Raw genomic sequence first — 72089 nt, forward strand, 5'->3', positions numbered from 1 at the left:
AGTGTTGCCTACTGAGGAAAACAAATTCATAAAGTTTTAGAATGCATACCGTCAGGAGCGGTAACCGTTTGACTTTGAATGCCTCCTCGCTGTTGTGACCCACTGTGATGGTAAGCCTACAGCCTCGCATGACAGTGGTCCCTACGAAGAGTTTCCACTTTTCTATCTTACGGCAGCCCACAAATATGACAATTAACAGCGTTATTATACAAATCTTCATTCTCCTTCGATTTGGTAATGGGAGTGTTGCCTACTGAGGAAAACAAATTCATAAAGTTCTAGAATACTTACCGTCAGGAGCGGTAACCGTTTGACTTTGAATGCCTCCTCGTTGCTGTGTAACCACTGTGATGGTGAGCCTACAGCCTCGCATGACAGTGGTCCCTACGAAGAGTTTCCACTTTTTTATCTTACGGCAGCCCACAAATATGACAATTAACAGCGTTATTATACAAATCTTCATTGTCCTTCGATTTGGTAATGGGAGTGTTGCCTACTGAGGAAAACAAATTCATAGAGTTTTAGAATGCATACGGTCAGGAGCGGTAACCGTTTGGCTTTGAATGCCTCCTCGCTGCTGTGACCCACTGTGATGGTGAGCCTACAGCCTCGCATGACAGTGGTCCCTACGAAGAGTTTCCACTTTTCTATCATAACGGCAGGCCACAAATATGACAATTAACGGCTTTATTAACAAATCTTCATGCTCCTTCGATTTGGTAATGGGAGTGTTGCCTACTGAGGAAAACAAATTCATAAAGTTTTAGAATGCATACCGTCAGGAGCGGTAACCGTTTGACTTTGAATGCCTCCTCGCTGCTGTGACCCACTGTGATGGTGAGCCTACAGCCTCGCATGACGGTGGTCCCTACGAAGAGTTTCCACTTTTCTATCTTACGGCAGCCCACAAATATGACAATTAACAGCGTTATTATACAAATCTTCATTGTCCTTGGATTTGGTAATGGGAGTGTTGCCTACTGAGGAAAACAAATTCATAAAGTTTTTGAATGCATACCGTCAGGAGCGGTAACCGTTTGACTTTGATTGCCTCCTCGCTGCTGTGACCCACTGTGATGGCAAGCCTACAGCCTCACATGACAGTGGTCCCTACGAAGAGTTTCCACTTTTCTATCTTACGGCAGCCCACAAATATGACAATTAACAGCGTTATTATACAAATCTTCATTCTCCTTCGATTTGGTAATGGGAGTGTTGCCTACTGAGGAAAACAAATTCATAAAGTTCTAGAATGCTTAACGTCAGAATCGGTAACCGTTTGACTTTGAATGCCTCCTCGTTGCTGAGTCCCCACTGTGATGGTGAGCCTACAGCCTCGCATGACAGTGGTCCCTACAAAGAGTTTCCACTTTTCTATCTTACGGCAGCCCACAAATATGACAATTAACAGCATTATTATACAAATCTTCATTCTCCTTCGATTTGGTAATGGGAGTGTTGCCTACTGAGGAAAACAAATTCATAAAGTTCTAGAATGCTTACCGTCAGGAGCGGTAACCGTTTGACTTTGAATGCCTCCTCGTTGCTGTGTCCCCACTGTGATGGTGAGCCTACAGCCTCGCATGACAGTGGTCCCTACGAAGAGTTTCCACTTTTTTATCTTACGGCAGCCCACAAATATGACAATTAACAGCGTTATTATACAAATCTTCATTGTCCTTCGATTTGGTAATGGGAGTGTTGCCTACTGAGGAAAACAAATTCATAGAGTTTTAGAATGCATACGGTCAGGAGCGGTAACCGTTTGGCTTTGAATGCCTCCTCGCTGCTGGGACCCACTGTGATGGTGAGCCTACAGCCTCGCATGACAGTGGTCCCTACGAAGAGTTTCCACTCTTCTATCATAACGGCAGCCCACAAATATGACAATTAACAGCGTTATTATACAAATCTTCATTCTCCTTCGATTTGGTAATGGGAGAGTTACCTACTGAGGAAAACAAATTCATAAAGTTTTAGAATGCTTACCGTCAGGAGCGGTAACCGCTTGACTTAGAATGCCTCCTCGTTGCTGTGTCCCCACTATGATGGTGAGCCTACAGCCTCGCCTGACAGTGGTCCCTACGAAGAGTTTCCACTTTTCTATCTTACGGCAGCCCACAAATATGACAATTAACAGCGTTATTATACAAATCTTCATTCTCCTTCAATTTGGCATTGGGAGTGTTGCCTACTAAGGAAAACAAATTCATAAAGTTTTAGAATGCTTACCGTCAGGAGCGGTAACCGTTTGACTTTGAATGCCTCCTCGCTGCTGTGACCCACTGTGATGGTTAGCCTACAGCCTCGCATGGCAGTGGTCCCTACAAAGAGTTTCAAATTTTTTATTCTACGGCAGCCCAAAATTTGACAATTAACAGCGTTATTATACAAATCTTCATTGTCCTTCGATTCGGTAATGGGAGTGTTGTCTACTGAGGAAAACAAATTCATAAAGTTTTAGAATGCATACCGTCAGGAGCGGTAACCGTTTGACTTTGAATGCCTCCTCGCTGCTGTGACCCACTATGATGGTGAGCCTACAGCCTCGCATGACAGTGGTCCCTACGAAGTGTTTCCACTTTTCTATCTTACCGCAGCCCACAAATATGACAATTAACAGCGTTATTACACAAATCTTCATTGTCCTTCGATTTGGTAATGGGAGTGTTGCCTACTGAGGAAAACAAATTCATAAAGATTTAGAATGCTTACCGTCAGGAGCGGTAACCGTTTGACTTTGAATGCCTCCTCGCCGCTGTGACCCACTGTGATGGTGAGCCTACAGCCTCGCATGACAGTGGTCCCTACGAAGACTCTCCACTTTCTATCTAACGGCAGCCCACAAATATGACAATTAACAGCGTTATTATACAAATCTTCATTCTCCTTCGATTTGGTAAGAGGAGTGTTGCCTACTGAGGAAAACAAATTCATAAAGTTTTAGAATGCTTCCCATCAGGAGCGGTAACCGTTTGACTTTGAATGCCTCCTCGCTGCTGTGACCCACTGTGATTGTGAGCCTACAGCCTCGCATGACAGTGGTGCCTACGAAGAGTTTCCACTTTTCTATCTTACGGCAGCCCACAAATATGACAATTAACAGCGTTATTATACAAATCTTCATTGTCCTTCGATTTGGTAATGGGAGTGTTGCCTACTGAGGAAAACAAATTCATAAAGTTTTAGAATGCTTACCATCAGGAGCGGTAACCGTTTGATTTTGAATGCCTCCTCGCTGCTGTGACCCACTCTGATGGTGCGCCTACAGCCTCGCATGACACTGGTCCCTACGAAGAGTTTCCAATTTTATATCTCACGGCAGCCCACAAATATGACAATTAACAGCGTTATTATACAAATCTTCATTCTTCTTCGATTTGGTAATGGGAGTGTTGCCTACTGAGGAAAACAAATTCATAAAGATTTAGAATGCTTACCTTCAGGAGCGGTAACCGTTTGACTTTGAATGCCTCCTCGCTGCTGTGACCCACTGTGATGGCGAGCCTACAGCCACGCCTGACAGTGGTCCCTACGAAGAGTTTCCACTTTTCTATCTTACGGCAGCCCACAAATATGACAATTAACAGCGTTATTATTCAAATCTTCATTCTCCTTCGATTTAGTAAGGTGAGTGTTGCCTACTGAGGAAAACAAATTCATAAAGTTTTAGAATGATTACCATCAGGAGCGGTAACCGTTTGACTTTGAATGCCTCCTCGCTGCTGTGACCCACTGTGATGGTGCGCCTACAGCCTCGCATGACAGTGGTCCCTATGAAGAGTTTCCAGTTTTCTATCTCACGGCAGCCCACAAATATGACAATTAACAGCGTTATTATACAAATCTTCATTCTCCTTCGATTTGGTAATGGGAGTGTTGCCTACTGAGGAAAACAAATTCATAAAGTTTTAGAATGCTTACCGTCAGGTGTGATAACCGTATGACTTTGAATGCCTCCTCGCTGCTGTGACCCACTGTTATGGTGAGCCTACAGCCTCGCATGACAGTGGTCCCTACGAAGAGTTTCCACTTTTCTATTTTACGGCAGCCCACAAATATGACAATTAACAGCGTTATTATACAAATCTTCATTGTCCTTCGATTTGGTAATGGGAGTGTTGCCTACTGAGGAAAACAAATTTATAAAGTTTTAGAATGCTTACCATCAGAAGCGGTAACCGTTTGACTTTGAATGCCTCCTCGTTGCTGTGACCCACTCTGATGGTGAGCCTACAGCGACGCATGACAGTGGTCCCTACGAAGAGTTTCCAATTTTCTATCTTATGGCAGCCCACAAATATGACAATTAACAGCGTTATTATACAAATCTTCATTGTCCTTCGATTTGGTAATGGGAGTGTTGCCCACTGAGGAAAACAAATTCATAAAGTTTCAGAATGCTTACCATCAAAAGCGGTAACCGTTTGACTTTGAATGCCTCCTCGCTGCTGTGACCCACTGTTAAGGTGAGCCTACAGCCTCGCATGACAGTGGTCCCTACGAAGAGTTTCCACTTTTCTATCTTACGGCAGCCCACAAATATGACAATTAACAGCGATATTATACAAATCTTCATTGTCCTTCGATTTGGTAATGGGAGTGTTGCCTACTGAGGAATACAAATTCATAAAGTTTTAGAATGCTTACCGTCAGGGGCGGTAACCGTATGACTTTGAATGCCTCCCCGCTAATGTGACCCACTGTGATGGTGAGCCTAAAGCCTCGCATGACAGTGGTCCCTACGAAGAGTTTCCACTTTTCTATCTTACGGCAGCCCACAAATATGACAATTAACAGCGTTATTATACAAATCTTCAATCTCCTTCGATTTGGTAATGGGAGTGTTGCCTACTGAGGAAAACAAATTCATAAAGTTTTAGAATGCTTACCGTCAGGTGCGATAACCGTATGACTTTGAATGCCTCCTCGCTGCTGTGACCCACTGTTATGGTGAGCCTACAGCCTCACATGACAGTGGTCCCTACGAAAAGTTTCCACTTTTCTATATTACGGCAGCCCACAAATATGACAATTAACAGCGTTATTATACAAATCTTCATTGCCCTTCGATTTGGTAGTGATAGTGTTGCCTACTGAGGAAAACAAATTCATAAAGTTTTAGAATGCTTACCGTCATGAGCGGTAACAGTTTGACTTTGAATGCCTCCTCGCTACTGTGACCCACTGTGATAGTGAGCCTAAAGCCTCGCATGACAGTGGTCCCTACGAAGAGTTTCCACTTTTCTATCCTACGGCAGCCCACAAATATGACATTTAACAGCGTTATCATACAAATCTTCATTCTCCTTCGATTTGGTAATGGGAGTGTTGCCTACTGAGGAAAACAAATTCATAAAGTTGTAGAATGCTTACCGTCAGGTGCGATAACCGTATGACTTTGAATGCCTCCTCGCTGCTGTGACACACTGTTATGGTGAGCCTACAGCCTCGCATGACAGTGGCCCCTACAAAGAGTTTCCACTTTTCTATCTTATGGCAGCCCACAAATATGACAATTAACAGCATTATTATACAAATCTTCATTGTCCTTCGATTTGGTAATGGGAGTGTTGCCTGCTGAGGAAAACAAATTCATAAAGTTTCAGAATGCTTACCGTCAGTAGCGGTAAGCGTTTGACTTTGAATGCCTCCTCTCTGCTGTGACCCACTGTGATGGTGAGCCTACAGCCTCGCATGACAGTGGTCCCTACGAAGAGTTTCCACTATTCTATCTTACCGCAGCCCACAAATATGACAATTAACAGCGTTATTATACAAATCTTCATTCTCCGTCGATTTGGTAATGGGAGTGTTGCCTACTGAGGAAAACAAATTCATAAAGTTTTGGAATCCTTACCGTCAGGAGCGGTAACCGTTTGACTTTGAATGCCGCCTCGCCGCTGTGACCCACTGTGATGGTGTGCCTACAGCCTCGCATGACAGTGGTCCCTACGAAGAGTCTCCACTTTTCTATCTAACGGCAGCCCACAAATATGACAATTAACAGCGTTATTATACAAATCTTCATTCTCCTTCGATTTGGTAAGGGGAGTGTTGCCTACTGAGGAAAACAAATTCATAAAGTTTTAGAATGCTTACCATCAGGAGCGGTAACCGTTTGACTTTGAATGCCTCCTCGCTGCTGTGACCCACAGTGATGGTGAGCCTACAGCCTCGCATGACAGTGGTCCCTACGAAGAGTTTCCACTTTTCTATCCAACGGCAGCCCACAAATATGACAATTAACAGCGTTATTATACAAATCTTCATTGTCCTTCGATTTGGTAATGGGAGTGTTGCCTACTGAGGAAAACAAATTCATAAAGTTTTAGAATGCTGTAGTGGGACGAAATTAAACGTCACCCATCCACCAAGTCAGCCCAGTTTGCAGGTGACTATAAGTTTAATTTAGTTTTGTTTATGTGTTTTCTTATTATTTGTAATAAATGTGAATTATCTAAAAGTTTTGTATTTTTTTATGTGTTTCATGTACGGAGAGATCGGCGCAACGAACGGGGACAGCATCTTCGTTGCCGCGACCAGAGAGGAAATTGCTGGCCGCTATACGTCGCGGGTCGACAGCCAAGGAGCAACAGAAGATCCTGGAACCGAGTTGTTGCGTCGTGTTTCTAAAAAATTAAAAATGAATTTTTATATTCTTTTTGTACAACAATGACGTCAAATAGATCTTAATCTTATTGAGATGTTAGTCACTGTCTGTCAACGATCATGTTCACATCTGTAGTATATGTAGGAAGCTAATAAAATAGTGTGTGCTACTAAAGTTGAAACCCGTGTCTTGAGGATTTATTTATGAAGAATTATGTGAATGAATTAATAATATATTTGACGAGATGATTGAATTTTGACAGCGTTCATCGCGACTTTGAATCTAAAAAGTTTATTTAATGTGTGATTCTGATATCGATGAGATCAAGATAACGTGTGTCAATATAATTTCTGAGGAGAAACAAACGAAATTTAAATTCGAAAAAGTTACGAAAACCAATTGGCCCAAGTGATGTAATTCTCTGCACACGACTCAACTGATGTTTTACAGTTTCGTTCAAGAACCATTCTATGACAATTTAAAAAGAATATAAATAATTTTGAAGTGAGTGTAACTGACGTAGGTGACGAAGTCTGCACATGGTCATACATATACCAAATGAAAACCTAAATACGTCGTTACACCACACCGTGGCGACCTTAGAAACAGGACTTGTGTGCAACTAAGGCACACAGGTACGAAACAAAGCATCAAGAGTCCTTCGGAAGTCAACGCGAGTTTTCGTGGAGCCTTCACCAGCCAGCGGCGACTTCGTGGGTGTGGGCATCTGACGGAGTGCAGCCAAGCAGTACGGTCACGCAGTTGTTCCACGAGAAGGCGCATCTGTTGGGCAGCAGCTGAACGCTGCAAACCCCGACAACCTTTTTTCTCCCGAAACTAATAGGCCCAGTACGTCAGCTGCGGGGCGTTCCTCCGGCTGGTATTAGAGGTGTTGCTGAGGGCTTCGCCTGTCTACGGCGGTGCCGGGCGTGGTTGCAGCCAGCGACGTTTCCGGTGTTCGACTCAGCGTCCGGCCGGTTGCGGAAGCGGGGTCGCAGCATCTCAGCGGCTGCATCGACGGCTGTTACATCTGCAGCCCATAGCAGCACACTGATCATCGAGAACTACAAATTACAATATTAGTGTCCGGTGAGTTTGTTTCAAGTTGGAAGTGGAGTGTTGTACATAGGAAGTGTGCTTTTATAGGATTGTTGATTACAAGTCTGCGTGTGTAAATAGTCAATATCTTACAATAATGTCGGGAAGTGAAATGTCAGACGAAGAGCAATCTATGTCCGATAGGAGCATGAGATCCCTTTTTAGGGCGATAGCTAAATTAAAACAATCTAACGGGGATTGCCTAGCTGAATTAAAACAGTCTAACGAAGAATCTACTGCTAGATTAAAAGAGGAATTAAAACAGTCTAACGAAGAATCTATGGCTAGATTAAAACAGTCTAACGAGGAATCTACTGCTAGATTAAAAGAGGAACTGAAACAGGAATTAAAACAGTCTAACGAAGAATCTACTGCTAGATTAAAACAGTCTAACGAAGAATCTACTGCTAGATTAAAACAGTCTAACGAAGAATCTATGGCTAGATTAAAACAGTCTAATGAGGAATCTACTGCTAGATTGAAACAGGAACTAAAACAGGAATTAAAACAGTCTAACGAGGAATCTACTGCTAGACTTAAAGGGGAGCTAACAAAATCAACAGACAGGTTGCAGGAATATCTTAATGAAACCAGTCGAGAATTAAGTGATAAAATAGAGTCTGCTAAAGTTGAAATGCAAGAAAAATTAGTAGGACTTAGTAATAAGATTGCCGATAATTGTAAAAGGTTAGAAGAACATATCCAGGAATCGCGCGAGGAAAAAGCTCGCATGCGACACGATATTGCTGACTTATCCGAGAGACTAGATAGTGTCAATATCTTAGTTGTAAATGAAATACAGAAAAATAACGATATGTTACGAGATGAATTTTCTATGCAAACAGAAACTGTTCGCAGAGAATTATTGAAATCTATTAAAGAGGTCTCTACCAAACCTGTAGAGATTTCTTCAATAGATAATGTAGAATTAGAAACATTAACTCATCAAGTAGAAAAGGACCATACCGAAATCGAAAACATGAAATTTTTAATTACTGAGATATGCAGTAATCTTGAGACTGCCAAAGATAATAATATTGACGAAGGTACAGAGCGTTCACATCGTGAACACAGTGAAGAATCGATATTAGCTAATCGCGTATCCAATACAGAAATGCGGATACAGGAAATTACGAAACGGTTATCGGAATTAGATAATAACGAGAACATTTCAGGTAGCAGAGGTAATAACATAATCAGAGACAACAGTCGCATCGAATTTGCTAGCACGGATGGCAACAATATGAATAAGGCAGTCACGGCAAGCCAATCCGATGCAACTCCGTCTCTGCCAGCTAAACAAAATCCGACTATTTCTCTCGCAGAATGTCTGGATGACATAACAACAAATTCAAATGTAGCAAGTCGATTTCCTGTATTCAAACCAGGAGGCGAACTGCACCCTATAATCTTTATAAAAGCTTTTGAAACATCATTATCTCCTAAATGGAGTAATGAAAAACGCATTCAATTTGTAATAGGACATTTAGAAGCAGAAGCTGCGGAGTGGGCAGTACTGCATAGAACTGAATTCAGGGATTGGGATGATTTTGTTAAGCAGTTTAAACAAAATTATTGGTCAAGAGGAAAACAACAACACTTAACTTTAGAGTTGTTAGACCCTCCTCCATATTCTAAACGGTGGGGAGGTTATAGGAATTATTTTGAATGGCATTTAAACCGTGCTAAATTAATTGAAGAACCAATTATTGAAAGTCATTTAATACGAGTCCTAATTAGTAGGTTACCGTATTACGTAAAGGAAAGAATGATAGAAAGAGAATGGTCACAGCCGTGCGAATTGTTAGGATATTTAGAGCAGTTAGATATACTTAATAGAGAAAGGGAAGACGAGAAGTTTAGATTTGGTAGAAATGACAATCCTCGAAATAATAATAATAATAATTCAGAACCACGAAAAGCTAATAACAACAATCATAGCCGGTTCTGTTATATAAAACGTCAATCTAAAGATAAAGAGAGCCAACAAAATCGTGGTAATAACTCTAAAGTGCGGAAATTACACAATAACGATCATGAGATAAATCATCCTCAAGTAATTAATGAAGGTCAAGTGGTAGGTGACGTCATCATAGAACGTTCGGAAAACTAGTAAAGTCCTTTAGTACGGGTCAACTAAAGGGAACTATTGGTCAAGATTATCCAAGACCCAATTGCAATTTATCATTAAGCTGCCAAAAGGACGGTGACTGGCAACAAGATTTACTTCAGGAAGACAATCAGATAAGGGAGAATGTAACTTATAAACCCGTTATTAAAGGTTATATTAAAGATACCGAAGTAAATATTATAGTTGATTCGGGTAGCGAAGTGAGTATTTTATCCAAAGAATTATTTCAGCTTAAAAGAAAATATTGGAATTTCCCGACTTTACCTGTAACTGGGGTGAAAATTATAGGAGTTACTGGTAAAAGAAGTCAAAATATTACTGAAGAAGTTTATGTAACTTTTGAAATTGCTGAACAATTAATTGCTCACTCTGTACTCGTCGTAGCCAACTTAAATGTGGCCATAATTTTAGGTATAGATTGGCTGTGTAAATATAAAGCTATATTAGATTTTAATGATTCTTCCTTAACCATCCATAAGGAGGCATGTACTTTTAAAGTGAGGTTCTCTAACAGTCAAGTACCTGAAAATTGCTACGAGTCCTTACAGATTAAGTACGCACCGACCATGAATCTATTAACAGATTTTAGTGATCTTGGGTATGCAGTATACCAATGTCAGGCTAGTAATAGTATCGAAACCGAAGTGAAAGAAAAATGTTTATCTACGAATTGTCTATCCGAGCAAGAAAAGGAAGAGTTGGAATCTTTGATGCTAGAATTTAGAGCCGTCTTCTCAGATGAACCGGGGAGAATTAAAGATTACGTTTGTAAACTTAAGATTAAAGATAAAAAACCGTTCTTTAAGAAACCTTATCCCATTCCAGTGCAATTCAAAGAATCGGCTAGTAGAGAAATAAGTAAGATGCTAGAACAAAACATTATCGAACGATCATGTAGCGCTTTTAACAGTCCGTTGTGGATAGTTAAGAAAGCTACTGGTGGGGTACGACTGGTTCTGGATGCCCGTGAATTAAATAAAATTATAGAGATGGAAAGAGACAGACCTATTCCTATGGAGGACGTACTTCTTAAGATCGCTGGTTCTCGTTATATGAGTACAATGGATCTAACCTCTGGCTACCATCAAGTAACATTACACCCGGATTCACGGCAATATACGGCTTTTCTTTTTGAAGGCAGATCATATCAGTTCCAAGTTTTACCTTTTGGACTTAATATATCAGTGTCAACTTTCATTAGGGCATTAGATTCTGCTTTGGGTCAGCAATTGTTACAAAAGATTATTTTATATGTAGATGATATTTTGGTAGCTACTAAAACGTGGGAAGAACACGTAACGATGTTACGGGAATTGTTCAACCGTTTAATTGACAGAGGAATTACTTTAAAATTATCTAAGTCTTACTTCGGAAAGGAGGAAGTGAGATTTTTGGGGCATATAGTGGACAGTAAAGGTATTAGGCCAGACCCAGCACGTATTGAAGCTATTGCTCGATGCCCGAGTCCTAGAAATCGGAAACAATTGAAATCATTCTTAGGAATGGTAGGATTTCTGAGAAGATTTCTTCCAGGGCAGGATATTGTTAATCCTACATTACTAGATTTATTGAAAGAGAAGTCAGTATGGCTCTGGGGACAAAAGGAAGAGGAAGTTTTTAATAAGATAAAAGGAGCGTTAACCAAAGCCAAAATGCTATACCACCCAGATTTCGATCAGGACTTTGGTATGTGTACGGATGCCTCTGATTATGGTGTGTCTTGTGTAATATTCCAAGGTGATCTGACCAATGAAGAGGGATTATATCGGCCTATTGGATTCGCTAGTCGAACTTTAAATAAACATGAAAGAAATTATTTTGTATCCGAGAAGGAAGCTCTCGCAGTGGTATGGGGTTTTCAACGATTTAGAGGATTATTAATGGGAAGAAAAACAATTGTATATACTGATCATCAGGCTTTAATCATTTTGAACAATTGCCGGTTACTGCACCGTAGGCTATTACGTTGGGTATTATACTTGCAAGAATTTCAGTACGAAATTAGGTATATAAAAGGATCTCAGAATGTAATTTCAGATGCTTTGTCAAGGCTTCCCGTAGGAATGGAGAATATTAATATTGCAGAAGAACCAGGAACAAATTATCATGTTTATTTCCTTTTGACTAAGGAGAACGAACGTAAGGTTAAACGGATAGTAACTGCTGTTAGATGCAATCAAAGAAATGACGATCAATATAGGGACCTTATACAAAACCTTAATAATGGGGACGAAACAGTTAACACCCGGGGTGTGTGGTTATATTTTAACGACTTGTTGTATTGGAAAGCACAGAGGGAACACCAGAGATGGAAAATCTGCATTCCGGAAACTGTTGTGGACGAGTTAATTACTTATATTCATGAAGGTTACGGGCATTTTGGAATTCATAAATGTATTAAACATCTAATGAAGTATTATTATTTCAAAAATATGTCCCGTATTGTGAGAAGTATTATTAGGGCTTGTGAAACCTGTCAAAAGGTTAAAGTTAATAACAAATCCAAGCGTTATAAATTATATGCTGTAATTCCTCGAGGTTTGTGGGATCTACTGTCATTAGATTTTTTCGGCCCTCTGCCTCGGAGTTCAGGAGGATTAACATATGTGTTTGTTGTAATGGAATGTTGGTCCAAACATGTGAAACTGTATACTTTGAAACGAGCGAATACAGCAAGCGTTATACGCTGCCTCACCCGAAATTACTTTGTTAACTGGGGCATTCCTAAACGACTTATGTCTGACAACGGTAGTGCCTTTATTAGTCAAAGATGTCAAGATATGATAAGACAATATGGAATCAAACATATCTTAATTTCGAAATATCACCCTCAAAGTAATTTAGTAGAAAGAGTCATGAAAGAATTAGGACGATTATGTAGAACTTATTGTGCACATAAACATACTCGGTGGGCCAAACTAATGCCTGAATTCGAAAAGATATTAAATGAATTGCCTCACCTAACGACGGGATTATCACCTATAGAAATTTTAGGCAAACGAATTATAGGTGAGCCTTTACTAGCTGCTTTACCTTGGCCACCAGTAAATGAGATACAACAAGATATTCCAGACGAAAAAGTTTGCGAACAGATTGTAAAAAATGCCGAACGGAGAATTAAAAGTTATAATCAACAGGCTATAGAACCCTCATTTCAGGTAGGAGATCTTGTGTTAGTACGATCTCATCCTAAAAGTTCTAAGATCGGTAAGGAATGTAGAAAATTCTTCTTGATCTTTGAAGGTCCATATGTTGTACATAAGATTGTACATCCCAAAGCATTACTTCTTATGGAACCTTCATCAGGTGTAATTAAAGGATTATATAGTGTTGATCAAATGAAACCCTTCATTCCTAAATAAGTTAATATTTAGTATATGTTACACACGGAAGAGCGTTCATAGTTTATTCATGTGAAGTTTTTCGTGATAGTTACGTGTTATTTTAAATAAATGACAGAAAGCTTAAACATGTGTTCTACAATAATCTACTCGTACTTCAAAAAGAGAAAGATAACCCAAAGGGGGATGTATATGGAAGAAATTTTGCTCTTAGGTCAAAAGGAATTTTGCATATTTTAAATTTACTCGGATAGTAGGAACCAAAGGGGATGGTTAATAGTTTTAGGGACCATGGGCGTCCAGAGCTATATGGCTCACGAGAACATAGCAGAGTGCCTTTAATAGAGGTTTGTAATAGTGTTAATATAGAACACACCAAACGGGGCTCTCTCGCTTGTTTCTCCTAAATAAATTGCCATTACCCAACAAGGTGTCCGAAGGTAAAGAAAGCCGTGCCGAGATTCTAAAGAAAGTTTTGCTTGATTTCTTCTTGACCTCAGGCATAAATAAGGCATTAGTGAAAAGAATGACGTAAAGTAAATAGTACTGTTAGCTATTGTGAGGAACGTATTAGTAATATACATTCTTGGAAAGAATAACTCTAGTAAATAAATGAAACTATAACTAATCTATCACAATTTGAATGCTCTGTCCTAATGTACAACGTTAAAGAACGTACTAAATTAGTATTTATTAGCAACTATTAACTGAAGAGGAGCAATCTCCCTATATTCGGTTACGAACTACCATAATAGAACAATTAAGAGTAAATGACAAATAGTCACAACAATATCGTATTAAAAGGATTAAATCTCTCTAATAGCAAGGACTCTAGGTTACGTAAAATGTGAGGAAAATGTATTAACAGTTAAATATTGTATATTGAACAGTTTTAATTTCGGTTAAAACCTGACAAACTGAGCTTGTGGGTGGGGTATGTAGTGGGACGAAATTAAACGTCACCCATCCACCAAGTCAGCCCAGTTTGCAGGTGACTATAAGTTTAATTTAGTTTTGTTTATGTGTTTTCTTATTATTTGTAATAAATGTGAATTATCTAAAAGTTTTGTATTTTTTTATGTGTTTCATGTACGGAGAGATCGGCGCAACGAACGGGGACAGCATCTTCGTTGCCGCGACCAGAGAGGAAATTGCTGGCCGCTATACGTCGCGGGTCGACAGCCAAGGAGCAACAGAAGATCCTGGAACCGAGTTGTTGCGTCGTGTTTCTAAAAAATTAAAAATGAATTTTTATACTCTTTTTGTACAACAATGACGTCAAATAGATCTTAATCTTATTGAGATGTTAGTCACTGTCTGTCAACGATCAAGTTCACATCTGTAGTATGTGTAGGAAGCTAATAAAATAGTGTGTGCTACTAAAGTTGAAACCCGTGTCTTGAGGATTTATTTATGAAGAATTATGTGAATGAATTAATAATATATTTGACGAGATGATTGAATTTTGACAGCGTTCATCGCGACTTTGAATCTAAAAAGGTTATTTAATGTGTGATTCTGATATCGATGAGATCAAGATAACGTGTGTCAATATAATTTCTGAGGAGAATCAAACGAAATTTAAATTCGAAAAAGTTACGAAAACCAATTGGCCCAAGTGATGTAATTCTCTGCACACGACTCAACTGATGTTTTACAGTTTCGTTCAAGAACCATTCTATGACAATTTAAAAAGAATATAAATAATTTTGAAGTGAGTGTAACTGACGTAGGTGACGAAGTCTGCACATGGTCATACATATACCAAACGAAAACCTAAATACGTCGTTACACCACAATGCTTACCGTCACGTGCGATATCCGTATGACTTTGAATGCCTCCTCGCTGCCGTGACCCACTGTTATGGTGAGCCTACAGCCTCGCATGACAGTGGTCCCTACGAAGAGTTTCCACTTTTCTATCTTACGGCAGCCCACAAATATGACAATTAACAGCGTTATTATACAAATCTTCAATCTCCTTCGATTTGGTAATGGGAGTGTTGCCTCCTGACGAAAACAAATTCATAAAGTTTTAGAATGCTTACCGTTGGAGCGGTAACCGTTTGACTTTGCATGCCTCCTCGCTACTGTGACCCACTGTGATGGTGAGCCTAAAGCCTCGCATGACAGTGGTCGCTACGAAGAGTTTCCACTGTTCTATCCTAATGCAGCCCACAAATATGACAATTAACAGCGTTATTATACAAATCTTCATTCTCCTTCGATTTGGTAATGGGAGTGTTGCCTACTGAGGAAAACATATTCATAAAGTTTTAGAATGCTACCGTCAGGTGCGATAACCGTATGACTTTGAATGCCTCCTCGCTGCTGTGACCCACTGTGATGGTGAGCCTACAGCCTCGCATGACAGTGGTCCCTACGAAAAGTTTCCACTTTTCTATCTAATGGCAGCCCACAATTTTGACAATTAACAGCGTTATTATACAAATCTTCATTCTCCTTCGATTTGGTAATGGGAGTGTTGCCTACTGAGGAAAACAAATTCATAAATTTTTAGAATCCTTACCGTCAGGAGCGGTAACCGTTTATTTTTAATGCCTCCTCGCTGCTGTGACCCACTGTGATGGTGAGCCTACAGCCTCGCATGACAGTGGTCCCTACGAAGTGTTTCCACTTTTCTATCTAACAGCAGCCCACAAATATGACAATTAACAGCGTTATTATACAAATCTTCATTCTCCTTCGATTTGGTAATGGGAGTGTTGCCTACTGAGGAAAACAAATTCATTAAGTTTTAGAATGCTTACCGTCAGGTGCGATAACCGTGTGACTTTGAATGCCTCCTCGCTGCTGTGACCCACTGTGATGGTGAGCCTACAGCCTCGCATGACAGTAATCCCTACGAAGATTTTCCACTTTTCTATCTTACGGCAGCCCACAAATATGACGATTAACAGCGTTATTATACAAATCTTCATTCTCCTTCGATTTGGTAATGGGAGTGTTGCCTACTGTGGAAAACAAATTCATAAAGTTTTAGAATGCTTACCGTCAGGAGCGGTAACCGTTTGACTTTGAATGCCTCCTCGCTGCTGTGACCCACTGTGATGGTGAGCCTACAGCCTCGCATGACAGTGGTCCCTACGAAGAGTTTAGACTTTTCTATCTAATGGCAGCCCACAATTTTGACAATTAACAGCGTTATTATACAAATCTTCATTCTCCTTCGATTTGGTAATGGGAGTGTTGCCTACTGAGGAAAACAAATTCATAAATTTTTAGAATCCTTACCGTCAGGAGCGGTAACCGTTTATTTTTAATGCCTCCTCGCTGCTGTGACCCACTGTGATGGTGAGCCTACAGCCTCGCATGACAGTGGTCCCTACGAAGTGTTTCCACTTTTCTATCTAACAGCAGCCCACAAATATGACAATTAACAGCGTTATTATACAAATCTTCATTCTCCTTCGATTTGGTAATGGGAGTGTTGCCTACTGAGGAAAACATATTCATAAAGTTTTAGAATGCTACCGTCAGGTGCGATAACCGTATGACTTTGAATGCCTCCTCGCTGCTGTGACCCACTGTGATGGTGAACCTCCAGCCTCGCATGACAGTGGTTTCTAGGAAGAGTTTCCACTTTTCTATCTAACGACAGCCCACAAATATGACAATTAACAGCGTTATTATACAAATCTTCATACTCCTTCGATTTGGTAATGGGAGTGTTGCCTACTGAGGAAAACAAATTCATGAAGCTTTAGAATGCTTACCGTCAGGTGCGATAACCGTATGAATTTGAATGCCTCCTCGCTGCTGTGACCCACTGTGATGGTAAGCCTACAGCCTCGCATGACAGTGGTCCCTACGAAGAGTTTCCACTTTTCTATCTAACGGCAGCCCACAAATATGACAATTAACAGCGTTATTATACAAATCTTCATTCTCCTTCGATTTGGTAATGGGAGTGTTGCCTACTGAGGAACACAAATTCATAAAGTTTTAGAATGCTTACCGTCAGGAGCGGTAACCGTTTGACTTTGAATGCCTCCTCGCTGCTGTGACCCACTGTGATGGTGAGCCTACAGCCTCGCATGACAGTGGTCCCTACGAAGAGTTTAGACTTTTCTATCTAACGGCAGCCCACAAATATGACAATTAACATCGTTATTATACAAATCTTCATTCTCCTTCGATTTGGTAAGGGGAGTGTTGCCAACCGAGGAAAAACAAATTCATAAAGTTTTAGAATGCTTACCATCAGGAGCGGTAACCGTTTGACTTTGAATGCCTCCTCGCTACTGTGACCCACTGTGATGGTGAGCCTACAGCCTCGCATGACAGTGGTCCCTACGAAGAATATCCACTTTTCTATCTTACGCCAGACCACAAATATGACAATTAACAGCGTTATTATACAAATCTCCATTCTCCTTCGATTAGGTAAGGGGAGTGTTACTTACTGAGGAAAACAAATTCATAATGTTTTAGAATGCTTACCGTCTGGTGCGATAACCGTATGACTTAGAATGCCTCCTCGCTGCTGTGACCCACTCTGATGGTGAGCCTAAAGCCTCACATGACAGTGGTCCGTATGAAGAGTTTCCACTTTTCTATCCTACGGCAGCCCACAAATATGACAATTAACAGCGTTATTATACAAATCTTCATTCTCCTTCGATTTGGTAATGGGAGTGTTGCCTACTGACCCATGACAGTGGTCCCTACGAAGAGTTTCCACTTTTCTATCTTACCACAGCATACAAATATGACAATTAACAGCGCTTTTATACAAATCTTCATTCTCCTTCGATTTGGTAATGGGAGTGTTGCCTACTGAGGAAAACAAATTCATAAAGTTTTGGAATGCTTACCGTCAGGAGCGGTAACCGTTTGACTTTGAATGCCTCCTCGCCGCTGTAACCCATTGTGATGGTGAGCCTACAGCCTAGCATGACAGTGGTCCCTACGAGCAGTCTCCACTTTTCTATCTAACGGCAGCCCACAAATATGACAATTAACAGCGTTATTATACAAATCTTTATTCTCCTTCGATTTTGTAAGGGGAGTGTTGCCTACTGAGGAACACAAATTCATAAAGTTTTAGAATGCTTGCCATCTCGAGCGGTAACCGTTTGACTTTGAATGCCTCCTCGCTGCTGTGACCCACTGTGATGGTGAGCCTACAGCCTCGCATGACAGTGGTCCCTACGAAGAGTTTCAGCTTTTCTATCTTACCGCAGCCCACAAATAAGACAATTAACAGCGTTATTATACAAATCTTCATTGTCCTTCGATTTGTAAATGGGAGTGTTACCTACTGAGGAAAACAAATTCATAAAGTTTTGGAATGCTTACCGTCAGTAGCGGTAACCATTTGACTTTGAATGCCGCCTTGCTGCTGTGACCCACTGTGATGGTGAGCCTACAGCCTCGCATGACAGTGGTCCCTACGAAGAGTCTCCACTTTTCTATCTAACGGCAGCCCACAAATATGACAATTAACAGCGTTATTATACAAATCTTCATTCTCCTTCGATTTGGTAAGGGGAGTGTTGCCTACTGAGTGAAACAAATTCATAAAGTTTTAGAATGCTTGCCATCAGGAGCGGTAACCGTTTGACTTTGAATGCCTCCTCGCTGCTGTGACCCACTGTGATGGTGAGCCTACAGCCACGCATTACTGTGGTCCCTACGAAGAGTTTCCACTTTTCTACCTTTCGGCAGTCCACAAATATGACAATTAACAGCGTTATTATACAAATCTTCATTGTCCTTCGATTTGGTAATGGGAGTGTTGCCTACTGAGGAAAACAAATTCATAAAATTGTATAATGCTTACCGTCACGTGCGATAACCGTATGACTTTGAATGCCTCCTCGCTGCTGTGACCCACTGTTATGGTGAGCCTACAGCCTCGCATGACAGTGGTCCCTACGAAGAGTTTCCACTTTTCTATCTTACGGCAGCCCACAAATATGACAATTAACAGCGTTATTATACAAATCTTCATTCTCCTTCGATTTGGTAATGGGAGTGTTGCCCACTGAGGAAAACAAATTCGTAAAGTTTTAGAATGCTTACCGTCAGGAGCGGTAACCGTTTGACTTTGAATGACTCCTCGCTACTGTGACCCACTGTGATGGTGAGCCTAAAGCCTCGCATGGCAGTGGTCCCTACGAAGAGTTTACACTTTTCTATCTTACGGCAGCCCACAAATATGACAATTAACAGCGTTATTATACAACTCTTCATTCTCCTTCGATTTGGTAATGGGAGTGTTGCGTACTGAGGAAAACAAATTCATAAAGTCTTAGAATGCTTACTGTCAGGAGCGGTAACCGTTTGACTTTGAATGCCTCCTCGCTGCTGTGACCCACTGTGATGGTGAGCCTACAGCCTCGCATGACAGTGGTCCCTACGAAGAGTTTCCACTTTTCTATCTTACGGCAGCCCACAAATATGACAATTAACAGCGTTATTATACAAATCTTCATTCTCCTTCGATTTGGTAATGGGAGTGTTGCCTACTGAGGAAAACAAATTCATAAGACTTAAGAATGCTTACCGTCAGGTGCGATAACCGTATGACTTTGAATGCCTCCTCGCTGCTGTGACCCACTGTGATGGTGAGCCTACAGCCTCGCATGACAGTGGTCCCTACGAAGAGTTTCCACTTTTCTATCTTACGGCAGCCCACAAATATGACAATTAACAGCGTTATTATACAAATCTTCATTCTCCTTCGATTTGGTAAGGGGTGTGTTGCCTACTGAGGAAAACAAATTCATAATGTTTTAGAATGCTTACCTTCAGGTGCGATAACCGTATGACTTTGAATGCCTCTCCGCTGCTGTGACCCACTGTGATGGTGAGCCTAAAGCCTCGCATGACAGTGGTCCCTACGATGAGTTTCCACATTTCTATCTTACGGCAGCTCACACATATGACAATTAACAGCGTTATTATACAAATCTTCATTCTCCTTCGATTTGGTAATGGGACTGTTGCCTACTGAGGAAAACAAATTTATAAAGTTATAGAATGCTTACCGTCTGGAGCGGTAACCGTTTGACTTTGAATGCCTCCTCGCTGCTGTGACCCACTGTGATGGTGAGCATACAGCCTCGCATGACAGTGGTCCCTACGAAGAGTTTCCACTTTTTTATCCTACGGCAGCCCACAAATATGACAATTAACAGCGTTATTATACAAATCTTCATTGTCCTTCGATTTGGTAATGGGAGTGTTGCCTACTGAGGAAAACAAATTCATAAAGTTTTAGAATGCTTACCGTCAGGTGTGATAACTGTATGACTTTGAATGCCTCCTCGGTGCTGTGACCCACTGTTATGGTGATCCTACAGCCTCGCATGACAGTGGTCCCTACGATGAGTTTCCACTTTTCCATATTACGGCAGCCCACAAATATGACAATTAACTGCGTTTTATACAAATCTTCATTCTCCTTCGATTTGGTAATGGGAGTGTTGCCTAAAGAGGAAAACAAATTCATAAAGTTTTAGAATGCTTACCGTCAGGAGCGGTAACCGTTTGACTTTGAATGCCTCCTCGCTGCTGTGACCCACTGTTATGGTGAGCCTACAGCCTCGGATGACAGCGGTCCCAACGAAGAGTTTCCACTTTTCTATCTTACCGCAGCCCACAAATATGACAATTAACAGCATTATTACACAAATCTTCATAGTCCTTCGATTTGGAAATAGGAGTGTTGCCTACTGAGGAAAACAAATTCATAAAGTTTTGGAATGCTTACCGTCAGTAGCGGTAACCGTTTGACTTTGAATGCCTCCTCGCTGCTGTGACCCACTGTGATGGTGAGCCTACAGCCTCGCATGACAGTGGTCCCTACGAAGAGTTTCCACTTTTCTATCTTACCGCTGCCCACAAATATGACAATTAACAGCGTTATTATACAAATCTTCATTGTCCTTCGATTTGGTAATGGGAGTGTTGCCTACTGAGGAAAACAAGTTCATAAAGTTTTGGAATGCTTACCGTCAGGAGCGGTAACCGTTTGACTTTGAATGCCTCCTCGCCGCTGTAACCCACTGTGATGGTGAGCCTACAGCCTCGCATGACAGTGAACCCTACGAAGAGTTTCCACTTTTCTATCTTACGGCAGCCCACAAATATGACAATTAACAGCGTTATTATGCAAATCTTCATTGTCCTTCGATTTGGTAATGGGAGTGTTGCCGACTGAGGAAAACAAATTCGTAAAGTTTTAGAATGCTTACCGTCAGGAGCGGTAACCGTTTGACTTTGAATGCCTCCTCGCTGCTGTGACCCACTGTTATGGTGAGCCTACAGCCTCGCATGACAGTGGTCCCTACGAAGAGTTTCCACTTTTCATTATTACGGCAGCCCACAAATAGGACAATTACAGCGTTATTATACAAATCTTCATTCTCCTTCGAATTGGTAATGGGAGTGTTGCCTACTGAGGAAAACAAATTCATAAAGTTTTAGAATGTTTACCGTCAGGAGCGGTAACCGTTTGACTTTGAATGCCTCCTCGCTACTGTGACCCACTGTGATGGTGAGCCTAATGCCTCGCATGACAGTGGTCCCTACGAAGAGTTTCCACTTTTCTATCCTACGGCAGCCCACAAATATGAAAATTAACAGCGTAATTATACAAATCTTCATTCTCCTTCGATTTGGTAATGGGAGTGTTGCCTACTGAGGAAAACAAATTCATAAAGTTTTAGAATGCTTACCGTCAGGTGCGATAACCGTATGACTTTGAATGCCTCCTCGCTGCTGTGACCCACTGTGATGGTGAGCCTACAGCCTCGGATGACAGTGGTCCCTACGAAGAGTTTCCACTTTTCTATCTTACGGCAGCCCATAAATATGACAATTAACAGCGTTATTATACAAATCTTCATTCTCCTTCGATTTGGTAAGGGGAGTGTTGCCTACTGAGGATAACAAATTCATAATGTTTTAGAATGCTTACCGTCAGGTGCGATAACCGTATGACTTTGAATGCCTCTTCGCTGCTGTGACCCACTGTCATGGTGAGCCTAAAGCCTCGCATGACAGTGGTCCCTACGAAGAGTTTCCACTTTTCTATCCTACGGCAGCCCACAAATATGACAATTAACAGCGTTATTATACAAATCTTCATTCTCCTTCGATTTGGTAATGGGAGTGTTGCCTACTGAGGAAACCAAATTCATAATGTTTTAGAATGCTTACCGTCACGTGCGATAACCGTATGACTTTGAATGCCTCCTCGCTGCTGTGACCCACTGTGATGGTGAGCCTACAGCCTCGCATGACAGTGGTCCCTACGAAGAGTTTCCACTTTTCTATCTTACGGCAGCCCACAAATATGACAATTAACAGCGTTATTATACAAATCTTCATTGTCCTTCGATTTGGTAATGGGAGTGTTGCCGACTGAGGAAAACAAATTCGTAAAGTTTTAGAATGCTTACCGTCAGGAGCGGTAACCGTTTGACTTTGAATGCCTCCTCGCTGCTGTGACCCACTGTTATGGTGAGCCTACAGCCTCGCATGACAGTGGTCCCTACGAAGAGTTTCCACTTTTCATTATTACGGCAACCCACAAATATGACAGTTACAGCGTTATTATAGAAATCTTCATTCTCCTTCGAATTGGTAATGGGTGTGTTGCCTACTGAGGAAAACAAATTCATAAAGTTTTAGAATGTTTACCGTCAGGAGCGGTAACCGTTTGACTTTGAATGCCTCCTCGCTACTGTGACCCACTGTGATGGTGAGCCTAAAGCCTCACATGACAGTGGTCCCTACGAAGAGTTTCCACTTTTCTATCCTACGGCAGCCCACAAATATGAAAATTAACAGCGTAATTATACAAATCTTCGTTCTCCTTCGATTTGGTAATGGGAGTGTTGCCTACTGAGGAAAACAAATTCATAAAGTTTTAGAATGCTTACCGTCAGGTGCGATAACCGTATGACTTTGAATGCCTCCTCGCTGCTGTGACCCACTGTGATGGTGAGCCTACAGCCTCGGATGACAGTGGTCCCTACGAAGAGTTTCCACTTTTCTATCTTACGGCAGCCCACAAATATGACAATTAACAGCGTTATTATACAAATCTTCATTCTCCTTCGATTTGGTAAGGGGAGTGTTGCCTACTGAGGATAACAAATTCATAATGTTTTAGAATGCTTACCGGCAGGTGCGATAACCGTATGACTTTGAATGCCTCTTCGCTGCTGTGACCCACTGTCATGGTGAGCCTAAAGCCTCGCATGACAGTGGTCCCTACGAAGAGTTTCCACTTTTCTATCCTACGGCAGCCCACAAATATGACAATTAACAGCGTTATTATACAAAACTTCATTCTCCTTCAATTTGGTAATGGGAGTGTTGCCTACTGAGGAAAACAAATTCATAATGTTTTAGAATGCTTACCGTCACGTGCGATAACCGTATGACTTTGAATGCCTCCTCGCTGCTGTGACCCACTGTGATGGTGAGCCTACAGCCTCGCATGACAGTGGTCCCTACGAAGAGTTTCCACTTTTCTATCTTACGGCAGCCCACAAATATGACAATTAACAGCGTTATTATACAAATCTTCATTCTCCTTCGATTTGGTAATGGGAGTGTTGCCTACTGAGGAAAACAAATTTATAAAGTTATAGAATGCTTACCGTCAGGAGCGGTAACCGATGACTTTGAATGCCTCCTCGCTGCTGTGACCCACTGTGATGGTGAGCCTACAGCCTCGCATGACAGTGGTCGCTACGAAGAGTTTCCACTTTTCTATCCTACGGCAGGCCACAAATATGACAATTAACAGCGTTATTATACAAATCTTCATTCTCCTTCGATTTGGTAATGGGAGTGTTGCCTACTGAGGAAAACAAATTCATAAAGTTTTAGAATGCTTACCGTCAGGTGCGATAACTGTATGACTTTGAATGCCTCCTCGCTGCTGTGACCCACTGTTATGGTGAGTCTACAGCCTCGCATGACAGTGGTCCCTACGAAGAGTTTCCACTTTTCTATATTACGGCATCCCACAAATATGACAATTAACAGCGTTTTATACAAATCTTCATTCTCCTTCGATTTGGTAATGGGAGTGTTGCCTACTGAGGAAAACAAATTCATAAAGTTTTAGAATGCTTACCGTCAGGAGCGGTAACCGTTTGACTTTGAATGCCTCCTCGCTACTGTGACCCACTGTGATGGTGAGCCTAAAGCCTCGCATGTCAGTGGTCCCTACGAAGAGTTTCCACTTTTCTATCTTACCGCAGCCCACAAATATTACAATTAACAGCGTTATTATACAAATCTTCATTGTCCTTCGATTTGGTAATGGGAGTGTTGCCTACTGAGGAAAACAAATTCATAAAGTTTTAGAATGCTTGCCATCAGGAGCGGTAACCGTTTGACTTTGAATGCCTCCTCGCTGCTGTGACCCACTGTGATGGTGAGCCTACAGCCTCGCATGACAGTGGTCCCTACGAAGAGTTTCCACTTTTCTATCTTACGGCAGCCCACAAATATGACAATTGACAGCGTTATTATACAAATCTTCATTGTCCTTCGATTTGGTAATGGGAGTGTTGCCTACTGAGGAAAACAAATTCGTAAAGTTTTAGAATGCTTACCGTCAGGAGCGGTAACCGTTTGACTTTGAATGCCTCCTCGCTACTGTGACCCACTGTCATGGTGAGCCTAAAGCCTCGCATGACAGTGGTCCCTACGAAGAGTTTACACTTTTCTATCTTACGGCAGCCCACAAATATGACAATTAACAGCGTTATTATACAAATCTTCATTCTCCTTCGATTTGGTAATGGGAGTGTTGCCTACTGATGAAAACAAATTCATAAAGTTTTAGAATGCTTACCATCAGGTGCGATAACCGTATGACTTTGAATGCCTCCTCGCTGCTGTGACCCACTGTTACGGTGAGCCTACAGCCTCGCATGACAGTGGTCCCTAGGAAGAGTTTCTACTTTTCAATATTACGGCAGCCCACAAATATGACAATTAACAGCGTTATTATACAAATCTTCATTCTCCTTCGAATTGGTAATGGGAGTGTTGCCTACTGAGGAAAACAAATTCATAAAGTTTTAGAATGCTTACCGTCAGGAGCGGTAAACGTTTGACTTTGAATGCCTCCTCGCTACTGTGAGCCACTGTGATGGTGAGCCTAAAGCCTCGCATGACAGTGGTCCCTACGAAGAGTTTCCACTTTTCTATCCTACGGCAGCCCACAAATATGACAATTAACAGCGTAATTATACAAATCTTCATTGTCCTTCGATTTGGTAATGGGAGTGTTGCCTACTGAGGAAAACAAATTCGTAAAGTTTTAGAATGCTTACCGTCAGGAGCGGTAACCGTTTGAATTTGAATGCCTCCTCGCTACTGTGACCCACTGTGATGGTGAGCCTAAAGCCTCGCATGACAGTGGTCCCTACGAAGAGTTTACACTTTTCTATCCTACGGCAGCCCACAAATATGACAATTAATAGCGTAATTATACAAATATTCATGGTCCTTCGATTTGGTAATGGGAGTGTTACCTAGTGAGGAAAACAAATTCGTAAAGTTTTAGAATGCTTACCGTCAGGAGCGGTAACCGTTTGACTTTGAATGCCTCCTCGCTACTGTGACCCACTGTGATGGTGAGCCTAATGCCTCGCATGACAGTGGTCCCTACGAAGAGTTTCCACTTTTCTATCCTACGGCAGCCCACAAATATGAAAATTAACAGCGTAATTATACAAATCTTCATTCTCCTTCGATTTGGTAATGGGAGTGTTGCCTACTGAGGAAAACAAATTCATAAAGTTTTAGAATGCTTACCGTCAGGTGCGATAACCGTATGACTTTGAATGCCTCCTCGCTGCTGTGACCCACTGTGATGGTGAGCCTACAGCCTCGGATGACAGTGGTCCCTACGAAGAGTTTCCACTTTTCTATCTTACGGCAGCCCACAAATATGACAATTAACAGCGTTATTATACAAATCTTCATTCTCCTTCGATTTGGTAAGGGGAGTGTTGCCTACTGAGGATAACAAATTCATAATGTTTTAGAATGCTTACCGTCAGGTGCGATAACCGTATGACTTTGAATGCCTCTTCGCTGCTGTGACCCACTGTCATGGTGAGCCTAAAGCCTCGCATGACAGTGGTCCCTACGAAGAGTTTCCACTTTTCTATCCTACGGCAGCCCACAAATATGACAATTAACAGCGTTATTATACAAATCTTCATTCTCCTTCGATTTGGTAATGGGAGTGTTGCCTACTGAGGAAACCAAATTCATAATGTTTTAGAATGCTTACCGTCACGTGCGATAACCGTATGACTTTGAATGCCTCCTCGCTGCTGTGACCCACTGTGATGGTGAGCCTACAGCCTCGCATGACAGTGGTCCCTACGAAGAGTTTCCACTTTTCTATCTTACGGCAGCCCACAAATATGACAATTAACAGCGTTATTATACAAATCTTCATTGTCCTTCGATTTGGTAATGGGAGTGTTGCCGACTGAGGAAAACAAATTCGTAAAGTTTTAGAATGCTTACCGTCAGGAGCGGTAACCGTTTGACTTTGAATGCCTCCTCGCTGCTGTGACCCACTGTTATGGTGAGCCTACAGCCTCGCATGACAGTGGTCCCTACGAAGAGTTTCCACTTTTCATTATTACGGCAACCCACAAATATGACAGTTACAGCGTTATTATAGAAATCTTCATTCTCCTTCGAATTGGTAATGGGTGTGTTGCCTACTGAGGAAAACAAATTCATAAAGTTTTAGAATGTTTACCGTCAGGAGCGGTAACCGTTTGACTTTGAATGCCTCCTCGCTACTGTGACCCACTGTGATGGTGAGCCTAAAGCCTCACATGACAGTGGTCCCTACGAAGAGTTTCCACTTTTCTATCCTACGGCAGCCCACAAATATGAAAATTAACAGCGTAATTACACAAATCTTCGTTCTCCTTCGATTTGGTAATGGGAGTGTTGCCTACTGAGGAAAACAAATTCATAAAGTTTTAGAATGCTTACCGTCAGGTGCGATAACCGTATGACTTTGAATGCCTCCTCGCTGCTGTGACCCACTGTGATGGTGAGCCTACAGCCTCGGATGACAGTGGTCCCTACGAAGAGTTTCCACTTTTCTATCTTACGGCAGCCCACAAATATGACAATTAACAGCGTTATTATACAAATCTTCATTCTCCTTCGATTTGGTAAGGGGAGTGTTGCCTACTGAGGATAACAAATTCATAATGTTTTAGAATGCTTACCGGCAGGTGCGATAACCGTATGACTTTGAATGCCTCTTCGCTGCTGTGACCCACTGTCATGGTGAGCCTAAAGCCTCGCATGACAGTGGTCCCTACGAAGAGTTTCCACTTTTCTATCCTACGGCAGCCCACAAATATGACAATTAACAGCGTTATTATACAAAACTTCATTCTCCTTCAATTTGGTAATGGGAGTGTTGCCTACTGAGGAAAACAAATTCATAATGTTTTAGAATGCTTACCGTCACGTGCGATAACCGTATGACTTTGAATGCCTCCTCGCTGCTGTGACCCACTGTGATGGTGAGCCTACAGCCTCGCATGACAGTGGTCCCTACGAAGAGTTTCCACTTTTCTATCTTACGGCAGCCCACAAATATGACAATTAACAGCGTTATTATACAAATCTTCATTCTCCTTCGATTTGGTAATGGGAGTGTTGCCTACTGAGGAAAACAAATTTATAAAGTTATAGAATGCTTACCGTCAGGAGCGGTAACCGATGACTTTGAATGCCTCCTCGCTGCTGTGACCCACTGTGATGGTGAGCCTACAGCCTCGCATGACAGTGGTCGCTACGAAGAGTTTCCACTTTTCTATCCTACGGCAGGCCACAAATATGACAATTAACAGCGTTATTATACAAATCTTCATTCTCCTTCGATTTGGTAATGGGAGTGTTGCCTACTGAGGAAAACAAATTCATAAAGTTTTAGAATGCTTACCGTCAGGTGCGATAACTGTATGACTTTGAATGCCTCCTCGCTGCTGTGACCCACTGTTATGGTGAGCCTACAGCCTCGCATGACAGTGGTCCCTACGAAGAGTTTCCACTTTTCTATATTACGGCATCCCACAAATATGACAATTAACAGCGTTTTATACAAATCTTCATTCTCCTTCGATTTGGTAATGGGAGTGTTGCCTACTGAGGAAAACAAATTCATAAAGTTTTAGAATGCTTACCGTCAGGAGCGGTAACCGTTTGACTTTGAATGCCTCCTCGCTACTGTGACCCACTGTGATGGTGAGCCTAAAGCCTCGCATGTCAGTGGTCCCTACGAAGAGTTTCCACATTTCTATCTTACCGCAGCCCACAAATATTACAATTAACAGCGTTATTATACAAATCTTCATTGTCCTTCGATTTGGTAATGGGAGTGTTGCCTACTGAGGAAAACAAATTCATAAAGTTTTAGAATGCTTGCCATCAGGAGCGGTAACCGTTTGACTTTGAATGCCTCCTCGCTGCTGTGACCCACTGTGATGGTGAGCCTACAGCCTCGCATGACAGTGGTCCCTACGAAGAGTTTCCACTTTTCTATCTTACGGCAGCCCACAAATATGACAATTGACAGCGTTATTATACAAATCTTCATTGTCCTTCGATTTGGTAATGGGAGTGTTGCCTACTGAGGAAAACAAATTCGTAAAGTTTTAGAATGCTTACCGTCAGGAGCGGTAACCGTTTGACTTTGAATGCCTCCTCGCTACTGTGACCCACTGTCATGGTGAGCCTAAAGCCTCGCATGACAGTGGTCCCTACGAAGAGTTTACACTTTTCTATCCTACGGCAGCCCACAAATATGACAATTAATAGCGTAATTATACAAATATTCATGGTCCTTCGATTTGGTAATGGGAGTGTTACCTAGTGAGGAAAACAAATTCGTAAAGTTTTAGAATGCTTACCGTCAGGAGCGGTAACCGTTTGACTTTGAATGCCTCCTCGCTACTGTGACCCACTGTGATGGTGAGCCTAAAGCCTCGCATGACAGTGGTCCCTACAATGAGTTTACACTTTTCTATCTTACGGCAGCCCACAAATATGACTATTAACAGCGTTATTATACAAATCTTCATTCTCCTTCGATTTGGTAAGGGGAGTGTTGCCTACTGAGGAAAACAAATTCATAAAGTTTAGGAATGCTTACCGTCAGGAGCGGTAACCGTTTGACTTTGAATGCCTCCTCGCCGCTGTAACCCACTGTGATGGTGAGCCTACAGCCTCGCATGACAGTGGTCCCTACGAAGAGTCTACACTTTTCTATCTAACGGCAGCCCACAAATATGACAATTAACAGCGTTATTATACAAATCTTCATTATCCTTCGATTTGGTAAGGGGAGTGTTGCCTACTGAGGAAAACAAATTCATAAAGTTTTAGAATGCTTGCCATCAGGAGCGGTAACCGTTTGACTTTGAATGCCTCCTCGCTGCTGTGACCCACTGTGATGGTGAGCCTACAGCCTCGCATGACAGTGGTCCCTACGAAGAGTTTACACTTTTCTATCTTACGGCAGCCCACAAATATGACAATTTACAGCGTTATTATACAAATCTTCATTCTCCTTCGATTTGGTAATGGGAGTGTTGCCTACTGAGGAAAACAAATTCATATAGTTTTAGAATGCTTACCATCAGGTGCAATAACCGTATGACTTTGAATGCCTCCTCGCTGCTGTGACCCACTGTGATGGTGAGCCTACAGCCTCGCATGACAGTGGTCCCTACGAAGAGTTTCCACTTTTCTATCTTACGGCAGCCCACAAATATGACAATTAACAGCGTTATTATACAAATCTTCATTCTCCTTCGATTTGGTAAGGGGAGTGTTGCCTACTGAGGATAACAAATTCATAATGTTTAAAATGCTTACCGTCAGGTGCGATAACCGTATGACTTTGAATGCCTCTTCGCTGCTGTGACCCACTGTCATGGTGAGCCTAAAGCCTCGCATGACAGTGGTCCCTACGAAGAGTTTCCACTTTTCTATCCTACGGCAGCCCACAAATATGACAATTAACAGCGTTATTATACAAATCTTCATTCTCCTTCGATTTGGTAATGGGAGTGTTGCCTACTGAGGAAAACAAATTCATAATGTTTTAGAATGCTTACCGTCACGTGCAATAACCGTATGACTTTGAATGCCTCCTCGCTGCTGTGACCCGCTGTGATGGTGAGCCTACAGCCTCGCATGACAGTGGTCCCTACGAAGAGTTTCCACTTTTCTATCTTACGGCAGCCCACAAATATGACAATTAACAGCGTTATTATACAAATCTTCATTGTCCTTCGATTTGGTAATGGGAGTGTTGCCGACTGAGGAAAACAAATTCGTAAAGTTTTAGAATGCTTACCGTCAGGAGCGGTAACCGTTTGACTTTGAATGCCTCCTCGCTGCTGTGACCCACTGTTATGGTGAGCCTACAGACTCGCATGACAGTGGTCCCTACGAAGAGTTTCCACTTTTCATTATTACGGCAACCCACAAATATGACAGTTACAGCGTTATTATACAAATCTTCATTCTCCTTCGAATTGGTAATGGGAGTGTTGCCTACTGAGGAAAACAAATTCATAAAGTTTTAGAATGTTTACCGTCAGGAGCGGTAACCGTTTGACTTTGAATGCCTCCTCGCTACTGTGACCCAGTGTGATGGTGAGCCTAAAGCCTCACATGACAGTGGTCCCTACGAAGAGTTTCCACTTTTCTATCCTACGGCAGCCCACAAATATGAAAATTAACAGCGTAATTATACAAATCTTCGTTCTCCTTCGATTTGGTAATGGGAGTGTTGCCTACTGAGGAAAACAAATTCATAAACTTTTAGAATGCTTACCGTCAGGTGCGATAACCGTATGACTTTGAATGCCTCCTCGCTGCTGTGACCCACTGTGATGGTGAGCCTACAGCCTCGGATGACAGTGGTCCCTACGAAGAGTTTCCACTTTTCTATCTTACGGCAGCCCACAAATATGACAATTAACAGCGTTATTATACAAATCTTCATTCTCCTTCGATTTGGTAAGGGGAGTGTTGCCTACTGAGGATAACAAATTCATAATGTTTTAGAATGCTTACCGGCAGGTGCGATAACCGTATGACTTTGAATGCCTCTTCGCTGCTGTGACCCACTGTCATGGTGAGCCTAAAGCCTCGCATGACAGTAGTCCCTACGAAGAGTTTCCACTTTTCTATCCTACGGCAGCCCACAAATATGACAATTAACAGCGTTATTATACAAATCTTCATTCTCCTTCAATTTGGTAATGGGAGTGTTGCCTACTGAGGAAAACAAATTCATAATGTTTTAGAATGCTTACCGTCACGTGCGATAACCGTATGACTTTGAATGCCTCCTCGCTGCTGTGACCCACTGTGATGGTGCGCCTACAGCCTCGCATGACAGTGGTCCCTACGAAGAGTTTCCACTTTTCTATCTTACGGCAGCCCACAAATATGACAATTAACAGCGTTATAATACAAATCTTCATTCTCCTTCGATTTGGTAATGGGAGTGTTGCCTACTGAGGAAAACAAATTTATAAAGTTATAGAATGCTTACCGTCAGGAGCGGTAACCGATGACTTTGAATGCCTCCTCGCTGCTGTGACCCACTGTGATGGTGAGCCTACAGCCTCGCATGACAGTGGTCGCTACGAAGAGTTTCCACTTTTCTATCCTACGGCAGGCCACAAATATGACAATTAACAGCGTTATTATACAAATCTTCATTCTCCTTCGATTTGGTAATGGGAGTGTTGCCTACTGAGGAAAACAAATTCATAAAGTTTTAGAATGCTTACCGTCAGGTGCGATAACTGTATGACTTTGAATGCCTCCTCGCTGCTGTGACCCACTGTTATGGTGAGCCTACAGCCTCGCATGACAGTGGTCCCTACGAAGAGTTTCCACTTTTCTATATTACGGCATCCCACAAATATGACAATTAACAGCGTTTTATACAAATCTTCATTCTCCTTCGATTTGGTAATGGGAGTGTTGCCTACTGAGGAAAACAAATTCATAAAGTATTAGAATGCTTACCGTCAGGAGCGGTACCCGTTTGACTTTGAATGCCTCCTCGCTACTGTGACCCACTGTGATGGTGAGCCTAAAGCCTCGCATGTCAGTGGTCCCTACGAAGAGTTTCCACTTTTCTATCTTACCGCAGCCCACAAATATTACAATTAACAGCGTTATTATACAAATCTTCATTGTCCTTCGATTTGGTAATGGGAGTGTTGCCTACTGAGGAAAACAAATTCATAAAGTTTTAGAATGCTTGCCATCAGGAGCGGTAACCGTTTGACTTTGAATGCCTCCTCGCTGCTGTGACCCACTGTGATGGTGAGCCTACAGCCTCGCATGACAGTGGTCCCTACGAAGAGTTTCCACTTTTCTATCTTACGGCAGCCCACAAATATGACAATTGACAGCGTTATTATACAAATCTTCATTGTCCTTCGATTTGGTAATGGGAGTGTTGCCTACTGAGGAAAACAAATTCGTAAAGTTTTAGAATGCTTACCGTCAGGAGCGGTAACCGTTTGACTTTGAATGCCTCCTCGCTACTGTGACCCACTGTCATGGTGAGCCTAAAGCCTCGCATGACAGTGGTCCCTACGAAGAGTTTACACTTTTCTATCTTACGGCAGCCCACAAATATGACAATTAACAGCGTTATTATACAAATCTTCATTCTCCTTCGATTTGGTAATGGGAGTGTTGCCTACTGAGGAAAACAAATTCATAAAGTTTTAGAATGCTTACCATCAGGTGCGATAACCGTATGACTTTGAATGCCTCCTCGCTGCTGTGACCCACTGTTACGGTGAGCCTACAGCCTCGCATGACAGTGGTCCCTAGGAAGAGTTTCTACTTTTCAATATTACGGCAGCCCACAAATATGACAATTAACAGCGTTATTATACAAATCTTCATTCTCCTTCGAATTGGTAATGGGAGTGTTGCCTACTGAGGAAAACAAATTCATAAAGTTTTAGAATGCTTACCGTCAGGAGCGGTAAACGTTTGACTTTGAATGCCTCCTCGCTACTGTGAGCCACTGTGATGGTGAGCCTAAAGCCTCGCATGACAGTGGTCCCTACGAAGAGTTTCCACTTTTCTATCCTACGGCAGCCCACAAATATGACAATTAACAGCGTAATTATACAAATCTTCATTGTCCTTCGATTTGGTAATGGGAGTGTTGCCTACTGAGGAAAACAAATTCGTAAAGTTTTAGAATGCTTACCGTCAGGAGCGGTAACCGTTTGAATTTGAATGCCTCCTCGCTACTGTGACCCACTGTGATGGTGAGCCTAAAGCCTCGAATGACAGTGGTCCCTACGAAGAGTTTACACTTTTCTATCCTACGGCAGCCCACAAATATGACAATTAATAGCGTAATTATACAAATCTTCATGGTCCTTCGATTTGGTAATGGGAGTGTTACCTAGTGAGGAAAACAAATTCGTAAAGTTTTAGAATGCTTACCGTCAGGAGCGGTAACCGTTTGACCTTGAATGCCTCCTCGCTACTGTGACCCACTGTGATGGTGAGCCTAAAGCCTCGCATGACAGTGGTCCCTACAATGAGTTTACACTTTTCTATCTTACGGCAGCCCACAAATATGACTATTAACAGCGTTATTATACAAATCTTCATTCTCCTTCGATTTGGTAAGGGGAGTGTTGCCTACTGAGGAAAACAAATTCATAAAGTTTTGGAATGCTTACCGTCAGGAGCGGTAACCGTTTGACTTTGAATGCCTCCTCGCCGCTGTAACCCACTGTGATGGTGAGCCTACAGCCTCCCATGACAGTGGTCCCTACGAAGAGTCTACACTTTTCTATCTAACGGCAGCCCACAAATATGACAATTAACAGCGTTATTATACAAATCTTCATTATCCTTCGATTTGGTAAGGGGAGTGTTGCCTACTGAGGAAAACAAATTCATAAAGTTTTAGAATGCTTGCCATCAGGAGCGGTAACCGTTTGACTTTGAATGCCTCCTCGCTGCTGTGACCCACTGTGATGGTGAGCCTACAGCCTCGCATGACAGTGGTCCCTACGAAGAGTTTACACTTTTCTATCTTACGGCAGCCCACAAATATGACAATTTACAGCGTTATTATACAAATCTTCATTCTCCTTCGATTTGGTAATGGGAGTGTTGCCTACTGAGGAAAACAAATTCATATAGTTTTAGAATGCTTACCATCAGGTGCAATAACCGTATGACTTTGAATGCCTCCTCGCTGCTGTGACCCACTGTTACTGTGAGCCTACAGCCTCGCATGACAGTGGTCCCTAGGAAGAGTTTCTACTTTTCAATATTACGGCAGCCCACAAATATGACAATTAACAGCGTTATTATACAAATCTTCATTCTCCTTCGAATTGGTAATGGGAGTGTTGCCTACTGAGGAAAACAAATTCATAAAGTTTTAGAATGCTTACCGTCAGGAGCGGTAAACGTTTGACTTTGAATGCCTCCTCGCTACTGTGACCCACTGTGATGGTGAGCCCAAAGCCTCGCATGACAGTGGTCCCTACGAAGAGTTTCCACTTTTCTATCCTACGGCAGCCCACAAATATGACAATTAACAGCGTAATTATACAAATCTTCATTGTCCTTCGATTTGGTAATGGGAGTGTTGCCTACTGAGGAAAACAAATTCGTAAAGTTTTAGAATGCTTACCGTCAGGAGCGGTAACCGTTTGACTTTGAATGCCTCCTCGCTACTGTGACCCACTGTGATGGTGAGCCTAAAGCCTCGCATGACAGTGGTCCCTACAAAGAGTTTACACATTTCTATCTTACGGCAGCCCAAAAATATGACAATTAACAGCGTTATTATACAAATCTTCATTCTCCTTCGATTTGGTAATGGGAGTGTTGCCTACTGAGGAAAACAAATTCATAAAGTTTTAGAATGCTTACCATCAGGTGCGATAACCGTATGACTTTGAATGCCTCCTCGCTGCTGTGACCCACTCTTACGGTGAGCCTACAGCCTCGCATGACAGTGGTCCCTAGGAAGAGTTTCCACTTTTCAATATTACGGCAGCCCACAAATATGACAATTAACAGCGTTATTATACAAATCTTCATTCTCCTTCGATTTGGTAATGGGAGTGTTGCCTACTGAGTAAAAAGCAAATTAATAAAGTTTTAGAATGCTTACTGTCAGGAGCGGTAACCGTTTGACTTTGAATGCCTCCTCGCTGCTGTGACCCACTATGATGGTGAGCCTACAGCCTCACATGACAGTGGTCCCTACGAAGAGTTTCCACTTTTCTATCTAACGGCAGCCCACAAATATGACAATTAACAGCGTTATTATACAAATCTTCATTCTCCTTCGATTTGGTAAGGGGAGTGTTTCCTACTGAGGAAAACAAATTCATAAAGTTTTAGAATGCTTACCATCAGGAGCGGTAACCGTTTGACTTTGAATGCCTCCTCGCTACTGTGCCCCACTGTGATGGTGAGCCTACAGCCTCGCTTGACAGTGGTCCCTACGAAGAGTTTCCACTTTTTATTCTACACAGCCCACAAATATGACAATTAACAGCGTTATTATACAAATCTTCATTCTCCTTCGATTTGGTAATGGGAGTGTTGCCTACTGAGGAAAACAAATTCATAAAGTTTTAGAATGCTTACCGTCAGGTGCGATAACCGTAAGACTTTGAATGCCTCCTCGCTGCTGTGACCCACTGTGATGGTGAGCCTACAGCCTCGCATGACAGTGGTCCCTACGAAGAGTTTCCACTTTTCTATCCTACGGCAGCCCACAAATATGACAATTAACAGCGTTATTATACAAATCTTCATTGTCCTTTGATTTGGTAATTGGAGTGTTGCCTACTGAGGAAAACCAATTCATAAAGTTTTAGAATGCTTACCGTCAGGTGCGATAACTGTATGACTTTGAATGCCTCCTCGCTGCTGTGACCCACTGTTATGGTGAGCCTACAGCCTCGCATGACAGTGGTCCCTACGAAGAGTTTCCACTTTTCTATTTTACGGCAGCCCACAAATATGACAATTAACAGCGTTATTATACAAATCTTCATTGTCCTTCGATTTCGTAATGGGAGTGTTGCCTACTGAGGAAAACAAATTCATAAAGTTTCATAATGCTTACCGTCAGTAGCGGTAACCGTGTGACTTTGAATGCCTCCTCGCTGCTGTGACCCACTGTGATGGTGAGCCTACAGCCTCGGATGACATCGGTCCCTACGAAGAGTTTCCACTTTTCTATCTTACGGCAGCCCACAAATATGACAATTAACAGCGTTATTATACAAATCTTCATTGTCCTTCGATTTGGTAATGAGAGTGTTGCCTACTGAGGAAAACAAATTCATAAAGTTTTGGAATGCTTACCGTCATGAGCGGTAACCGTTTGACTTTGAATGCCTCCTCGCCGCTGTAACCCACTGTGATGGTGAGCCTACAGCCTCGCATGACAGTGGTCCCTACGAAGAGTCTCCACCTTTCTATCTAACGGCAGCCCACAAATATGACAATTAACAGCGTTATTATACAAATCTTCATTCTCCTTCGATTTGGTAAGGGGAGTGTTGCCTACTGAGGAAAACAAATTCATAAAGTTTTAGAATGCTTGCCATCAGGAGCGGTAACCGTTTGACTTTAATGCCTCCTCGCTGCTGTGACCCACTGTGATGGTGAGCCTACAGCCTCGCCTGACAGTGGTCCCTACGAAGAGTTTCCACTTTTCTATCTTACGGCAGCCCACAAATATGACAATTGACAGCGTTATTATACAAATCTTCATTGTCCTTCGATTTGGTAATGGGAGTGTTGCCTACTGAGGAAAACAAATTCATAAAGCTTTGGAATGCTTACCGTCAGGAGCGGTAACCGTTTGACTTTGAATGCCTCCTCGCCGCTGTAACCCACTGTGATGGTGAGCCTACAGCCTCGCATGACAGTGGTCCCTACGAAGAGTCTCCACTTTTCTATCTAACGGCAGCCCACAAATATGACAATTAACAGCGTTATTATACAAATCTTCATTCTCCTTCGATTTGGTAAGGGGAGTGTTGCCTACTGAGGAAAACAACTTCATAAAGTTTTAGAATGCTTGCCATCAGGAGCGGTAACCGTTGGACTTTGAATGCCTCCTTGCTGCTGTGACCCACTGTGATGGTGAGCCTACAGCCTCGCATGACAGTGGTCCCTACGAAGAGTTTCCACTTTTCTATCTTACGGCAGCCCACAAATATGACAATTGACAGCGTTATTATACAAATCTTCATTGTCCTTCGATTTGGTAATGGGAGTGTTGCCTACTGAGGAAAACAAATTCATAAAGCTTAGGAATGCTTACCGTCAGGAGCGGTAACCGTTTGACTTTGAATGCCTCCTCGCCGCTGTAACCCACTGTGATGGTGAGCCTACAGCCTCGCATGACAGTGGTCCCTACGAAGAGTCTCCACTTTTCTATCTAACGGCAGCCCACAAATATGACAATTAACAGCGTTATTATACAAATCTTCATTCTCCTTCGATTTGGTAAGGGGAGTGTTGCCTACTGAGGAAAACAACTTCATAAAGTTTTAGAATGCTTGCCATCAGGAGCGGTAACCGTTGGACTTTGAATGCCTCCTTGCTGCTGTGACCCACTGTGATGGTGAGCCTACAGCCTCGCATGACAGTGGTCCCTACGAAGAGTTTCCACTTTTCTATCTTACGGCAGCCCACAAATATGACAATTGACAGCGTTATTATACAAATCTTCATTGTCCTTCGATTTGGTAATGGGAGTGTTGCCTACTGAGGAAAAAAAATTCATAAAGTTTTAGAATGCTTACCGTCACGTGCGATAACTGTATGACTTTGAATGCCTCCTCGCTGCTGTGACCCACTGTTATGGTGAGCCTACAGCCTCGCATTACTGTGGTCCCTACGAAGAGTTTCCACTTTTCTATCTTACGGCAGCCCACAAATATGACAATTAACACCGTTATTATACAAATCTACATTGTCCTTCGATTTGGTAATGGGAGTGTTGCCTACTGAGGAAAATAAATTCGTAAAGTTTTAGAATGCTTACCGTCAGGAGCGGTAACCGTTTGACTTTGAATGCCTCCTCGCTACTGTGACCCACTGTGATGGTGAGCCTAAAGCCTCGCATGACACTGGTCCCTACGAAGAGTTTACACTTTTCTATCTTACGGCAGCCCACAAATATGACAATTAACAGCGTTATTATACAAATCTTCATTCTCCTTCGATTTGGTAATGGGAGTGTTGCCTACTGAGGAAAACAAATTCATAAAGTTTTAGAATGCTTACCATCAGGTGCGATAACCGTATGACTTTGAATGCCTCCTCGCTGCTGTGACCCACTGTTATGGTGAGCCTACAGCCTCGCATGACAGTGGTCCCTACGAAGAGTTTCCACTTTTCAATATTACGGCAGCCCACAAATTTGACAATTAACAGCGTTATTATACAAATTTTCATTCTCCTTCGAATTGGTAATGGGAGTGTTGCCTACTGAGGAAAACAATTTCATAAAGTTTCAGAATGCTTACTGTCAGGAGCGATAACCGTTTGACTTTGAATACCTCCTAGCTGCTGTGATCCACTGTGATGGTGAGCCTACAGCCTCGCATGACAGTGGTCGCTACGAAAAGTTTCCACTTTTCTATCCAACGGCAGCCCACAAATATGACAGTTAACGGCGTTATTATACAAAACTTCATTGTCCTTCTATTTCGTAATGGGAGCGTTGCCTACTGAGGAAAACAATTTCATAAAGTTTTAGAATGCTTACCCTAAGGAGCGATAACCGTTTGACTTTGAATGCCTCCTCGCTGCTGTGACCCACTGTGATGGTGAGCCTACAGCCTCGCCTGACAGTGGTCCCTACGAAGAGTTTCCACTTTTCTATCTAACGGCAGCCCACAAATATGACAATTAACAGCGTTATTATACAAATCTTCATTGTCCTTCGATTTGGTAATGGGAGCGTTGCCTACTTAGGAAAACATATCCATAAAGTTTTAGAATGCTTACCGTCTGGAGCGATAACCGTTTGACTTTGAATGCCTCCTCGCTGCTGTGACCCACTGTGATGGTGAGGCTACAGCCTCGCATGACAGTGGTCCCTACAAAGAGTCTCCACTTTTCGATCTAACGGCAGCCCACAAATATGACAATTAACAGCGTTATTATACAAATCTTCATTCTCCTTCGATTTGGTAATGGGAGTGTTGCCTACTAAGGAAAACAAATTCATAAAGTTTTAGAATGCTTACCGTCAGGAGCGATAACCGTTTGACTTTGAATGCCTCCTCGCTGCTGTGACCCACTGTGATAGTGAGCCTACAGCCTCGCATGACAGTGGTCCCTACGAAGAGTTTCCACTTTTTAACTTACGGCAGCCCACAAATATGACAATTAACAGCGTTATTATACAAATCTTCAATGTCCTTCGATTTGGTAATGGGAGCGTTGCCTACTAAGGAAAACAAATTCATAAAGTTTTAAAATTCATACAGTCAGGAGCGATAAACGTTTGACTTTGAATGCCTCCTCGCTGCAGTGACCCACTGTGATGTTGAGCCTACAGCCTCGTATGACATGGTCCCTACGAAAAGTTTCCACTTTTCTACCTAACGGCAGCAGACAAATATGACAATTAACAGCGTTATTATACAAATCTTCATTGTCCTTCGATTTGGTAATGGGAGCGTTGCCTACTGAGGAAAATAAATTCATAAAGTTTTAGAATGCTTACCGTCAGCAGCGATAACCGTTTGACTTTGAATGCCTCCTCGCTGCTGTGACCCACTGTGATGGTGAGCCTACAGCCTCGCATGACAGTGGCCCCTACGAAGAGTTTCCACTTTTCTATCTAACGGCAACCCACAAATATGACAATTAACAGCATTATTATACAAATCTTCAATGCCCTTCGATTTGGTAATGGGAGCGTTGCCTACTGAGGAAAACAAGTTCATAAAGTTTTAGAATGCTTACCCTCAGGATCGATAACCGTTTGACTTTGAATGCCTCCTCGCTGCTGTGACCCGCTGTGATGGTGAGCCTACAGACTCGGATGACAGTGGTCCCTATGAAGAGTTTCCACTTTTCTATCTAACGGCAGCCCACAAATATGACAATTAACAGCGTTATTATACAAATCTTCATTGCCTTCGATTTGGTAATGGGAACGTTGCCTACTGAGGAAAACATATTCATAAAGTTTTAGAATGCTTACCGTCAGGAGCGATATCCGTTTGACTTTGAATGCCTCCTCGCTGCTGTGACCCACTGTGATGGTGAGCCTACAGCCTCGGATGACAGTGGTCACGAGGAAGAGTTTCCACTTTTCTATCTAACGGTAGCCCACAAATATGACAATTAACAGCGTTATTATACAAATCTTCATTGTCCTTCGATTTGGTAATGGGAGTGTTGCCTACTGCGGAAAACAAATTCATAAAGTTTTAGAATAATTACCGTCAGGAGCGATAACCGTTTGACTTTGAATGCCTCCTCGCTGCTGTGACCCACTGTGATGGTGAGCCTACAGCCTCGGATGACAGTGGTCACGACGAAGAGTTTCCACTTTTCTATCTAACGGTAGCCCACAAATATGACAATTAACAGCGTTATTATACAAATCTTCATTGCCTTCGATTTGGTAATGGGAGCTTTGCCTACTGAGGAAAACTAATTCATAAAGTTTTAGAATGCTTACCGTCAGGAGCGATTACCGTTTGACTTTGAATGCCTCCTCGCTGCTGTGACCCACTGTGATGGTGAGCCTACAGCCTCGGATGACAGTGGTCCCTACTAAGAGTTTCCACTTTTCTATCTAACGGCAGCCCACAAATATGACAATTAACAGCGTTATTATACAAATCTTCATTGCCCTTCGATTTGGTAATGGGAGCGTTGCCTACTGAGGAAAACAAATTCATAAAGTTTTAGAATGCTTACCGTCAGGAGCGATAACTGATTGACTTTGAATGCCTCCTCGCTGCTGTGACCCACTGTGATGGTGAGCCTACAGCCTCGGATGACAGTGGTCCCTACGAAGAGTTACCACTTTTCTATCTAACGGCAGCCCACAAATATGACAATTAACAGCGTTATTATACAAATCTTCATTGTGCTACGATTTGGTAATGGGAGCGTTGCCTAATGGGAAAACAAATTCATAAAGTTTTAGAATGCTTACCGTCAGGATCGATAACCGTTTGACTTTGAATGCCTCCTCGCTGCTGTGACCCACTGTGATGGTGAGCATACAGCCTCGGATGACAGTGGTCACGACGAAGCTTTTCCACTTTTCTGTCTAACGGCAGCCCACAATTATGACAATTAACAGCGTTATTATACAAATCTTCATTGCTCTTCGATTTGGTAAGGGGAGCGTTGCGTACTGAGGAAAACAAATTCATAAAGTTTTAGAATGCTTACCGTCAGGAGCGATAACCGTTTGACTTTGAATGCCTCCTCGCTGCTGTGACCCACTGTGATGGTGAGCATACAGCCTCGGATGACAGTGGTCACGACGAAGCGTTTCCACTTTTCTGTCTAACGGCAGCCCACAATTATGACAATTAACAGCGTTATTATACAAATCTTCATTGCCCTTCGACTTGGTAATGTGAGCGTTGCCTACAGAGGAAAACAAATTCATAAAGATTTAGAATGCTTACCGTCAGGAGCGGTAACCGTTTGACTTTGAATGCCTCCTCGCTGCTGTGACCCACTGTGATGGTGAGACTACAGCCTCGGATGACAGTGGTCACGACGAAGGGTTTCCACTTTTCTATCTAACGGCAGCCCACAAATATGACAGTAAACAGCGTTATAATACAAATCTTCATTGCCCTTCGATTTGGTAATGGGAGCGTTGCTAACTGAGGAAAACAAGTTCATAAAGTTTTAGAATGCTTACCGTCAGGATCGATAACCTTTTGACTTTGAAAGCCTCTCGCTGCTGTGACGCACTGTGATGGTGAGCCTACAGCCTCGGATGACAGTGGTCCCTACGAAGAGTTTCCACTTTTCTATCTAACGGCAGCCCACAAATATGACAATTAACAGCGTTATTTTACAAATCTTCATTGCCTTCGATTTGGTAATGGGAGCTTTGCCTACTGAGGAAAACTAATTCATAAAGTTTTAGAATGCTTACCGTCAGGAGCGATTACCGTTTGACTTTGAATGCCTCCTCGCTGCTGTGACCCACTGTGATGGTGAGCCTACAACCTCGGATGACAGTGGTCCCTACTAAGAGTTTCCAGTTTTCTATCTAACGGCAGCCCACAAATATGACAATTAACAGCGTTATTATACAAATCTTCATTGCCCTTCGATTTGGTAATGGGAGTGTTGCCTACTGAGGAAAACAAATTCATAAAGTTTTAGAATGCTTACCGTAACGATCGATAACCAGTTGACTTCGAATGCCTCCTCGCTGCTGTGACCCACTGTGATGGTGAGCATACAGCCTCGGATGACAGTGGTCACGACGAAGTGTTTCCACTTTTCTATCTTACGGCAGCCCACAAGTATGACAATTAACAGCGTTATTATACAAATCTTCATTGCCCATCGATTTGGTAATGGGTGCGTTGCCTACTGAGGGAAACAAATTCATAAAGTTTTAGAATGCTTACCGTCAGGAGCGATAACCGATTGACTTTGAATGCCTCCTCGCTGCTGTGACCCACTGTGATGGTGAGCCTACAGCCTCGGATGACAGTGGTCCCTACGAAGAGTTACCACTTTTCTATCTAACGGCAGCCCACAAATATGACAATTAACAGCGTTATTATACAAATCTTCATTGCGCTACGATTTGGTAATGGGAGCGTTGCCTAATGGGAAAACAAATTCATAAAGTTTTAGAATGCTTACCGTCAGGAGCGATAACCGTTTGACTTTGAATGCCTCCTCGCTGCTGTGACCCACTGTAATGGTGAGCCTACAGCCTCGGATGACAGTGGTCCCTAGGAAGAGTTTCCACTTTTCTATCTAACGGCAGCCCACAAATATGACAATTATCAGCGTTATTATACAAATCTTCATTGCCCTTCGATTTGGTAATGGGAGCGTTGCCTACTGAGGAAAACAAATTCATAAAGTTTTAGAATGCTTACCGTCAGGATCGATAACCGTTTGACTTTGAATGCCTCCTCGCTGCTGTGAACCACTGTGATGGTGAGCATACAGCCTCGGATGACAGTGGTCACGACGAAGCGTTTCCACTTTTCTGTCTAACGGCAGCCCACAAATATGACAATTAACAGCGTTATTATACAAATCTTCATTGCCCTTCGATTTGGTAATGGAAGCGTTGCCTACTGAGGAAAACAAATTCATAAAGTTTTAGAATGCTTACCGTCAGGAGCGATAACCGTTTCACATTGAATGCATCCTCGCTGCTGTGACCCACTGTGATGGTGAGCCTACAGCCTCGGATGACAGTGGTCCCTACGAAGAGTTTCCACTTTTCTATCTTACGGCAGCCCACAAATATGTCAATTAACAGCGTAATTATACAAATCTTCACTCTCCTTCGATTTGGAAATGGGAGTGTTGCCTACTGAGGAAAACAAATTCATAAAGTTTTAGAATGCTTACCGTCAGGAGCGATAACTGTTTGACTTTGAATGCCTCCTCGCTGCTGTGACCCACTGTGATGGTGAGCCTACAGCCTCGCGTGACAGTGGTCCCTCCGAAAAGTTTAAACTTTTCTATCTAACGGCAGCCCACAAATATGACAATTAACAGCGTTATTATACAAATCTTCATTGTCCTTCGATTTGGTAATGGGAGCGTTGCCTGCTGAGGAAAACAAATTCATAAAGTTTTAGAATGCTTACCGTCAGGAGCGATAACCGTTTGACTTTGAATGCCTCCTCGCTGCTGTGACCCACTGTGATGGTGAGCCTACAGCCATGCATGACAGTGGTCCCTACGAAGAGTTTCCACTTTTCTATCTAACGGCAACCCACAAATATGACAATTGACAGCGTTATTATACAAATCTTCATGGTCCTTCGATTTGGTAATGGGAGCGTTGCCTACTGAGGAAAACAAATTCCTAAAGTTTTAGAATGCTTACCGTCAGGAGCGGTAACCGTTTGACTTTGAATGCCTCCCCACTGCTGTGACCCACTGTGATGGTGAGCCTACAGCCTCGCATGACAGTGGTCACGACGAAGAGTTTCCACTTTTCTATCTAACGGCAGCCCACAAATATGACAATTAACAGCGTTATTATACAAATCTTCATTGCCCTTCGATTTGGTAATGGGAGCCTTGCCTACTGAGGAAGACAAATTCATAAAGTTTTAGAATATGGTGAGCCTACAGCCTCCAATCACAGTGGTCCCTACGAAGAGTTTCCACTTTTCTATCTAACGGCAGCCCACAAATATGACAATTAACAGCGTTATTATACAAATCTTCATTGCCCTTCGATTTGGTAATGGGAGCGTTGCCTACTGAGGAAAACAAATTCATAAAGTTTTAGAATCCTTACCCTCAGGATCGATAACCGTTTGACTTTGAATGCTTCCTCGCTGCTGTGACCCACTGTGATGGTGAGCATACAGCCTCGGATGACAGTGGTCACGATGAAGAGTTTCCTCTTTTCTATCTAACGGCAGCCCACAAATATGACAATTAACAGCGTTATTATACAAATCTTCATTGCCCTTCGATTTGGAAATGGGAGCGTTGCCTACTGAGGAAAACAAATTCATAAAGTTTTAGAATGCTTACCGCCAGGAGCGATAACCGTTTGATTTTGAATGCCTCCTCGCTGCTGTGACCCACTGTGATGGTGAGCCTACAGCCTCTGATGACAGTGGTCACGACGAAGAGTTTCCACTTTTCTATCTAACGGCAGCCCACAAATATGACAATTAACACGATATTATACAAATCTTTATTGCCCTTCGATTTGGTACTGGGAGCGTTGCCTTCTGCGGAAAACATATTCATAAAGTTTTAGAGTGCTTACCGTCACTAGCGGTACCCGTTTGACTTTGAATGCCTCCTCGCTGCTGTGCCCCACTGTGATGGTGAGCCTACAGCCTCGGAAGACAGTGGTCCCTACGAAGAGTTTCCACTTTTCTATCTAACGGCAGCCCACAAATATGACAATTAACAGCATTATTATACAAATCTTCGTGGCCCTTCGATTTGGTAATGGGAGCGTTGCCTAATGAGGAAAACAAGTTCATATAGTTTTAGAATTCTTACCGTCAGGAGCGATAACCGTTTGACTTTGAATGCCTCCTAGCTGCTGTGACCCACAGTGATGGTGAGCCTACAGTCTCGGATGACAGTGGTCACGACGAAGAGTTTCCACTTTTCTATCTAACGGCAGCCCACAAATATGACAATTAACAGCGTTATTATACAAATCTTCATTGCCCTTCGATTTGGTAATGGGAGCGTTGCCTACTGAGGAAAACAAATTCATAAAGTTTTAGAATGCTTACCGTCAGTAGCGATAACCGTTTGCCTTTGAATGCCACCTCGCTGCTCTGACCCACTGTAATGTTGAGCCCACAGCCTCGGATGACAGTGGTCACGACTAAGAGTTTCCACTTTTCTATCTAACGGCAGCCCACAAATATGACAATTAACAGCGTTATTATACAAGTCTTCATTGCCCTTCGATTTGGTAATGGGAGCGTTGCCTACTGAGGAAAACATATTCATAAAGTTTTAGAATGCTTACCGTCAGGAGCGATAACAGTTTGACATTGAATGCCTCCTCGCTGCTGTGACCCACTGTGATGGTGAGCCTACAGCCTCGGATGACAGTGGTCCCTACGAAGAGTTTCCACTTTTCTATCTCACGGCAGTCCACAAATATGTTAATTAACAGCGTTATTATACAAATCTTCACTCTCCTTCGATTTGGTAGTGGGAGTGTTGCCTACTGAAGAAAACAAATTCGTAAAGTTTTAGAATGCTTACCGTCAGGAGCGATAACTGTTTGACTTTGAATGCCTCTTCGCTGCTGTGTCCCACTGTGATGGTGAGCCTACAGCCTCGCGTGACAGTGGTCCCTCCGAAAAGTTTCAACTTTTCTATCTAACGGCAGCCCACAAATATAACAATTAACAGCGTTACTATACAAATCTTCATTGTCCTTCGATTTGGTAATGGGAGCGTTGCCTACTGAGGAAAACAAATTCATAAAGTTTTAGTATGCTTACCGTCAGGAGCGATAACCGTTTGACTTTGAATGCCTCCTCGCTGCTGTGACCCACTGTGATGGTGAGCCTACAGCCTCGCATGACAGTGGTCCCTACGAAGAGTTTCCACTTTTCTATCTAACGGCAACCCACAAATATGACAATTAACAGCGTTATTATACAAATCTTCATTGTCCTTCGATTTCGTTAAGGGAGCGTTGCCTACTGAGGAAAACAAGTTCCTAAAGTTTTAGAATGCTTACCGTCAGGAGCGGTAACCGTTTGACTTTGAATGCCTCCTCGCTGCTGTGACCCACTGTGATGGTGAGCCTACAGCCTCGGATGACAGTGGTCCCTACGAAGAGTTTCAGCTTTTCTATCTAACGGCAGCCCACAAATATGACAATTAACAGCGTTATTATACAAATCTTCATTGCTCTTCGATTTGGTAATGGGAGCGTTGCCTACTGAGGAAAACAAGTTCATATAGTTTTAGAATGCTTACCGTCAGGAGCGATAACCGTTTGACTTTGAATTCCTCCTCGCTCCTGTGACCCACTGTGATGGTGAGCCTACAGTCTCGGATGACAGTGGTCACGACTAAGAGTTTCCACTTTTCTATCTAACGGCAGCCCACAAATATGACAATTAACAGCGATATTGTACATATCTTCATTGCCCTTCGATTTGGTAATGGGAGCGTTGCCTACTGAGGAAAACAAATTCATAAAGTTTTAGAATGCTTACCGTCAGGAGCGATAACCGTTTGACTTTGAATGCCCCCTCGCTGCTGTGACCCACTGTGATGGTGAGCATACAGCCTCGGATGACAGTGGTCACGACGAAGCGTTTCCAGTTTTCTGTCTAACGGCAGCCCACAATTATGACAATTAACAGCGTTATTATACAAATCTTCATTGCTCTTCGATTTGGTAATGGGAGCGTTGCCTACTGATGAAAATTAATTCATAAAGTTTTAGAATGCTTACCGTCAGGAGCGATAACCGTTTGACTTTGAATGCCTCCTCGCTCCTGTGACCCACTGTGATGGTGAGCCTACAGTCTCGGATGACAGTGGTCACGACTAAGAGTTTCACTTTTCTATCTAACGGCAGCCCACAAATATGACAATTAACAGCGATATTGTACATATCTTCATTGCCCTTCGATTTGGTAATGGGAGCGTTGCCTACTGAGGAAAACAAATTCATAAAGTTTTAGAATGCTTACCGTCAGGAGCGATAACCGTTTGACTTTGAATGCCCCCTCGCTGCTGTGACCCACTGTGATGGTGAGCCTACAGCCTCGGATGACAGTGGTCACGACTAAGAGTTTCCACTTTTCTATCTAACGGCAGCCCACAAATATGACAATTAACAGCGTTATTATACAAATCTTCATTGCCCTTCGATTTGGTAATGGGAGCGTTGCCTACTGAGGAAAACATATTCATAAAGTTTTATAATGCTTACCGTCAGGAGCGATAACCGTTTGACATTGAATGCATCCTCGCTGCTGTGACCCATTGTGATGGTGAGCCTACAGCCTCGGATGACAGTGGTCCCTACGAAGAGTTTCCACTTTTCTATCTTACGGCAGCCCACAAATATGTCAATTAACAGCGTTATTATACAAATCTTCACTCTCCTTCGATTTGGAAATGGGAGTGTTGCCTACTGAGGAAAACAAATTCATAAAGTTTTAGAATGCTTACCGTCAGGAGCGATAACTGTTTGACTTTGAATGCCTCCTCGCTGCTGTGACCCACTGTGATGGTGAGCCTACAGCCTCGCATGACTGTGGTCCCTCCGAAAAGTTTAAACTTTTCTATCTAACGGCAGCCCACAAATATGACAATTAACAGCGTTATTATACAAATCTTCATTGTCCTTCGATTTGGTAATGGGAGCGTTGCCTACTGAGGAAAACAAATTCATAAAGTTTTAGAATGCTTTCCGTCAGGAGCGATAACCGTTTGACTTTGAATGCCTCCTCGCTGCTGTGACCCACTGTGATGGTGAGCCTACAGCCATGCATGACAGTGGTCCCTACGAAGAGTTTCCACTTTTCTATCTAACGGCAACTACCACAAATATGAAAATTAACAGCGGTATTATACAAATCTTCATTGTCCTTCGATTTCGTAATGGGAGCGTTGCCTACTGAGGAAAACAAATTCCTAAAGTTTTAGAATGCTTACCGTCAGGAGCGGTAACCGTTTGACTTTGAATGCCTCCTCGCTGCTGTGACCCACTGTGAAGGTGAGCCTACAGCCTCGCATGACAGTGGTCACGACGAAGAGTTTCCACTTTTCTATCTAACAGCAGCCCACAAATATGACAATTAACAGCGTTATTATACAAATCTTCATTGCCGTTCGATTTGGTAATGGGAGCATTGCCTACTGAGGAAGACAAATTCATAAAGTTTTAGAATGCTTACCGTCAGGAGCGATAACCGTTTGACTTTGAATACATCCTCCCTGCTGTGACCCATGTGATGGTGAGCCTACAGCCTCGAATCACAGTGGTCACTTCGAAGAGTTTCCACTTTTCTATCTAACGGCAGCCCACAAATTTGACAATTAACAGCGTTATAATAGAAATCTTCATTGCCTTCGATTTGGTAATGGGAGCGTTGCCTACTGAGGAAAACAAATTCTTAAAGTTTTAGAATGCTTACCCTCAGGATCGATAACCGTTTGACTTTGAATGCCTCCTCGCTGCTGTGACCCACTGTGTTGGTGAGCATACAGCCTCGGATGACAGTGGTCACGATGAAGAGTTTCCTCTTTTCTATCTAACGGCAGCCCACAAATATGACAATTAACAGCGTTATTATACAAATCTTCATTGCCCTTCGATTTGGAAATGGGAGCGTTGCCTACTGAGGAAAACAAATTCATAAAGTTTTAGAATGCTTACCGCCAGGAGCGATAACCGTTTGATTTTGAATGCCTCCTCGCTGCTGTGACCCACTGTGATGGTGAGCCTAAAGCCTCGCATGACAGTGGTCACGACGAAGAGTTTCCACTTTTCTATCTAACGGCAGCCCACAAATATGACAATTAACAGCGATATTATACAAGTCTTTATTGCCCTTCGATTTGGTAATGGGAGCGTTGCCTACTGAGGAAAACAAATTCATAAAGTTTTAGAATGCTTACCGTCATGATCGATAACCGTTTGACTTTGAATGCCTCCTCACTGCTGTGACCCACTGTGATGGTGAGCATACAGCCTCGGATGACAGTGGTCACGACGAAGCCTTTCCACTTTTTTATCTAACGGCAGCCCACAAATATGACAAATAACAGTGTTATTATACAAATTTTCATTGCTCTTCGAATTGGTAATGGGAGCATTACCTACTGAGAAAAATTAATTCATAAAGTTTTAGAATGCTTACCGTCAGGAGCGATAACCGTTTGACTTTGAATGCCTCCTCGCTGCTGTGCCCCACTGTGATGGTGAGCCTACAGCCTCGGAAGACAGTGGTCCCTACGAAGAGTTTCCACTTTTCTATCTAACAGCAGTCCACAAATATGACAATTAACAGCGTTATTATACAAATCTTCGTTGCCCTTCGATTTGGTAATGGGAGCGTTGCCTACTGAGGAAAACAAGTTCATAATGTTTTAGAATGCTTACCGTCAGGAGCGATAACCGTTTGACTTTGAATGCCTCCTAGCTGCTGTGACCCACTGTGATGGTGAGTCTACAGTCTCGGATGACAATGGTCACGACGAAGAGTTTCCACTTTCCTATCTAACGGCAGCCCACAAATATGACAATTAACAGCGTTATTATACAAATTTTCATTGCCCTTCGATATGGTAATGGGAGCGTTAACTACTGAGGAAAACAAATTCATAAAGTTTTAGAATGCTTACCGTCAGGAGCGATAACCGTTTGACTTTGAATGCCTCCTCGCTGCTCTGACCCACTGTGATTGTGAGCCCACAGCCTCGCATGACAGTGGTCACGACGAAGAGTTTCCACTTTTCTATCTAACGGCAGCCCACAAATATGACAATTAACAGCGATATTATACAAGTCTTTATTGCCCTTCGATTTGGTAATGGGAGCGTTGCCTACTGAGGAAAACATATTCATAAAGTTTTAGAGTGCTTACTGTCACTAGCGGTACCCGTTTGACTTTGAATGCCTCCTCGCTGCTGTGACCCACTGTGATGGTGAACCTACAGCCTCGCATGACAGTGGTCCCTACGAAGAGTTTCCACTTTTCTATCTAACGGCAGCCCACAAATATGACAATTAACAGCGATATTATACAAATCATCATTGGCCTTCGATTTGGTAATGGGAGCGTTGCCTACTGAGGAAAACAAATTCATAAAGTTTTAGAATGCTTACCGTCAGTAGCGATAACCGTTTGACTTTGAATACCTCCTCGCTGCTGTGACCCACTGTGATGGTGAGCCTACAGCCTCGCATGACAGTGGACCCTACGAAGAGTTTCCACTTTTCTATCTAACGGCAGCCCACAAATATGACAATTAACAGCGTTATTATACAAATCTTCATTGCCCATCGATTTGGTAATGGGAGCGATGCCTACTGAGGAAAACAAATTCATAAAGTTTTAGAATGCTTACCGTCAGGATCGATAACCGTTTGACTTTGAATGCCTCCTCACTGCTGTGACCCACTGTGATGGTGAGCATACAGCCTCGGATGACAGTGGTCACGACGAAGCGTTTCCACTTTTTTATCTAACGGCAGCCCACAAATATGACAAATAACAGTGTTATTATATAAATCTTCATTGCTCTTCGATTTGGTAATGGGAGCATTACCTACTGAGAAAAATTAATTCATAAAGTTTTAGAATGCTTACCGTCAGTAGCGATAACCGTTTGATTTTGAATGCCTCCTCGCTGCTGTGCCCCACTGTGATGGTGAGCCTACAGCCTCGGAAGACAGTGGTCCCTACGAAGAGTTTCCACTTTTCTATCTAACGGCAGCCCACAAATATGACAATTAACAGCATTATTATACAAATCTTCGTGGCCCTTGGATTTGGTAATGGGAGCGTTGCCTAATGAGGAAAACAAGTTCATATAGTTTTAGAATTCTTACCGTCAGGAGCGATAACCGTTTGACTTTGAATGCCTCCTAGCTGCTGTGACCCACAGTGATGGTGAGCCTACAGTCTCGGATGACAGTCGTCACGACGAAGAGTTTCCACTTTTCTATCTAACGGCAGCCCACAAATATGACAATTAACAGCGTTATTATACAAATCTTCATTGCCCTTCGATTTGGTAATGGGAGCGTTGCCTACTGAGGAAAACAAATTCATAAAGTTTTAGAATGCTTACCGTCAGTAGCGATAACCGTTTGCCTTTGAATGCCACCTCGCTGCTCTGACCCACTGTAATGTTGAGCCCACAGCCTCGGATGACAGTGGTCACGACTAAGAGTTTCCACTTTTCTATCTAACGGCAGCCCACAAATATGACAATTAACAGCGTTATTATACAAGTCTTCATTGCCCTTCGATTTGGTAATGGGAGCGTTGCCTACTGAGGAAAACTTATTCATAAAGTTTTAGAATGCTTACCGTCAGGAGCGATAACAGTTTGACATTGAATGCCTCCTCGCTGCTGTGACCCACTGTGATGGGGAGCCTACAGCCTCGGATGACAGTGGTCCCTACGAAGAGTTTCCACTTTTCTATCTCACGGCAGCCCACAAATATGTTAATTAACAGCATTATTATACAAATCTTCACCCTCCTTCGATTTGGTAATGGGAGTGTTGCCTACTGAAGAAAACAATTTCGTAAAGTTTTAGAATGCTTACCGTCAGGAGCGATAACTGTTTGACTTTGAATGCCTCTTCGCTGCTGTGTCCCACTGTGATGGTGAGCCTACAGCCTCGCGTGACAGTGGTCCCTCCGAAAAGTTTCAACTTTTCTATCTAACGGCAGCCCACAAATATAACAATTAACAGCGTTATTATACAAATCTTCATTGTCCTTCGATTTGGTAATGGGAGCGTTGCCTACTGAGGAAAACAAATTCATAAAGTTTTAGTATGCTTACCGTCAGGAGCGATAACCGTTTGACTTTGAATGCCTCCTCGCTGCTGTGACCCACTGTGATGGTGAGCCTACAGCCTCGCATGACAGTGGTCCCTACGAAGAGTTTCCACTTTTCTATCTAACGGCAACCCACAAATATGACAATTAACAGCGTTATTATACAAATCTTCATTGTCCTTCGATTTCGTTAAGGGAGCGTTGCCTACTGAGGAAAACAAGTTCCTAAAGTTTTAGAATGCTTACCGTCAGGAGCGGTAACCGTTTGACTTTGAATGCCTCCTCGCTGCTGTGACCCACTGTGATGGTGAGCCTGCAGCCTCGGATGACAGTGGTCCCTACGAAGAGTTTCAGCTTTTCTATCTAACGGCAGCCCACAAATATGACAATTAACAGCGTTATTATACAAATCTTCATTGCTCTTCGATTTGGTAATGGGAGCGTTGCCTACTGAGGAAAACAAGTTCATATAGTTTTAGAATGCTTACCGTCAGGAGCGATAACCGTTTGACTTTGAATGCCACCTCGCTCCTGTGACCCACTGTGATGGTGAGCCTACAGTCTCGGATGACAGTGGTCACGACTAAGAGTTTCCACTTTTCTATCTAACGGCAGCCCACAAATATGACAATTAACAGCGATATTGTACATATCTTCATTGCCCTTCGATTTGGTAATGGGAGCGTTGCCTACTGAGGAAAACAAATTCATAAAGTTTTAGAATGCTTACCGTCAGGAGCGATAACCGTTTGACTTTGAATGCCCCCTCGCTGCTGTGACCCACTGTGATGGTGAGCATACAGCCTCGGATGACAGTGGTCACGACGAAGCGTTTCCAGTTTTCTGTCTAACGGCAGCCCACAATTATGACAATTAACAGCGTTATTATACAAATCTTCATTGCTCTTCGATTTGGTAATGGGAGCGTTGCCTACTGATGAAAATTAATTCATAACGTTTTAGAATGCTTACCGTCAGGAGCGATAACCGTTTGACTTTGAATGCCTCCTCGCTCCTGTGACCCACTGTGATGGTGAGCCTACAGCCGCGGATGACAGTGGTCCCTTCGAAGATTTTCCACTTTTCTATCTAACGGCAGCCCACAAATATGACAATTAACGGTGTTATTATACAAATCTTCATTGCCCTTCGATTTGGTAATGGGAGCGTTGCCTACTGAGGAAAACAAGTTCATATAGTTTTAGAATGCTTACCGTCAGGAGCGATAACCGTTTGACTTTGAATGCCTCCTCGCTCCTGTGACCCACTGTGATGGTGAGCCTACAGTCTCGGATGACAGTGGTCACGACTAAGAGTTTCACTTTTCTATCTAACGGCAGCCCACAAATATGACAATTAACAGCGATATTGTACATATCTTCATTGCCCTTCGATTTGGTAATGGGAGCGTTGCCTACTGAGGAAAACAAATTCATAAAGTTTTAGAATGCTTACCGTCAGGAGCGATAACCGTTTGACTTTGAATGCCCCCTCGCTGCTGTGACCCACTGTGATGGTGAGCCTACAGCCTCGGATGACAGTGGTCACGACTAAGAGTTTCCACTTTTCTATCTAACGGCAGCCCACAAATATGACAATTAACAGCGTTATTATACAAATCTTCATTGCCCTTCGATTTGGTAAATGGAGCGTTGCCTACTGAGGAAAACATATTCATAAAGTTTTATAATGCTTACCGTCAGGAGCGATAACCGTTTGACATTGAATGCATCCTCGCTGCTGTGACCCATTGTGATGGTGAGCCTACAGCCTCGGATGACAGTGGTCCCTACGAAGAGTTTCCACTTTTCTATCTTACGGCAGCCCACAAATATGTCAATTAACAGCGTTATTATACAAATCTTCACTCTCCTTCGATTTGGAAATGGGAGTGTTGCCTACTGAGGAAAACAAATTCATAAAGTTTTAGAATGCTTACCGTCAGGAGCGATAACTGTTTGACTTTGAATGCCTCCTCGCTGCTGTGACCCACTGTGATGGTGAGCCTACAGCCTTGCATGACTGTGGTCCCTCCGAAAAGTTTAAACTTTTCTATCTAACGGCAGCCCACAAATATGACAATTAACAGCGTTATTATACAAATCTTCATTGTCCTTCGATTTGGTAATGGGAGCGTTGCCTACTGAGGAAAACAAATTCATAAAGTTTTAGAATGCTTTCCGTCAGGAGCGATAACCGTTTGACTTTGAATGCCTCCTCGCTGCTGTGACCCACTGTGATGGTGAGCCTACAGCCATGCATGACAGTGGTCCCTACGAAGAGTTTCCACTTTTCTATCTAACGGCAACTACCACAAATATGAAAATTAACAGCGGTATTATACAAATCTTCATTGTCCTTCGATTTCGTAATGGGAGCGTTGCCTACTGAGGAAAACAAATTCCTAAAGTTTTAGAATGCTTACCGTCAGGAGCGGTAACCGTTTGACTTTGAATGCCTCCTCGCTGCTGTGACCCACTGTGATGGTGAGCCTACAGCCTCGCATGACAGTGGTCACGACGAAGAGTTTCCACTTTTCTATCTAACGGCAGCCCACAAATATGACAATTAACAGCGTTATTATACAAATCTTCATTGCCCTTCGATTTGGTAATGGGAGCATTGCCTACTGAGGAAGACAAATTCATAAAGTTTTAGAATGCTTACCGTCAGGAGCGATAACCGTTTGACTTTGAATACATCCTCCCTGCTGTGACCAATGTGATGGTGAGCCTACAGCCTCGAATCACAGTGGTCCCTTCGAAGAGTTTCCACTTTTCTATCTAACGGCAGCCCACAAATTTGACAATTAACAGCGTTATAATAGAAATCTTCATTGCCTTCGATTTGGTAATGGGAGCGTTGCCTACTGAGGAAAACAAATTCTTAAAGTTTTAGAATGCTTACCCTCAGGATCGATAACCGTTTGACTTTGAATGCCTCCTCGCTGCTGTGACCCACTGTGATGGTGAGCATACAGCCTCGGATGACAGTGGTCACGATGAAGAGTTTCCTCTTTTCTATCTAACGGCAGCCCACAAATATGACAATTAACAGCGTTATTATACAAATCTTCATTGCCCTTCGTTTTGGAAATGGGAGCGTTGCCTACTGAGGAAAACAAATTCATAAAGTTTTAGAATGCTTACCGCCAGGAGCGATAACCGTTTGATTTTGAATGCCTCCTCGCTGCTGTGACCCACTGTGATGGTGAGCCTAAAGCCTCGCATGACAGTGGTCACGACGAAGAGTTTCCACTTTTCTATCTAACGGCAGCCCACAAATATGACAATTAACAGCGATATTATACAAGTCTTTATTGCCCTTCGATTTGGTAATGGGAGCGTTGCCTACTGAGGAAAACATATTCATAAAGTTTTAGAGTGCTTACTGTCACTAGCGGTACCCGTTTGACTTTGAATGCCTCCTCGCTGCTGTGACCCACTGTGATGGTGAACCTACAGCCTCGCATGACAGTGGTCCCTACGAAGAGTTTCCACTTTTCTATCTAACGGCAGCCCTCAAATATGACAATTAACTGCGATATTATACAAATCATCACTTGCCTTCGATTTGGTAATGGGAGCGTTGCCTACTGAGGAAATTAAATTCATAAAGTTTTAGAATGCTTACCGTCAGGAGCGATAACCGTTTGACTTTGAATACCTCTTCGCTGCTGTGACCCACTGTGATGGTGAGCCTACAGCCTCTGATGACAGTGGACCCTACGAAGAGTTTCCACTTTTCTATCTAACGGCAGCCCACAAATATGACAATTAATAGCGTTATTATACAAATCTTCATTGCCCATCGATTTGGTAATGGGAGCGTTGCCTACTGAGGAAAACAAATTCATAAAGTTTTAGAATGCTTACCGTCATGATCGATAACCGTTTGACTTTGAATGCCTCCTCACTGCTGTGACCCACTGTGATGGTGAGCATACAGCCTCGGATGACAGTGGTCACGACGAAGCCTTTCCACTTTTTTATCTAACGGCAGCCCACAAATATGACAAATAACAGTATTATTATACAAATTTTCATTGCTCTTCGATTTGGTAATGGGAGCATTACCTACTGAGAAAAATTAATTCATAAAGTTTTAGAATGCTTACCGTCAGGAGCGATAACCGTTTGACTTTGAATGCCTCCTAGCTGCTGTGACCCACTGTGATGGTGAGCCTACAGTCTCGGATGACAATGGTCACGACGAAGAGTTTCCACTTTTCTATCTAACGGCAGCCCACAAATATGACAATTAACAGCGTTATTATACAAATTTTCATTGCCCTTCGATATGGTAATGGGAGCGTTAACTACTGAGGAAAACAAATTCATAAAGTTTTAGAATGCTTACCGTCAGGAGCGATAACCGTTTGACTTTGAATGCCTCCTCGCTGCTCTGAACTACTGTGATTGTGAGCCCACAGCCTCGGATGACAGTGGTCACGACTAAGAGTTTCCACTTTTCTATCTAACGGCAGCCCACAAATATGACAATTAACAGCGTTATTATACAAATCTTCATTGCCCTTCGATTTGGTAATGGGAGCGTTGCCTACTGAGGAGAACATATTCATAAAGTTTTAGAATGCGTACCGTCAGGAGCGATAACAGTTTGACATTGAATGCCTCCTCGCTGCTGTGACCCACTGTGATGGTGAGCCTACAGCCTCGGATGACAGTGGTCCCTACGAAGAGTTTCCACTTTTCTATCTCACGGCAGCCCACAAATATGTTAATTAACAGCGTTATTATACAAATCTTCACTCTCCTTCAATTTGGTAATGGGAGTGTTGCCTACTGAAGAAAACAAATTCATAAAGTTTTAGAATGCTTACCGTCAGGAGCGATAACTGTTTGACTTTGAATGCCTCTTCGCTGCTGTGACCACTGTGATGGTGAGCCTACAGCCTCGCGTGACAGTGGTCCTTCCGAAAAGTTTCAACTTTTCTATCTAACGGCAGCCCACAAATATGACAATTAACAGCGTTATTATACAAATCTTCATTGTCCTTCGATTTGGTAATGGGAGCGTTGCCTACTGAGGAAAACAAATTCATAAAGTTTTAGAATGCTTACCGTCAGGAGCGATAACCGTTTGACTTTGAATGCCTCCTCGCTGCTGTGACCCACTGTGATGGTGAGCCTACAGCCTCGCATGACAGTGGTCCCTACGAAGAGTTTCCACTTTTCTATCTAACAGCAACCCACAAATATGACAATTAACAGCGTTATTATACAAATCTTCATTGTCCTTCGATTTCGTAATGGGAGGGTTGCCTACTGAGGAAAACAAATTCCTAAAGTTTTTGAATGCTTACCGTCAGGAGCGGTAACCGTTTGACTTTGAATGCCTCCTCGCTTCTGTGACCCACTGTGATGGTGAGCCTACAGCCTCGGATGACAGTGGTCCCTACGAAGAGTGTCCACTTTTCTATCTAACGGCAGCCCTCAAATATGACAAATAACAGCGATATTATACAAATCATCATTGCCCTTCGATTTGGTAATGGGAGCGTTGCCTACTGAGGAAAACCAATTCATAAAGTTTTTGAATGTTTACCGTCAGGAGCGATAACCGTTTGACTTTGAATACCTCCTCGCTGCTGTGACCCACTGTGATGGTGAGCCTACAGCCTCGGATGACAGTGGTCCCTACGAAGAGTTTCCACTTTTCTATCTAACGGCGACCCACAAATATGACAATTAACAGCGTTATTATACAAATCTTCATTGTCCTACGATTTGGTAATGGGAGCGTTGCCTACTGAGGAAAACAAATTCATAAAGTTTTAGAATGCTTACCGTCAGGATCGATAACCGTTTGACTTTGAATGCCTCCTCACTGCTGTGACCCACTGTGATGGTGAGCATACAGCCACGGATGACAGTGGTCACGACGAAGCGTTTCCACTTTTTTATCTAACGGCAGCCCACAAATATGACAAACAACAGTGTTATTATACAAATCTTCATTGCTCTTCGATTTGGTAATGGGAGCGTTACCTACTGAGAAAAATTAATTCATAAAGTTTTAGAATGCTTACCGTCAGGAGAGATAACCGTTTGACTTTGAATGCCTCCTCGCTGCTGTGCCCCACTGTGATGGTGAGCCTACAGCCTCGGAAGACAGTGGTCCCTACGAAGAGTTTCTACTTTTCTATCTAACGGCAGCCCACAAATATGACAATTAACAGCGTCATTGTACAAGTCTTCGTTGCCCTTCGATTTGGTAATGGGAGCGTTGCCTACTGAGGAAAACAAGTTCATATAGTTTTAGAATGCTTACCGTCAGGAGCGATAACCGTTTGACTTTGAATGCCTCCTCGCTGCTGTGACCCACTGTAATGGTGAGCCTACAGTCTGGGATGACAGTGGTCACGACGAAGAGTTTCCATTTTTCTATCTAACGGCAGCCCACAAATATGACAATTAACAGCGTTATTATACAAATCTTCATTGCCCTTCGATTTGGTAATGGGAGCGTTGCCTACTGAGGAAAACAAATTCATAAAGTTTTAGAATGCTTATTGTCAGGAGCGATAACCGTTTGACTCTGAATGCCTCCTCGCTGCTCTGACGCACTGTGATGGTGAGCCCACAGCCGCGGATGACAGTGGTCACGACTAAGAGTTTCCACTTTTCTATCTAACGGCAGCCTACTAATATGACAATTAACAGCGTTATTATACAAATCTTCATTGCCCTTCGATTTGGTAATGGGAGCGTTGCCTACTGAGGAAAACATATTCATAAAGTTTTAGAATGCTTACCGTCAGGAGCGATAACAGTTTGACATTGAATGCCTCCTCGCTGCTGTGACCCACTGTGATGATGAGCCTACAGCCTCGGATGACAGTGGTCCCTACGAAGAGTTTCCACTTTTCTATCTTACGGCAGCCCACAAATATGTTAATTAACAGCGTTATTATACAAATCTTCACTCTCCTTCGATTTGGTAATGGGAGTGTTGCCTACTGAAGAAAACAAATTCATAAAGTTTTAGAATGCTTACCGTCAGGAGCGACAACTGTTTGACTTTGAATGCCTCTTCGCTGCTGTGACCCACTGTGATGGTGAGCCTACAGACGCGCGTGACAGTGGTCCCTCCGAAAAGTTTCAACTTTTCTATCTAACGGCAGCCCACAAATATGACAATTAACAGCGTTTTTATACAAATCTTCATTGTCCTTCGATTTGGTAATGGGAGCGTTGCCTACTGAGGAAAACAAATTCCTAAAGTTTTAGAATGCTTACCGTCAGGAGCGGTAACCGTTTGACTTTGAATGCCTCCTCGCTGCTGTGACCCACTGTAATGGTGAGCCTACAGTCTGGGATGACAGTGGTCACGACGAAGAGTTTCCATTTTTCTATCTAACGGCTGCCCACAAATATGACAATTAACAGCGTTATTATACAAATCTTCATTGCCCATCGATTTGGTAATGGGAGCGTTGCCTACTGAGGAAAACAAGTTCATAAAGTTTTAGAATGCTTACCGTCAGGATCGATAACCGTTTGACTTTGAATGCCTGCTCACTGCTGTGACCCACTGTGATGGTGAGCATACAGCCTCGGATGACAGTGGTCACGACGAAGCGTTTCCACTTTTTTATCTAACGGCAGCCCACAAATATGACAAATAACAGTGTTATTATACAAATCTTCATTTCTCTTCGATTTGGTAATGGGAGCGTTACCTACTGGGAAAAATTAATTCATAAAGTTTTAGAATGCTTACCGTCAGGAGCGATAACCGTTTGACTTTGAATGCCTCCTCGCTGCTGTGCCCCACTGTGATGGTGAACCTACAGCCTCAGAAGACAGTGGTCCCTACGAAGAGTTTCCACTTTTCTATCGAAACGGCAGCCCACAAATATGACAATTAACAGCGTTATTATACAAATCTTCATTGCCCTTCGATTTGGTAATGAGAGCGTTGCCTACTGAGGAAAACAAGTTCAAAAAGTTTTAGAATGCTTACCGTCTGGATCGATAACCGTTTGACTTTGAATGCCTCCTCGCTGCTGTGACCCACTGTGATGGTGAGCATACAGCCTCGGATGACAGTGGTCCCTCCGAAAAGTTTCCACTTTTCTATCTAACGGCAGCCCACAAATATGACAATAATCAGCGTTATTATACAAATCTTCATTGCCCTTCGATTTGGTAATGGGAGCGTTGCCTACTGAGGAAAACAAGTTCATAAAGTTTTAGAATGCTTACCGTCAGGATCGATAACCGTTTGACTTTGAATGCCTCTTTGCTGCTGTGACCCACTGTGATGGTGAGCCTACAGCCTCGGATGACAGTGGTCCCTACGAAGAGTTTCCACTTTTCTATCTAACGGCAGCCCACAAATATGACAATTAACAGCGTTATTATACAAATCTTCATTGCCCTTCAATTTGGTAATGGGAGCGTTGCCCACTGAGGAAAACAAATTCATAAAGTTTTATAATGCTTACCGTCAGGAGCGATAACCGTTTGACTTTGAATGCCTCCTCGCTGCTGTGACCCACTGTAATGGTGAGCCTACAGCCTCGCATGACAGTGGTCCCTACGAAGAGTTTCCACTTTTCTATCTAACGGCAGCCCACAAGTATGACAATTAACAGCATTATTATACAAATATTCATTGCCCTTCGATTTGGTAATGGGAGCGTTACCTACTGAGGAAAACAAATTCATAAAGCTTTAGAATGCTTACCGTCAGGATCGATAGCCGTTTGACTTTGAATGCCTCCTCGCTGCTGTCACCCACTGTGATGGTGAGCCTACAGCCTCGGATGACAGTGGTCCCTCCGAAACGTTTCAACTTTTCTTACTAACGGCAGCCCACAATTATGACAATTCACAGCGTTATTATACAAATCTTCATTGTCCTTCGATTTGGTAATGGGAGCGTTGCCTACTGAGGAAAACTTATTCATAAAGTTTTAGAATGCTTATCGTCATGAGCGGTAACCGTTTGACTTTGAATGCCTCCTAGCTGCTGTGACCCACTGTGATGTCGAGCCTACAGCCTCGGATGACAGTGGTCACGACGAAGAGTTTCCACTTTTCTATCTAACGGCAGCCCACAAATGTAACAATTAACAGCGTTATTATACAAATCTTCATTGCCCTTCGATTTGGTAATGGGAGCGTTGCCTACTGAGGTAAACAAATTCATAAAGTTTTAGAATGCTTACCGTCAGGAGCGATAACCGTTTGACTTTGAATGCCTCCTCGCTGCTGTGACCCACTGTGATGGTGAGCCTACAGCCTCGGATGACAGTGGTCCCTACGAAGAGTTTCCACTTTTCTATCTAACGTCAGCCCACAAATATGACAATTAACAGCGTTATTATACAAATCTTCATTGCCCTTCGATTTGGTAATGGGAGCGTTGCCTACTGAGGAAAACAAATTCATAAAGTTTTAGAATGCTTACCGTCAGGATGGATAACCGTTTCACTTTGAATGCCTCCTCCCTGCTGTGAACCACTGTAATGGTGAGCATACAGCCTCGGATGACAGTGGTCATGATGAAGAGTTTCCACTTTTCTATCTAACGGCAGCCCACAAATATGACAATTAACAGCGATATTATACAAATCGTCATTGCCCTTCGATTTGGTAATGGGAGCGTTGCCTACTGAGGAAAACAAATCCATAAAGTATTAGAATGCTTACCGTCAGGATCGATAACCGTTTGACCTTGAATGCCTCCACGCTGCTGTGACCCACTGTGATGGTGAGCATACAGCCTCGGATGACAGTAGTCATGACGAAGAGTTCCAACTTTTCTATCTAACGGCAGCCCACAAATATGACAATTATCACCGTTATCATACAAATCCTCATTGCCCTTCAATTTAATAATGGGAGCGTTGCCTACTGAGGAAAACAAGTTCATAAAGTTTTAGAATGCTTACCGTCAGGATCGATAACCGTTTGACTTTGAATGCCTCCTCGCTGCTGTCACCCACTGTGATGGTGAGCCTACAGCCTCGGATGACAGTGGTCCCTACGAAGAGTTTCCACTTTTCTATCTAACGGCAGCCCACAAATATGACAATTAACAGCGTTATTATACAAATCTTCATTCTCCTTCGATTTGGTAATGGGAGTGTTGCCTACTGAGGAAAACAAATTCATATAGCTTAAGAATGCTTACCGTCAGGTGCGATAACCGTATGACTTTGAATGCCTTCTCGCTGCTGTGACCCACTGTGATGGTGAGCCTACAGCCTCGCATAACAGTGGTCCCTACGAAGAGTTTCCACTTTTCTATCTTACGGCAGCCCACAAATATGACAATTAACAGCGTTACTATACAAATCTTCATTCTCCTTCGATTTGGTAATGGGAGTGTTGTCTACTGAGGAAAACAAATTCATAAAGTTTTAGAATGCTTACCGTCAGGTGCGACAACCATATGACTTTGAATGCCTCCTCGCTGCTGTGACCCACTGTGATGGTGAGCCGACAGCCTCGCATGACAGTGATCCCTACGAAGAGTTTCCGCTTTTCTATCTAACGGCAGCCCACAAATATGACAATTAACAGCGTAATTATACAAATCTTCATTCTCCTTCGATTTGGTAATGGGAGTGTTGCCTACTGAGAAAAACAAATTCATAAAGTTTTAGAATGCTTACCGTCAGGATCGATAACCGTTTGACTTTGAATACCTCCTCGCTGCTGTGACCCACTGTGATGGTGAGCCTACAGCCTCGGATGACAGTGGTCCCTACGAAGAGTTTCCACTTTTCTATTTAACGGCAGCCCACAAATATGAATTTTAACAGCGTTATTATACAAATCTTCATTGCCTTCGATTTGGTAATGGGAGCGTTGCCTACTGAGGAAAACAAATTCATAAAGTTTTAGAATGCTTACCGTCAGGAGCGATAACTGTTTGACTTTGAATGCATCCTCGCTGCTTTGACCCACTGTGATGGTGAGCCCACAGCATCGGATGACAGTGGTCCCTACTAAGAGTTTCCACTTTTCTATCTAACGGCAGCCCACAAACATAACAATTAACTGCGTTATTATACAAATCTTCATTGCCCCTCGATTTGGTAATGGGAGCGTCGCCTACTGAGGAAAACAAATTCATAAAGTACTAGAATGCTTACCATCAGGATCGATAAACGTTTGACTTTGAATGCCTCCTCGCTGCTGTGACCCACTGTGATGGTGAGCATACAGCCTCGGATGACAGTGGTCCCTCAGAAAAGTTTCAACTTTTCTATCTAACGGCAGCCCACAAATATGACAATTAACAGCGTTGTTATACAAATCTTCATTGCCCTTCGATTTGGTAATGGGAGCGTTGCCTACTGAGGAAAACAAATTCATAAAGTATGTGAATGCTTACTGCCAGGATCGATAACCGTTTGACCTTGAATGCCTCCTCGCTGCTGTGACCCACTGTGATGGTGAGCATACAGCCTCCGATGACAGTAGTCATGACGAAGAGTTTCCACTTTTCTATCTAACGGCAGCCCACAAATATGACAATTATCAGCGTTATTAAACAAATCTTCACTGCCCTTCGATTTGGTAATGGGAGCGTTGCCTACTGATGAAAACAAGTTCATAAAGTTTTAGAATGCTTACTGTCAGGATCGATAACTGTTTGACTTTGAATGCCTCTTTGCTGCTGTGACCCACTGTAATGGTCAGCCTACAGCTTCGGATGACAGTGGTCCCTACGAAGAGTTTCCACTTTTCTATCTAACGGCAGCCCACAAATATGACAATTATCTGCGTTATTATACAAATCTTCATTGCCCTTCGATTTGGTAATGGGAGCGTTGCCTACTGAGGAAAACAAGTTCATAAAGTTTTAGAATGCTTACCGTCAGGATCGATAACCGTTTGACTTTGAATGCCTCTTTGCTGCTGTGACCCACTGTGATGGTGAGCCTACAGCCTCAGATGACAGTGGTCCCTACGAAGAGTTTCCACTTTTCTATCTAATGGCAGCCCACAAATATGACAGTTAACAGCGTTATTATACAAATCTTCATTGCCTTCGATTTGGTAATGGGAGCGTTGCCTACTGAGGAAATCAAATTCATAAAGTTTTAGAGTGCTTACCGTCAGGAGCGATAACCGTTTAACTTTGAATGCCTCCTCGCTGCTGTGACCCACTGTGATGGTGAGCATACAGCCTCGGATGACAGTGGTCACGACGAGGAGTTTCCACTTCTCTATCTAACGGCAGCCCACAAATATGACAATTAACAGCGTTATTATACAAAATCTTCATTGCCCTTCGATTTGGTAATGGGAGCGTTGCCTACTGAGGAAAACAAATTCATAAAGTTTTAGAATGCTTACCGTCAGGAGCGATAACCGTTTGACTTTGAATGCCTCCTCGCTGCTGTGACCCACTGTGATGGTGAGCCTACAGCCTCGGATGACAGTGGTCCCTACGAAGAGTTTCCACTTTTCTATCTAACGGCAGCCCATAAATATGACAATTAACAGCGTAATTATACAAATCTTCATTGCCCTTCGATTTGGTAATGGGAGCGTTGCCTACTGAGGAAAAAAAAATCATAAAGTTATATAATGCTTACCGTCAGGAGCGATAACCGTTTGACTTTGAATGCCTCCTCGCTGCTGTGACCCACTGTGATGGTGAGCCTACAGCCTCGGATGACAGTGGACCCTACGAAGAGTTTCCACTTTTCTATCTAACAACAGCCCACAAATATGACAATTAACAGCGTTATTATACAAATCTTCATTGCCCTTCGATTTGGTAATGAGAGCGTTGCCTACTGAGGAAAATAAATTCATAAAGTTTTAGAATGCTTACCGTCAGGATGGATAACCGTTTCACTTTGAATGCCTCCTCGCTGCTGTGACCCACTGTGATGGTGAGCATACAGCCTCGGATGACAGTGGTCATGACGAAGAGTTTCCACTTTTCTATCTAACGGCAGCCCACAAATATGACAATTAACAGCGTTATTATACAAATCTTCATTGCCCTTCGATTTGGTAATGGGAGCGTTGCCTACTGCGGAAAACAAATTCTTAAAGTTTTAGAATGCTTACCGTCAGGATCGATAACCGTTTGACTTTGAATGCCTCTTCGCTGCTGTGACCCACTGTGATGGTGAGCCTACAGCCTCGGATGACAGTGGTCCCTCCGAAACGTTCAACTTTTCTATCTAACGGCAGCCCACAAATATGACAATTCACAGCGTTACTATACAAATCTTCATTGTCCTTCGATTTGGTAAAGGGAGCGTTGCCTACTCGGGAAAACATATTCATAAAGTTTTAGAATGCTTACCGTCAGGAGCGCTAACCGTTTGACTTTGAAAGCCTCCTAGCTGCTGTGACCCACTGTGATGGTGATCCTACAGCCTCGGATGACAGTGGTCACGACGAAGAGTTTCCACTTTTCTATCTAACGGCAGCCCACAAATATGACAATGAACAGCGTTATTATACAAATCTTCATAGCCCTTCGATTTGGTAATGGGAGCGTTGCCTACTGAGGAAAACAAATTCATAAAGTTTTAGAATGCTTACCGTCAGGAGCGATAACCGTTTAACTTTGAATGCCTCCACGCTGCTGTGACCCACTGTGATGGTGAGCATACAGCTTCGGATGACAGTGGTCACGACGAGGATTTTCCACTTCTCTATCTAACGGCAGCCCACAAATATGACAATTAAAAGCGTTATTATACAAATCTTCATTGCCCTTCGATTTGGTAATGCGAGCGTTGCCTACTGAGGAAAACAAATTCATATAGTTTTATAGTGCTTACCGTCAGGAGCGATAACCGTTTGACTTTGAATACCTCCTTGCTGCTGTGACCCACTGTGATGGTGAGCCTACAGCCTCGGATGACAGTGGTCCCTACGTAGAGTTTCCACTTTTCTATCTAACGGCAGCCCACAAATATGACAATTAACAGCGTTATTATACAAATCTTCATTGCCCTTCGATTTGGTTATGGGAGCGTTGCCTACTGAGGCAATAAATTCATAAAGTTTTAGAATGCTTACCGTCAGGATCGATAACCGTTTCACTTTGAATGCCTCCTCGCTGCTGTGACCCACTGTGATGGTGAGCATACAGCCTCGGATGACAGTGGTCACGACGTAGAGTTTCCACTTTTCTATCTAACGGCAGCCCACAAATATGACAATTAACAGCGTTATTATACAAATCTTCATTGCCCTTCGATTTGGTAATGGGAGCGTTGCCTACTGAGGAAAAGAAAATCGTAAAGTTTTAGAATGCTTACCGTCAGGATCGATAACCGTTTGACTTTGAATGCCTCCTCGCTGCTGTGACCCACTGTGATGGTGAGCCTACAGCCTCGGATGACAGTGGTTCCTCCGAAACGTTTCAACTTTTCTATCTAACGGCAGCCCACAAATATGACAATTCACAGCGTTATTATACAAATCTTCATTGTCCTTCGATTTGGTAAAGGGAGCGTTGCCTACTCAGGAAAACATATTCATAAAGTTTTAGAATGCTTACCGTCAGGAGCGCTAACCGTTTGACTTTGATTGCCTCCTAGCTGCTGTGACCCAGTGTGATGGTGAGCCTACAGCCTCGGATGACAGTGGTCACGACGAAGAGTTTCCACTTCTCTATCTAACGGCAGCCCACAAATATGACAATTAACAGCGTTATTATACAAATCTTCATTGCCCTTAATTTTGGTAATGGGAGCGTTGCATACTGAGGAAAACAAATTCATAAGGTTTCAGAATGCTTACCGTCAGGAGCGATAACCGTTTGACTTTGAATGCCTCCTCGCTGCTGTGACCCACTGTGGTGGTGAGCCTACAGCCTCGGATGACAGTGGTCCCTACGAAGAGTTTCCACTTTTCTATCTAACGGCAGCCCATAAATATGACAATTAACAGCATTATTATACAAATCTTCATTGCCCTTCGATTTGGTAATGGGAGCGTTGCCTTCTGAGGAAAACAAATTCATAAAGTTTTATAATACTTACAGTCAGGAGCGATAACCGTTTGACTTTGAATACCTCCTCGCTGCTGTGACCCACTGTGATGGTGAGCCTACAGCCTCAGATGACAGTGGTCCCTACGGAGAATTTCCACTTTTCTATCTAACGGCAGCCCACAAATATGACAATTAACAGCGTTATTATACAAATCTTCATTGCCCTTCGATTTGGTAATGGGAGCGTTGCCTATTGAGGAAAACAAATTCATAAAGTTTTACAATGTTTACCATCAGGATCTATAACCGTTTCACTTTGAATGCCTCCTCGCTGCTGTGACCCACTGTGATGGTGAGCATACAGTCTCGGATGACAGTGGTCACGACGAAGAGTTTCCACTTTTCTATTTAACGGCAGCCCACAAATATGACAATTAACAGCGTTATTATACAAATCTTCATTGCCCTTCGATTTGGTAATGGGAGCGTTGCCTACTGAGGAAAACAAAATTCATAAAGTTTTAGAATGCTTACCGTCAGGATCGATAACCGTTTGACTTTGAATGCCTCCTCGCTGCTGTGACCCACTGTGATGGTGAGCCTACAGCGTCGGATGACAGTGGTCCCTCCCTAACGCTTCAACTTTTCTATCTAACGGCAGCCCACAAATGTGACAATTCACAGCGTTATTGTACAAATCTTCATTGTCCTTCGATTTGGTAAAGGGAGCGTTGCCTACTCAGGAAAACATATTCATAAAGTTTTAGAATGCTTACCGTCAGGAGCGGTAACCGTTTGACTTTGATTGCCTCCTAGCTGCTGTCACCCACTGTGATGGTGAGCCTACAGCCTCGCATGACAGTGGTCACGACGAGGTTTTTCCACTTTTCTATCTACCGGCAGCCCACAAATATGACAATTAACAGCGTTATTATACAAATCTTCCTTGCCCTTCGATTTGGTAATGGGAGCGTTGCCTACTGAGGAAACAAATTCATAAAGTTTTAGAATGCTTACCGTCAGGAGCGATAACCGTTTGACTTTGAATGCCTCCTCGCTGCTGTGACCCACTGTGATGGTGAGCCTACAGCCTCGGATGACAGTGGTCCCTACGAAGAGTTTCCACTTTTCTATCTAACGGCAGCCCACAAATACGACTATTAACAGCGTTATTATACAAATCTTCATTGCCCTTCGATTTGGTAATGGGTGCCTTGCCCACTGAGGAAAACAAATTCATAAAGTTTTATAATGCTTACCGTCAGGAGCGATAACCGTTTGACTTTGAATGCCTCCTCGCTGCTGTGACCCACTGTGATGGTGAGCCTACAGCCTCGCATGACAGTGGTCCCTACGAAGAGTATCCACTTTTCTATCTAACGGCAGCCCACAAATATGACAATTAACAGCGTTATTATACAAATCTTCATTCTCCTTCGATTTGGTAATGGGAGCGTTGCCTACTTAGGAAAACAAATTCATAAAGTTTTATAATGCTTACCGTCAGGAGCGATAACCGTTTGACTTTGAATACCTCCTCGCTGCTGTGACCCACTGTGATGGTGAGCCTACAGCCTCGGATGACAGTGGTCCCTACGTAGAGTTTCCACTTTTCTATCTAACGGCAGCCCACAAATATGACAATTAACAGCGTTATTATACAAATCTTCATTGCCCTTCGATTTGGTAATGGCAGCGTTGCCTACTGAGGAAAACAAATTCATAAAGTTTTAGAATGCTTACCGTCAGGAGCGATAACCGTTTGACTTTGCATGCCTCCTCGCTGCTGTGACCCACTGTGATGGTGAGCCTACAGCCTCGGATGACAGTGGTCCCTACGAAGAGTTTCCACTTTTCTATCTAACGGCAGCCCACAAATATGACAATTAACAGCGTTATTATACAAGTCTTCATTGCCCTTCGTTTTGGTAATGGGAGCGTTGCCTACTGAGGAAAACAAATTCATGAAGTTTTAGAATGCTTACCGTCAGGAGCGATAACCGTTTGACTATGAATGCCTCCGCGCTGCTGTGACCCACTGTGATGGTGAGCCTACAGCCTCGGATGACAGTGGTCCCTACGAAGAGTTTCCACTTTTCTATCTAACGGCAGCCCACAAATATGACAATTAAAAGCGTTATTATACAAATCTTCATTGCCCTTCGATTTGGTAATGGGAGCGTTGCCTACTGAGGAAAACAAATTCAAAAAGGTTTAGAATGCTTACCGTCAGGAGCGATAACCGTTTGACTTTGAATGCCTCCTCGCTGCTGTGACACACTGTGATGGTGAGCCTACAGCCTCGGATGACAGTGGTCCCTACGAAGAGTTTCCACTTTTCTATCTAACGGCAGCCCACAAATATGACAATTAACAGCATTATTATACAAATCTTCATTGCCTTTCGATTTGGTAATGGGAGCGTTGCCTACTGAGGAAAACAAATTCATAAAGTTTCATAATGCTTACCGTCAGGAGCGATAAGCGTTTGACTTTGAATACCTCCTCGCTGCTGTGACCCACTGTGATGAAGAGCCTACAGCCTCGGATGACAGTGGTTCCTACGAAGAGTTTCCACTTTTCTATCTAACGGCAGCCCACAAATATGACAATTAACAGCGTTATTATACAAATCTTCATTGCCCTTCGATTTGGTAATGGGAGCTTTGCCTACTGAGGAAAACAAATTCATAAGGTTTTAGAATGCTTACCGTCAGGATCGATAACCGTTTGACTTTGAATGCCTCCTCGCTGCTGTGACCCACTGTGATGGTGAGCCTACAGCCTCGGATGACAGTGGTCCCTACGAAGAGTTTCCGCTTTTCTATCTAACGGCAGCCCACAAATATGACAATTAACAGCGTTATTATTCAAATCTTCATTGCCCTTCGATTTGGTAATGGGAGCGTTGCCTACTGAGGAAAACAAATTCATAAAGTTTTACAATGCTTACCGTCAGGAGCGATAACCGTTTGACTTTGCATGCCTCCTCGCTGCTGTGACCCACTGTGATGGTGAGCCTACAGCCTCGGATGACAGTGGTCCCTACGAAGAGTTTCCACTTTTCTATCTAACGGCAGCCCACAAATATGACAATTAACAGCGTTATTATACAAATCTTCATTGCCCTTCGATTTGGTAATGGGAGCGTTGCCTACTGAGGAAACCAAATTCAAAAAGGTTTAGAATGCTTACCGTCAGGAGCGATAACCGTTTGACTTTGAATGCCTCCTCGCTGCTGTGACCCACTGTGATGGTGAGCCTACAGCCTCGGATGACAGTGGTCCCTACGAAGAGTTTCCACTTTTCTATCTAACGGCAGCCCACAAATATGACAATTAACGGCATTATTATACAAATCTTCATTGCCCTTCGATTTGGTAATGGGAGCGTTGCCTACTGAGGAAAACAAATTCATAAAGTTTTATAATGCTTACCGTCAGGAGCGATAACCGTTTGACTTTGAATACCTCCTCGCTGCTGTGACCCACTGTGATGGTGAGCCTACAGCCTCGGATGACAGTGGTCCCTATGAAGAGTTTCCACTTTTCTATCTAACGGCAGCCCACAAATATGACAATTTACAGCGTTATTATACAAATCTTAATTCCCCTTCGATTTGGTAATGGGAGCGTTGCCTACTGAGGAAAACAAATTCATAAAGTTTTATAATGCTTACCGTCAGGATCGATAACCGTTTCACTTTGAATGCCTCCTCGCTGCTGTGACCCACTGTGATGGTGAGCATACAGCCTCGGATGACAGTGGTCCCTACGAAGAGTTTCCACTTTTCTATCTAACGGCAGCCCACAAATATGACAATTAACAGCGTTATTATACAAATCTTCATTGCCCTTCGTTTTGGTAATGGGAGTGTTGCCTACTGAGGAAAACAAATTCATAAAGTTTTAGAATGCTTACCATCAGGAGCGATAACCGTTTGACTATGAATGCCTCCGCGCTGCTGTGACCCACTGTGATGGTGAGGCTACAGCCTCGGATGACAGTGGTCCCTACGAAGAGTTTCCACTTTTCTATCTAACGGCAGCCCACAAATATGACAATTAACAGCATTATTATACAAATCTTCATTGCCCTTCGATTTGGTAATGGGAGCGTTGCCTACTGAGGAAAACAAATTCATAAAGTTAAATAATGCTTACCGTCAGGAGCGATAACCGTTTGACTTTGAATACCTCCTCGCTGCTGTGACCCACTGTGATGGTGAGCCTACAGCCTCGGATGACAGTGGTCCCTACGAAGAGTTTCCACTTTTCTATCTAACGGCAGCCCACAAATATGACAATTAACAGCGTTATTATACAAATCTTCATTTCCCTTCGATTTGGTAATGGGAGCGTTGCCTACTGAGGAAAACAAATTCATAAAGTTTTAGAATGCTTACCGTCAGGATCGATAACCGTTTCACTTTGAATGCCTCCTCGCTGCTGTGACCCACTGTGATGGTGAGCATACAGCCTCGGATGACAGTGGTCACGACGAAGAGTTTCCACTTTTCTATCTAACGGCAGCCCACAAATATGACAATTAACAGCGTTATTATACAAATCTTCATAGCCCTTCGATTTGTTAATGGG

Source organism: Schistocerca serialis, chromosome 8, assembly GCF_023864345.2.
Source record: "Schistocerca serialis cubense isolate TAMUIC-IGC-003099 chromosome 8, iqSchSeri2.2, whole genome shotgun sequence".
Taxonomy (NCBI): Eukaryota; Metazoa; Arthropoda; class Insecta; order Orthoptera; family Acrididae; genus Schistocerca; species Schistocerca serialis.